At 44.7% G+C, this 72,089-nt stretch overlaps 1 protein-coding gene and 1 long non-coding RNA gene across 2 annotated transcripts; both read right to left on the reverse strand.

Annotated features, from left to right (window-relative positions):
• Positions 1 to 23,708: 23,708 nt before the first annotated feature.
• LOC100067260 (transmembrane epididymal protein 1A) lies at positions 23,709 to 24,865 on the reverse strand. The gene has a single exon (XM_001497358.5). The coding sequence runs from the start codon at positions 24,748 to 24,750 to the stop codon at positions 23,863 to 23,865; it is 888 nt and encodes a 295-aa protein (XP_001497408.3). The 5' UTR covers positions 24,751 to 24,865; the 3' UTR covers positions 23,709 to 23,862.
• A 32,251-nt stretch (positions 24,866 to 57,116) lies between these two features.
• LOC138918924 (uncharacterized) lies at positions 57,117 to 61,488 on the reverse strand. Its single transcript, XR_011428691.1, has 3 exons — positions 61,373 to 61,488; positions 60,297 to 60,422; positions 57,117 to 58,194 (listed from the first exon to the last, which is right to left on the reverse strand). It is a non-coding gene; the product is annotated as an uncharacterized lncRNA (long non-coding RNA).
• Positions 61,489 to 72,089: the final 10,601 nt, after the last annotated feature.

Raw genomic sequence — 72,089 nt, forward strand, 5'->3', positions numbered from 1 at the left:
TTTTTCCAAGAGAGTAGCAGGGAGTGAAAGAGGGGCAAAGGAATTAAGATTGTGATAAATAGAGCAATTATAATAATTGGCTGAAGAAATTAAATTTGGCAAGGAAGAAAGAGGGGACCAAGGACTTGGAAAAGTGGTAGAATCAATAGATCTTAGGTCCTCGTGGGGCAAAGCATTGCTGGAGTTTGGGTAATGGAATAACGAGATAGAAAAATAGCAGATGAAGGCAGAAACTGGGATGCAGGACTGAGATTGTTGACTTTAGCTATTGGTAAGTGCAAATCTACGACACGGTCATGAAATGTATCGGGCGGGGAAGGGTATAGAAGAAAGTCAGGTACTGGGAATCCAGGGTTTTGGAGGGATGCTTGCCAACCCCTCTTGGTCAGAATCCCAGGGTTGTCTCTCTGTGTGTCGTTGTTTCAGCAAGAAAATAGCCTTGCTTTTCTTATCTTTATAGTAAAAATATAAAATACTTTCAATATGTATAATCCACAACTCTCATATAGCAAAAGGATAGTCGCTCTCTGGCAAGAACTACTTGAATTTGAAATGTTAGTTGGTTTTCCATGTGTAAATGTCCAGGCAGCTGTTGGAAATGTGGGTCTGAAATATGGGAGTAGAGATGGAGCTCTAGAAATATCTTAATAAAAAGAAAGTTGAAGCAATGTGAGCAGACAAGATTGTCTGGAGAGACTGCGTACAGCAAGAAGAAAGAGTGGACTTCTGAGAGAACTCATATTTACGGGGCAAGAGGAACCAAAAAGGCTAACGAGAAGGAGAGGGCAGAAAGGTAGAAGAAAGGTCAAGAAGACACAAGGAGCAATGAGTTTTCAGAGTAAGGGAGAGATCAAGAGGGACAAGTAGTCCAGAGTCCAGCAGAATTAAGACAGACAGAAGCCCTTAGACTAGCAACTGGGAGTCATTGGTGATCTTGGAACAGTCTCCATTGAGGGTCAGGGACTGATGTTAGGCTGGGATAGGTCAAGGGTGGCTGGTGAGGATGTGCAGAGAAGGCAAATGGACTGTTCTCTGGCAGTTTGGAGGAAAGGAAAAAGGAAAGAAAAGGAAAGAAATCCAGACAAGGAGAAAGAATCCGTGAAAATGAAAAGGACGAAGGGAGAGGAGACATTTGAAGCAAGTTCTGAAAAGTCAGAGTTTGAAACACAAGGGAGGGATGACTCTAAGCAAGAAGAAACAGCTTCTTTTGAGACAGAAAGGAAAGCAGAGACCCCGAGTCAAGAGTGGGAGGGGGTATGAGAGGGAAGGGAGGCAATCAGGACTCTCATGTTGATGATGTTTATAGCCAAATTTACAGTTTACAAATAGCCATGATAGGTTTGTGAGTAACCACCTTAACCCCCGTTTCCCTCACCCTCCTCCACCCCTTCCCAAATTTCTTATGTTTTTCTCCTTTAATGGCTCATCCTTTCCTTCCTGGTAGCTAAGTGTGGTCACATTCCAGCCATCTGACCCTTGGCATTCTCCTCTTCTCTCTCCACTCTGCTGGTCACAGCCAAGGAAATGTCCTCTTCTCTTTGGACAATGGTAGTTGTACTACTTATCCTTTTAAGCATCAAAACTTCTATTATTTTTAACTCTTTGGCTGGGGCGTCTGTCAAATGTTTCAGCACTTTCCTGCTGGAGTGGAGACTGCTAGCTGGCCACCAAATCTGCTCCCTCGTCTTCCGTAGTAATGGAAACTGGACATATAGCTGCCCTGTGATGTGATTTCTCCAGCCTCTTCTGCAGTTATTAGGTGTGGCCATGCATCTTATCTTAGTTTCCTCCAAAACAGAGACTGAGACAAAGGCTTTCACGTGGGCAGTTTATTTGGGAATGTGTCTCTGGGAGCAAGAGTGAAGAACAAGGAAATGAAACAGGGAAGGATGGCTGTGTTCGTGAGTTGGCCAGGCTATCTGCGACGGGTGCTCAAACTAGAGGACTTTCTAGTAAGTCTCATGCATGCATCTCAGAGCTGTGTGCTTGGGGGATGAAAGAGGAACGATTTATCCTTTGGCTTGCATCCTCCATTGATCTGAGCCTTAGACTGTAAGAATACCCCACAAACCTTAAACCTCCCTGTATTTTGGGTTACACCTGTGTACGTGCCAACAGCATCAAGGACAGACTAAGACATATGTAGCACTGGGCCCAAGACAAGGCACTGTCATGTTGTACAGGCAAAGAACTGGTTGACGTCTGTGCAAAGCTGGTTACCAAAGCAGTGGCTGGAGTAAGAGCTGTGGCCAAAAGGATTTGAAGTGGTGCACAAGAGGGCTCCTTATATCACTGTTCTCGCCTTCCCTAAGTCCAATCCACAGAGTCTCCATCAAGAAGGTGGTCAGCTACAATGTCTGCAAAAATGTAATACAAGTGTGTTAGTACAACAAGCTATAGTCCCCGTTGGTGCAGTAGTCCCAAAGATGAAATTAGTATTTATCCTCTCCCTCTCCCAACACCATTATAGATTTATCAGCCAGCGCTTTGATTGGTGTGGGTTGGTTGCCTGGTGGGGACACCTAGTCAATCATCCCAAGGGATCTGGGCCTCAGCCACCCTGCTCTTGTTGGGCAGTGATTGCAGTATTTGCCTGCTCACCATTGTCACTGGGCATGGAACCTCTGAGATTCAGTCATAGTCCTTCTTGTGCCCATCATGTAGCAACCCCAGCTCTTCATGGCAGAGTCAATTAGCACTCACAGCTGATAACGTTTGCTTACTGGCCCACTGGCATAGGATTCCAAAGGGTCCAGGTAGGTGGAGCTTCAAGGTCAGTAGACACCTTATGGAGTGATGGTGGGGAGGGTCGATCCTACTTCTACTTCTTGGTTTCTGGACCCGTGTCAGACAGCTACTGAGGGAACAACCTATAGATCATGGCCAGTGCCTATACTTCATCTTAGAGGATGTACCTCAACCCCACAGGGTGTTGTCTTCAAGCTGGTGCCTTAAATGAGAGGTCATTCCAATGTTCTCTTAGGCTATTTCTGGGTGCTGAAGAACACAGTATGGTCAGTGGATCCTGCAATCCTATGTCCAGTTCACACTTCCTTTGCCATGAGATGGGTTCCTTGCTCTGAAGTAGTGCTGTGGGATATATCATGCTAATAGATGAGGAATTTTGTGAGGCTACACATGGTGGTACTGGTGGAAGAACTACGGGCAGGGAAGGAAACTGGGGAAGGTACTCTGCCCTTCGGCTGTCAGAAGACACTCAGGTGGAAAGCAGTATGTTTGTTCTGTGGCCCCTGGAGGCTCGGCACAAGTTCTCTGTGTCATAAATTTGCTGGAAGGGACTTTCCTTCAGGACCTTGGAGAAGATGGCCCACACGGGACTTGTGGCCAGAGCCTCAGGCTCACTCAACTGGGCAGAGCTACTGTGTATGGCTGCACAGGCTGTACACTGCACAACACCAGGGAGTGCTATTTGCAAAACACCAGGGATGTGCACGGCACCACCTGGAGTTGCGCAGTGCTGAGATCCTGCACAAGGGCATCACATTTCAGCACCGATCAGTGTCAAATGTATGCTGGGGAACAGTGTCACAAATTTGGAGCTAAGTAAACCCCTACTCTTAGCTTAATCTGAGGGTGTAGACAGGGTGTGGGCCTTAAAATCCACCCTTGCCTTGAATCTCCCAGAGGTCCTGCTACCTCTGCTCACCTCCAAAAGCCTCCAGGCCCTCTTGCATTCCTCCACCCACCTCCTCCCTCCCTGCAGTGGCGGGGAGGGGAGGCTGTGTGACTAATGCAGAGGCCTCGGTTTACATGACGGTCAATTTTATGAGCCACTTCAGCAGGCAGTGATACTGGGCTGGTGGGTGTTTAAGAGAAAGGCTTCATTATGGTTAGAGTGACAACAAGGAATTTTAGCAGCACCTTTCCACCGAGGAACTCACACTGCTCCCACTTTGTTCCCACAACATCTCCGTGAAGTCAGAAGAGGATAAGTGGCCACAGTCTCCATTTTGCCCCAGGAGAAACTGAGGCCCGAGAGGAAAAGTGGCATTCCCATGTTTGGTCTGAATGTTTGTGTCCTCCTCAAAATTCATATTTTGACATCCTAACCCCCTATGTGATGGTCTTCAGAGTGGGGGTCTTTGGGAGGTGATTAGTCATGAGGGTGGAGCCCTCATGAATGGGAGTAGTGCCCTTATAGGAAGAGACACAAGAGAGATGGTCTCTTTCTCTGCCATGTGAGGGTACAACGAGGAGGTGGCCATCTGCAAACCAGGAAGAGGGCCTTCACCAAGAACTCCACCACGCTGGCACCCTGATCTTGGACTTCCCGTCCCCAGAACTAGGAGAAATAAACATTTGCTCTTTAAGTCACCCAGTCTATGGCATTTTTTATAGCAGCCCGAATGGACCAAGACACCCGGGATCACGCAGCATGTGTAACCGAGCCTTCTACCCAGTGCATCACCACTCAGACAATCGCTACTTCTATTTGCAAAGCCCACACCCCCAAACCCCACAAGGGGAATGTGTCAGTCAGGGTCCAGTCAGGAGACAGAAACCACACAGTGACTTGAACAGGGTAAGCTGAACATAAATAATTATTAACTGTAAGAGGGGCTTGAGATAAAGGAAGGCGGGCTAGTAGTTGGTGGAGAAAATTCGAATGAATACAGGAAACACGGAGGTAGGGAGCAGCCACTACCCCTAGAGCTGAGGCAGAGCACTCACAGAAGGAGAGAATCTGAAAGAAGATCTCCCTCTGTGTGGCTGAGATCCAGACCTCACTGAAGAAGGTGCAGCCAGGGCTCGGTGGATGGGGAGGTGATTAGTCATGCAGGTGGAGCCACCCAAATGGCCACCTCCTCGTTATATCCTCACATGGCAGAGAAAGAGGCCATCTCTCTTGTGTCTGCTGAGGTGCTGTGCCAGCGGGACTCACTGAGAAAGAGTTCCCTGGGCTGGAGGGTCAGGGGGGCTGCCCAGGGACAGATGTTGGTGCTGCTGGCTGCTGGGTGCTGCGAGAACCGTGTGTGCAGCTGCACCGGGAGCTGCTGAAGTCTTGTGCTGCAGGAGGCTGCCCAGGCGAGCGCACTGGAAGCTGGAAGCTGGCCCCTTCCTCCTCCTGCCTCCTTCCAGTGCCCACGACTGAGAAAGCCTAGCATTCGGCCAGCTGCCACAGGAGAAATATTTTAGGGTCCTGGTCCCCTTACCACAGAGCAATAGACTTCAAGCAGGGAGGCAATAACTTGATACCTGCCACATGGAACGTAGAGGCTACAGTCCCTCAAGAATATTTTAATTCCACTTGGTAGCTCTCAGCTCTAAACCAAGCTTCCAGCAAGGAGACTCTCCATGTACAGAAAGGAGGAAAAGGGACCCAGGAATTCAGAAGTCGGATCAGCAAGGTGACGAGTATACCACTTGGGAAATACTCTTGAGGAAGAGAGGAACCCATAATAATTGTTTTGGTACATTTTAATTGAGGTATAATTTAAACGCAATTGAGTGCACTAATCTTTTTTTTTTTTTTTTTTTTGAGGATGATTAGCCCTGAGCTAACATCTGCCAGCAATCTTCCTCTTTTTTGCTGAACAAGACTGGCCCTGAGCTAACGTTCATGCCTATCTTCCTCTATTTTATATGTGGGACGTGTACCACAGCATGGCTTGTCAAGCAGTGCGGTTTCTGCACCTGGGATCCGAACCAGTGAACCCTGGCCTGCTGAAGCTGAACGTGCGAACTTAACCACTGTGCCACCGGGCCGGCCCCAAGTGCACTAATCTTAAGGGTACTGCTTGACAAATTTTTGCATTTGTATAAACCTGTTTGACCACCCCCCCAGATCCAGAGAGAAGATTTCCAGCACCCCCAAATGCCCCTCCCAGTCAACACAGAAATTCACACTGTTCTGATTCCTGTCATCATGGATTGGTTCCCCTGTTTTTGTGGAGTTACACAGTATCTGCTCTTAGGTGTCTGGTGCCTTTTATCTTTGTCTCTGTGAGATTGGTCCATGTTGTGATGAGTAGTAAAACCAGAAGAATGTTTAAGCAGGAAAAGAAACAAAGAAAAGTCAGCCACGATGCTTATGACTGTTTCCTATGAAGACATGTCTGCTACAAGCATGTCTACATACATACTCTCTATGATGTAGATTTGTGAATGTGTTTCCAATCACCAGGCGACCATCACTTTACCGGCTGTGAGATGCTTCGTTGTGTGGGCCCAGCAAGATCAGGTAACTAGTTGAGCCTCTGAACTGAGAGTTCCATCCAGTGAGTGGGGCAGGGCCGGTTTGAGCCATTTGTGTCACTGCTGAGTCTTTGGAGTCTGGAACTGGCGGAGGGAGCATGCAGGGAGGACCTCAGGGAGCAGATCCAGCCGCTGAATGGATAGGGCTTAGCTAGAGAAAAGTGGGTCGGGGTCCATGGTGGGGCTAGACTTGGAGCCCACGGTGGGGCTACGAGCAGAGCCCAGCACCCCCGGTAAGGCCCTGGGGCTAAGTGGTTGTGACTCAGGGCAAACAGATGACAGGGCCTTGGAAAACTCACTTTAATGCCTGCCAGACTGGGGGGTGGGGAGCTGGGCTAATGAGCTGGTGCTTTTTGTTCCCGTGCAGGGGTCCAGCACCTAGGGCTGCAGTGGGGCTGAGCAGGGGATGCAGGGAACTTTGGTTGCAAGAAAGGAATTTACTGGAAAGATACTGGCCGATTTCACAGAGTCTAAGGATAAGAAGGGGAAGGAGACCTTGCGAGGAGCTGGGGATTGGGAAGGCAAGGACCAAGTTTCTTTTTAAAGATTATTTTATTGAGGTCATAATGGTTTATAACATTGTGAAATTTCAGGTGTATATTATTATCTATCAGTTTCTGTATAGACTGCATGGTGCTCGCCACCAATAGTCTAATTTTTATTGTCACCATTCATATGTGCCACAATACTCCTTTCGCCCACTCCCACTCCCAATCCTCTCCCGCTCTGGCAACCACTAATCTGTTCTCTTTGTCCGTGTGTTTGTTTATCTTCCACATATGAGTGAAACCCTGCAGTGTCGGTCTTTCTGTGTCTTACTTTGCTTAACATAACACCCTCAAGGTCCATCCATGTGGTTGCAAATGGGATGATTTTGTCTTTTTTTTATGGCTGAGTAGTATTCTCTAGTATATATTTACCACATCTTCTTTATTCATTCATGAGTTGATTGGCACTTGGGTTGCTTCCGTATCTTGGCTATTGTGAATGTTACTGCAGTGAACACAGGGGTGCATAAGTCTCTTTGAATTGATGATTTCAAATTCTTTGGATAAATACCCCGTAGTGAGATAGCTGAATCATATAGTATTTCTATTTTTAATTTTTTGAGACATCTCCGTATTGTTTTCCATAGTGGCTGCACCAGTTTGCAGTCCCACCAGCAGTGTAAGAGGATTCCCTCTTCTCCACATCCTCTTCAACATTTGTTATTTTTGTCTTGGTAATTATAGCCATTCTAACAGGTGTAAGGTGATTGTAGTTTTGATTTATATTTCCCCAATGATTAGTGTTGTTAAACATCTTTTCATGCGCCTGTTGGCCATCTGTATATTTTCTTTGGAAATGTGTTCATATCCTCTGCCCATTTTTTGATCGAATTGTTTGGTTTTTTGTTGTTGTTGAGTTGTATGTGTTCTTTATTTATTTTGGAGATTAACCCCTTGTAGGATATATGATCTGCACACATTTTTCTCCCAGTTGGTGGGTTGTCTTTTCGTTTTGTTCATGGTTTCCTTTGCCTTGCAGAAGCTCTTTACTCTGATGTAGTCCCATTTGTAAATTTTTTCCTTTTGTTTCCCATGCCTGAGTAGCCATGGTTTTCGAAAAGATACTGCTAAGACTGATGTCAAAGAGTGTACTGCCTACGTTTTGTTCTAGGAGTTTTATGGTTTCAGATCTTACCTTCAAGTCTTTAATCCATTTTGAGTTAATTTTTGTGTATAGTGTAAGATAACGGCCTACTTTCATTCTTTTGCGGGGGGCTGTCCAGTTTCCCCAACACCATTTATTGAAGAGACTTCCCTTCCTCCATTGTATGTTCTTGGCTCCTTTGTCGAAGATTAGCTGTCCATAGATGTATGGTTTTACTTCTGGGCTTTCAATTCTGTTCCATTGATCTGTGTATCTGTTTTTGTGCCAGTACCATGCTGTTTTGATTACTATAGCTTTGTAGTGTAATATTAAGTCAGGGATTTTGATGCCTGTAGCTTTCTTCTCATTCTCAAAATTGCTTTCACTATTCAGGGTCTTTTGTTCTTTCATGTAAATGTTAGGATTCTTTGTTCTGTTTCCATGAAGAATGTCATTGGAATTCTCATTGGGATTGCACTGAATCTGTAGATTGCTTTAGGTAATATGGATATTTTAATTATGTTTATTCTTCTAATTTATATGCATGGAGTATCTTCCCATTTCTTTATGTCTTCTTTGATTTCTTTCAATAATGTCTCATAGTTTTCAGCGTATAGGTCTTCCACCCCCTTGGTTATATTTATTCTTAGATATTTTATTTTTGTTGCAGTTATAAAGGGGATTGTATCCTTCAATTCTATTTCTGCTAGTTCGTTATTACAGTATAGAGATGCAACTGATTTTTGTAAGTTGATTTTGCACCCTGCGACTTTGCTGTAGTTGTTGATTATTTCTAATAGTTTTCTGATTGATTCTTTAGGTTTTCTCTATATAGAATCATATCATCTGCAAACAGCAAGAGTTTCACTTCTTCCTTTCTAATTTGGATACCTTTTATTTCTTTTCCCTGCCTAATTGCTCTGGCCAAAAACTCCAGTACAATGTTGAATAAGAGAGGCGAAAATGGGCACTCTTGTCTTGCTCCTGTTCTCAGAAGGATGGCTTTCATTTTTCACCATTGAGCATGATGTTGGCTGTGAGTTTGCTATATATGGCCTTTATATGTTGAGGTACTTTCCTTCTATACCCATTTTATTGAGAGTTTTTATCATAAATGGTTGTTGGATCTTGTCAAATGCTTTCTCTCCATCCATTGAGATGATCATGTGGTTTTTATTCTTCATTTCTTTAACGTGGTGTATCACATTGATTGATTTGCAGATGTTGAGCCTTCTCTGCGTCCCTGGTATAAATCCCACTTGATCATGGTATATGATTGGTTTTTTTTCTACATTAGCTTTATTGAGATATAATTTACATTCAACAAAATTCACTCATTTTAAGTACAGTTTGATGAGTACTGACAAATCTAAACACCTGATTAATCATCACCACAATGAAAATATAAGACATTTGCATCATCCCAAAAAGCTCCCTGTGCCCCTTCTAGACCCTGGCCCAGGTCCCACTGCCCTGCTCCCTGTTGTTATAGATAGCTTTTTCTTTCCTAGAATTTCCTAAAGGTGAAATCACACTGTATACAGCCTTGTGTCTGGATTCTTTAGTTTAGCTGAGCATGCCTTTATGATTTGTCCACGTTGATGAATGTATTCCTAGTTCATTACTTTTCATCACTAAGCAGCAGTCCATTGTATGGATATACCATAATTTGTCCATTCACCTATTGGTGGATGTTTGGATTTTTCCCATTGTTTAGTTAATATGAATAAATCTGGTATGAAAATTTGTATTCAAGACTTGGTGTGGATATACATTTTCATTCCTCTGGGAGGAGAATTGCTGGATCCTGTGGGAAGTGTCTGTTTATAACAGAGTGCTAAGCCATTGTTCAAAGTGGTTATACCATTTTGGAGTATGACCCTTTTAACGTATTACTGTGCTCGGTTTGCCAATAGTTTGTTGAGGATTTTTGCGCGTGTTCATCAGTGATATTGGCCTGTAATTTTGCTTCTTTGTGTTGTCCTTGTCTGGTTTTGGGATCAGGGTGATGTTAGCCAAGGACCAAGTTTCTTCCTCTTGTTTCTGTGCCTATGTGTGCTCCCTCTCTCTGGGTCTGCAAGGTCTCTCTTGTTTGCTTCTCTCTGCCTCTGTCTCCACTCCCTCCCTTCTCTCACCTTTCTCTAGTTTATCACTTGCCCGATAAAATTTGGTTGTTTTGGCCTCATTCTCTGAGATCTCCAGCTGAAGGGCCCATGGAATCCATCTAGGTCTCCAGAGACGGCAACCCGTTGGTAACACCCACACCCCATGCTTTGAATCCTCTGGGGTTCAGACAACCAGGATGTGAGGCCACTTGGTGCAGTCATGGCCCCATGACTGTGGAGAGAGGGGTCCCTAAGAAGAGAGTGTGGTCAGGAGAAGTGACAGGTAATTTTTAGTGCCCAGGAAAAGAAGAGCAGGTAAGGTCTGGTGTTGATAAAACCATCCTCTGGAGTTCTCCCTCCAGAATGACCTCTGCCGTTGGCTGTGCTGTAACGAGTGTACCAGGGCTTAATCCTATTCTGGAATGGCATGACAGTGGCTGTAGGGAAAGAACCAGTAGCTGCGATCTCTGCTGATGGGAACTAGGTGGCAAGACACCTGGAAACACGGTGAGGTTCCATGACTGGAGAAGGAGTGTTAGGCAAAGAGACAGAAAAGCGGGGCAGGGGAGGGGCAGAGGCTTTGGAACCAAAAATTCTCAGCCCTGTCATTTCTTAAGCTATGTGTAACATTGGGTGAGTCACTTAATCACTCTGACACCCGTTTCCTCATCTATAAATTGAGCTACTGTTTATCCCACAGGGTGGGTGCTAAAATTAGGGATAATGATTGCATGGATCACAGTGTTCTAGAAGCTAGCCATTGTCATTGTTTTGATACACAGGTGCGCATACACACACACACACACAGAAGGAGAGAGAAGGTGAGTGCCTGCGTGGGTCTCCCCGATTGCATGGAAGATGCTGTTGTAGGCTTTAGATGGTGTATGTTTGGTGCTGGGGGATCTGAGGGCCTTCCAATAATGTCGAGACCTCAAATTAAATGATGGGCTCAAAATACAAAACAAAACTGCACAGCTGAAATTGACCAAGGTTAAGTCATCTGCAACTCAACTAACTCATAAACATTACCTTTAATTCTTCTTACATAAAGCACTCTACGAGAGCTTTATAGGCCATAGTATGTTGGCATCAGAATGCCTACCTTTGTCTTTTGGCTCCACCACTCACTAGCTGTGTGGTTTTGGGCACATCACTGAACCTCTCTGTGCCTGTCCTTCATTTGTAAAATGGGAATAATAATGGTACCTACTTCAGAGGATTGTTGTAAAAGACTTACAATATGCCTGGCACATAACAGGTGTAGCTATTAATATTTACTGTAGGATGAGGGTGCATTTCAATATGCTTGATATGACTAAGATAGGGCCTCCAAAGTAAGGGCCTGAGCCTCATTAGGTCTTAAAAGAGCCCTGATCGTGTTTCTGTGACTGTATTTTTATGTAAATCAGGTGTAACTTAGATTGCAAACCACAGATGTGTGTGTCTTTGTAAAAATTAACGGTTCCCTGCAGGGCGATCCTACTCCCAGGGGTATGCTGGAAACTTGTAATTTTTTGTGTCATAATGAATAGGGGTTACTGCTGGCATTTAGTGGGGCCAGACTGGCATGATAAAGGAGTTCTCTTGTGTCCCTCAGGACTTTCAAATACAAGTCAAAAACCTGTTTATAACAATCCAACTCTAGAATCTAACTGAACCTGGAATTATGTAGGTGAAAAACCTGCTTGTAATTATTTGAGCTCAGAACTAACTCCATTTTACAAATGAACACAAAGTTTTGGGGTCTTTTTGGCAAGGTTTAGTAAGTACCAAATTTCCTAGGAAACAACAACTGCATACATTAAGAAAAGATTGTGCTGTGTTTTATGTAAAACTCTCCTATAAGTTCACAACTTGAGAAGTCACCGATGGCGATCCTGCTTGATTGCTGGAGTCTGCACTGGTACTGTCATCTTCACGGAGAGTCCACACTCACACAGGAATACACTGATTTAGCCTGAATGACACAACGTCAAATAGAAAGGAAAAGGGTCAACAACCATCAGGTGCATATTGGAAATTTGGTTTCATATCTGCTCACATACGAACAGTTGCCAACATGCCAACTCTGCACTTCTTTTTTTAATAAGTGACTCTAAGAAGATAAAGTGAAGATTTTGCAAAGAGACACGTTTATAAAGTTGACAGCATATCATACTTCTGAGATTTAAAGGAAGAGTTGGAAAATGAGAATTTTCACTGAATGTTAAAAAACATCTTTGAGTTGAAGATAAAGTTGTTGCTGTTTTCTTTCAAAATAATATACGTGCTTGCCAAATAGGGTAAGCAACACATTGTAGAAAAAAACTCCAATTACCAGTGAACGATAGGTTATTAGAAGGATGATAGGAAAAAATACAACTGAAATGATTTTTTTATCCCACTGAATTTTGATGATACTGTTCTAAGGAAAATCGACAAGAAGGTGACAGCAGTTGAATATCAGCTGTGTAATAAAATCAGGCAAGCAAATTTTCATTACCAGTGGATGAGAGGCCCTGTGGGATGAGAAAGCTCTCTGATCACACGGATAAGGTTAAGGAATGAAAAAATCCAGGGTGGAAATTTATTTTCAAAATTACTGACAGTGGTGTTGACAGTATGCGAAACCCTTAAAAACGAATTTCATAGGAAAAATAATTCCCTTTTCCCATGTCGTTGTATGTTCCACAGATTGAGCCTCAGCTATAATTTGTTGGCAACATAGTTTTATAGGCCATTTAAAAAAATTAGCACCACATGTTTAGCACAATTCAAAGAAAACACTTTGTGAAAACTATGTATTATTTTATGTATTTTGGATTCCTTACCGTTTTTCAGGATTTTCACTGTTACTCTGATACGGTCCCAAGAGGTCCACCTTTGAAGATCTAAATTCTCTAAAAACTTTTGTATTCTCTTCTAATCCAGCCTCTATTCTTCACCACTTGGTGAAACAAAATAACCCCAGGCCACAGTGAAATAAATGGGGTCCAGAACCAGTCCTGATGGCCAAGTGGGTAAAGTTTGGTGCTCTCTGCTTCTGCGGCCCGGGTTTGGCTCCTGGACATGGCACCACACCACACATCTGTCAGTAGCCATGCTGTGGCAGCAGCTCACATAGAGGAACTAGAACTTACAACTACACACAACTAAGTACTGGGGCTTTGGGGGCAGAAAGGAAGGAAAAAAGGGAAAGAGGAAGATTGGCAACAGATGTTAGCTTAGGGTGAACCTTCCCCTGCAGTAAATAAATAAATAAATAAATAAATGATCCAAAACTCAATCGTGTAAAATGGAGGGTTGCATTTTTGCATTGTTAATAAAAAGCCATTTTCCAGGAGGTCTGTACTATCAAAAAAAGGCTCAAAGGTAAATATATTAAAGCATGTTGTAGACAACTATCCATATATCCAACTGGGCAAGTCCCAATTCCGTTATGTCCAACCTGTCCTCTGCATCCCCCATCATCCCCCCATACCAGACCCACACTGCCTACAGCCTGCAACAGCGCTGCCTGGGAGTCTGCTCCAAGCACCACCACACACGATCCATCAGGCACCTTCCACTCAGGCATGGAGATCCAAGCAAGCATACACCCTCTCTCTCCATCTGTGTTTTCAGTGTGCGTGTGCACGTGTGTGTGTGTGCACGCGCAGACCAAAATGATGACAATGGCTAGCTTCGAGAGACCATGAACCATGCACGCCCCAAACATCATCTCTAATCATAGCACCTGCCCTGTTGGGTAAGTGTTATTATCCTTTTAGTCTGCCTCAGTTTGAGACTCAGTTTTGGGAACCAGGGCTGGTCAGGGGTCCAGAGCAAATCCCATTATACTGAAATATGCATTATCTTGGGATCTATTACATATGGTCTTCAAAGGTCTTTTTGAATAGTAGCATGCATGCCTTGGAGGAGGATTGAAATTTCCAGACAGGAGAGGCGGCCTCGGAGATACTTCATCACTACCTTGTTCCGTGACACGCAGAAGGAATTTTTTGCAACTACTCCTATAAATAAGGCCAATGCTCTTACGAGAATATTGTTCTTTCTTATATTTTCTTCTTTGACAGCCTATAATTTGCTTAACCTGTTATTCCTGTTTCCATTAGGGCCATCCTGTCTTTCTCTCATTGTATATGAATCAGCCTGGTGAGTTATTACATATCTTGACAGTAATGTTAATTCCGACGTGAACTGGAACCTCTCTCGTTCTTCTGATTTATTGTAGGGAAACACTCCCAATCTTCTTATTTGAATCCAAACTGACTCCTATAAGGGGGTGCAACCATTTGATTCTATTATGTATTCTAGCAGAGTTATGCTGGAGCATTGACATAGGGCAATGTATATTATTTTATTATTGATCATTTTTATCTCTCCCTTTTTATTTTAGTTTGGATATGAGAACGAGAAATCAGTCCCTGACACCTGGGAGCCAGCCTGGCACTCACCACTCAGCATCGTGTTCTCCTATTGCACATCAACAATTTCACATGACATCTGTATCAGACAAGGTCATTCCGTGACCTTGATGGATCTAGATAAAAACAAGAGCACGCTGCAATCTTGTCTGAACACACAAAATGTGAACATGGTCCAAACCGTAGAAATGACGAAACATCTCCCCATCTTGGCTGAGTCCAGTGACTGCGGCTCCTTTCTAGTGATAGCTTTAGCCTCACCCCGGTCTGCCCCCCTTCTGGATAACATTTCTTAAAATACCCAGTTGCAGAATGATTCCTGCTTCTTGACAGCATCCAATCCAAAGCAAAACACCGCTTCCATGAATCCCCCCGAAAGTCACCTAACACAAACCTAAATCCTGCGAGTCCTTTCTATCACGCTTCCTACGGTGTGTATTCTCCCTCCTTGTAATGAGCACTAAATTTAACTTGTTCAGCTACAAGTGTGTTCCCAAGGGTCTTTACTGGGAGGCATTGACAGATATTATATGATATCTATCTACATATCTGTACGGCTTTTGCAATTATGTATGTAGATATTATGTAGATTATATTACAGTAGGGTTCCCCCCCCATCCACAGTTTTGCTTTCCATGGTTTCAGTCACTGTCAGTGAACTGTGGTCTGGTAATATTAAATGGAAAATTCCAGAAATAAAAAATTCGTAAGTTTTAAATTGCTCCCCTTTCTGAGTAGCAGTGATGAAACATTGGCCATCCTGCTCCATCCCTCCTGGAAGTGAATCGTCACTTTGTTCAGTATTGTCCAGTCACCCACCTGCTAGCCACGTAATAGCCGGTCATCAGATCACTGTTGTGATATTGAAGTACTTGTGTTCAAGTCACCCTGTTTTACTTCATAATGGCCCCAAAGTGCAAAAGTAGTGACGCTGGCAATTCGGATATGCCAAGAGAAGCCAGAAAGTGCTTCCTTTAAGTGAAAAGGTGAAAGTTTTCGACTTAATAAGCAAAGAAAAAAAATCACATGCCGAGGCTGCTAAGATCTACAGTAACTTTTATTACAGTATGTTGTTATCATTGTTGTATTTTATCATTAGTTGTTGTTCATCTCTTACTGCGCCTGATTTGTAAACTAAACTTTCTCATGGGTATGTAGGTATAGTACTGTCCACGATTTCAGGCATCCCCTGGGGGTCATGGAACGTATGCCCTGCAGAATAGGGAGCACTACCGTACTATGAATTTCATTTCAAGATAGTAAAGGGGCTTTACAAAGTATTTGTTATAAAAAAATAAAAGTGTATTGAATTTGGTATGACCATTGATAGAAGTTTTCTGAACTTGCCCCTACCTATAGATAAATCATGGGGTGCTGGTTTGTCCGCATATAAATCCTGCGTGTGAATGTAGACCTTGCATGGGACGCCACTTCAAGGAGCGGGTAGTTTCAAATTGCACACACACACACAAATGTCCTCAAACTAAATACGGAACAAGTTATTCCGCTTTGCAGCTTAAGAAAAATGACTGGCCAGGGCCTGCTTGCAGTGGATCCTGTCCTCCTGTGCCCTGGTTTGGATCCCTTCTGTCACTGCTTCATGCTTCCCTGTTAATTAGACATACTGGGCACGACTGTCAGAGCACTAAACCTTGTTACTCCCACTTAGGACATTCGTGCATCCCTATCATTTGTTTTCCAGATGTGTGCTTTTCTTCTGACCGACAGTCACCACATCTGGCATCTCAACCACTCTGCCAGGAACTGACTGTTAAATTAAACGAGTAGGCAAAAGTGTTTTGATGACCTCGTGGAACAAAACTGCCATCCTTTCTTACTTGTCTAAAATTAGCAGCTAAAGAGGGGGGAGGGTCAGTTAGGAAATTCCGAGAAGCCTGGATGACTAAGATAAATTATGTTTTACGAGTGAAGAAAGTTTCCCTGCTTATGTAGGCGTTCTGTTTCCCACCTGCCTAGCCCTTCACGCCCATACCCTCCCTGTATCAGCATCCTTTTGCCACTTGCTGGTTCCCTTGGTAAGTGCTGGAGAGAAATTTGTCAAAGAAATTTTTCTTTTAATGGTGTGTAGCACGAGGTGATTTAGATTACTTAGGGCTAAGCATCAATATATGATCTTAAGTTCATTGTTTATTTCCTACCCAACACCCTCCCACTCTAGGTCTGCGAGTATGAGGACCTTTGTTGTGTTGGCTGACTCCACCCAGGTGCTTAGAAGGCGCTGGAGAAATACTTATTGCCTGCATGCATGACTGGATGAATCCATCAATCCATCAGTGATTCATCCGTCTCCCTCCTCATTTCAGGCCTGTGAACCTCTCAGTACCAGAGCCCTGGGAGAAGGACGCACGGCTTCGAGGGCACCTCACCTTGGGCACCCACGCGCAACGCAGGACGCTTCTTCTGCCGCGCAGCCTCCGCCTCCCGCATCTGGTGCCGTGCCAGGCGCTGAGGACTGAGGCGACCCAGGAGGGAAGGGCACACTTCGCCCTCCCGGCCCATTCCCAGACCGCCAGGCAGGGCCTCCATGGCGAGGGCGAGAACAGAAGGTGCCCTGCGGTCAGACAGCGGGAAGCGCGCGCTCCTCCCCGGGCCTGGCTTGGGCGATCGCGGCCGCGGCCCCCGCAGTGACCCCCTGGGCAGAGGTGGGCTCTGGGTTGAGTACATGACATCCGCCCCCGCCTCTGGGAGAGGGGGGACTCGCGCGGGATTGTGGGGCCGTGGCACCCGGGCTATTCTCAGGCCAGAACCCCTTTAACAAGAGGGTGGCAGTGGAGTGCAGAGGACACAGCTGGGGATTGCCTGACAGAACGGGGCTCCTTGCTTTCTTCACAGGTCACCCCCTAGATATGTACCCCTGGTAAACTTTTTATTTTGATTTCATTAAAAAAGAAATCAAGCGTGTTACCCATATTCTTTTCTTTTGTATATGGTAACACAATCAGAAGTGCCAAAAAAACAAAAAGCAGTGAAAGTCAAGTCTGTCTCCCACCCCAGTCTCGCATGCTGCCACACGGAGAGCGAGCCACTCTCTCTCGCTCTCCTCACCCACCCCTGTCTGTCTCGGAAGTTGGTTCTTGGGAACTGCGTCTCTGGAGAGGGGGGTTGCCTGGGTTCTTATTCACGAGGGCCGATGGGGTGGGTACACAGGGCAGAGAGAAGGACGTTCTCCGGGTTGAGTGCCGGCTCCGCTCAGTTTCTTCAAAGAATTGCCAAGGAGGGAAGAAAGTGGCCTCGCCATCAAGGCAGTGAGGGGTAATCTCTGGTCTGTCTGGAAGCCAGAAGGCAGTCCTGAGCAGTAGTGGGTGGGGGAGTGCATGAGGGGAGAGAGAAGGAGGAGGAGGAGAAGGGGCGAGGGGGAGGGGGAAGAGAAAGGGAGAGATGGAGAGAGAAGGAGGAGGAGGATGAGAAAGAGAGAGGGAGAGAGATTGAGAGAGGGGCACAGAGAGGGAGAGAGAGCCCTGTGAGGACTCAGTCCACCTGGGTGAGGCTTTAAAGGATAGAAAGACCTTGAAATATGGATCATTATCCTTCCTGTGGTCCCTTTTGTACTCACAAGCTAGTGAGGAGAGAGGAAATTTGATTGCAGTTTCTACTCGCTGTATGGTGGGCACTCAATAACCAGGGCTAATGAACTAAAAGAGTTAACTATATAAAGTACAGTCATCAAGCTAAAATAACGCTCACTGTGGTCCTGGAGTTAACTTCCGGTCTCACTTTACCAAGATATTGGTCAAACCCTTTGCTGGGCATGACTTAGGAGGAAGTCTTTGTCCTAAGCATCTTCATTGCTTTCTATTCTTTCATCATCCAGTTTTACTGTGTGATGGTACCAAGACCCGAATTTTGTTGATGCAGCTGAGGCAACACTATGGGACACTGCAGGACCAGTTCCACTAGTCTTGGGAGATTAAGTTCCCTGCCAATGTCCTGGGGGCCATCCTTCTCTGGGAGGAGAAGGAAAGCAAGGAGGAACTGGGAATAAGAAATAAGGTTTTGCTGGCTACTCCCAGTCTGGGAACAACAGCAGTATTTGTTTTCTGTGTTACAAGTTCCTCCTGCCTCCCACCTCCCTGGCTGCCCCTTCTTGGGCTGCCTTACAAGGGCCTCTCTTCGTTTTCCCGATGAGATGTGGTGCCTCTGAGAGTTGTGTTCCAAGCCTCCTTCCCTACCCCCTCTCCCTGGGTGAGCTCATCCATCCCTGGTGATCGGGAATGGCTTTAGTGACCAGTGATGGTCCCAGACCTCCCTCTCTACCCATCCCTTTCTCTTGAGCTCCAGACTCATACATCCACCTACTTCCAGAACAACACCTCAAACCTTGTGTCTCCAACCGGAATTCATCTCTTCTCCTCCAGCCCCTGTCCCAGTTTTCATTTTCTCAGTGATGGCATTTATCTTCCTCCTCAGCTGTCCAAGCTTTGGTTTCTTCCCCTCTCTCTCACCCTACCGACTCCAGCCATGAGGTCCAATCAGGAACCATCTCCATCAGCTCTCCAGTCCATGCACTTTTCTTCTTGTCCAGCCCCATCGTGTCTTAGCCTCTGAATTGGTCTCCCTGCTTCCAGGTTTGCCCTCCTCCAGGCCTCACTCCACATGGAGCCTGAGTGATGTTTCCAAAATGGAAATTGGATCATTACTGTTGGTTTCAGGATGAACACCAAATTCCTTCCTGTGGCCTGGAAGGAATCTGACCCTTGTCTGCCTTTCTACCTTCATGCTTGCCACTCCAGGCTCAAGCACCAAGGTCTACCGTCCCACTTTGGTTCACTTCCTTCAATGTTTAGGCTATGACCTGGGGACTTCCCCTTGGTCCTTCCCCCGCTCCTGAATGTTCCCCCCATCCCTCCTCCCCTGGCCATACTCATCCTTCATGTCCCTGTGGGGACATCACTTTTCTAGAAGCTTTTCCTGCTCCCCAAGTCTGGCTTAGCTGCCCCTCCTTACAGCCCCTTTCAGATTGCATTTAGCTCGCTGTTTATTTACCTTTCTTCTCCCACTGGACCATAATCAGCTTGAAGGGAGGGACCCAGGCATCTGGGTCACTTCATTATTCTCAGGGCCTAGCAGGGGGTCTGGCGTATAGTAGACGCTAAATAAATATCGAGTAACTGCTTGAACGAATAAATGAAAGAATTGAATATGTCGAAGTAAATGAAGACCAACCAAAGGAGAAAAAGCCTAACTACTCAGAGCTTGCTATAGCAAGGGAGTCAGCCACCATCATTTGCTTTTTGGCGGAGACTGAAAGGCAGGCAGAGGAGCAGGAAAGCTTCATAGTGGAAAAGAGGAAAGGCTTCAGTAGGTTTGACTGGAGACCGTCGGCAGGGAGAAGCTGTAGGTGGGCTCACTAGAAGTGGGGCATCCTATGCGGTTGGTTAGGGGCGCATACTTAGCTTTCTCTGGTTGGTCCTAAAATGGAAGTGGGGCAAAATTAGGACAGCGTTACTTCTTCATCAGGTCCCGCCCACTTTGGGTCTACTGTTACGGGGCTTATTGTTTTGCTTCCTGGACTGGTCACTAGAAACAGCTAGCTGACTTTCTACAAGTCTGAGTTATAGACAACAGGCTGGCTTCCTGGGCCTGCAACCGTGGATGGTGCATTGGTTTCCTGGGCTAGCTGCTGCGGATTGTGAGCCAGAGTTTTATTATTTTTTTTCTAAAGATTGGCACCCGAACTAACAACTGTTGCCAATCTTTTTGGTTTTTCTTAAAGATTGGCACCTGAGCTAACAACTGTTGCCAATCTTTCTTCTTTTCTTTCTTTCTTTTTTTTTCTTCTTTATCTCCCCAAATCACCCCCGGTACATAGTTGTATATCTTAGTTGCAGGTCCTTCTAGTTGTGGGATGTGGGACGCCGCCTCACCGTGGCCTGACGAGCAGTGCCATGTCCACGCCCAGGATCCAAACCGGCGAAACCCTGGGCTGCCGCAGCGGAGCGCTCAAACTTAACCACTCGGCCACGGGGCGGGCCCCAGAGTTTTATTTTTATATGTGGTCTGGTTATTGCCCATTGTATATTCGGTCTCTCAAACTAATATTTATTGAGCATCTACTGTACCCCATGCTCTCTGTTAAGTGTGGTATCTGTGGCACTTATTTCTCACAATACCTCTGTGGGGTAGGCGTTGCCATTTCTGCTTAACCCTGATCACCTTCTCCTTCGAGGCTCCTGCTATCCACGTGTTCTGTCTTCTGCCCCTCCTTTAAGTCCCCCAGAAAATTCACTGAGGGCTGGGGCTCCAGGGTTCTCCTCCAGCCTGAGGTTGCCCTCTTCCCAGGCGTGTCAGTATCCTTGCTCAGTTCCCTCTCACAGTGCTGGTCTCCGAGTTCTGGATTTCTTCATCTTCACTGACTTCTACCTCTGAGTCTTTTCAGTCATCTGTGCCTTAGTCATCAGGCACATCAGTCATCATCGCCAGGAAAGTCCCCATCTCTGAGAGACAAACCCTATTCTCCACTCTGTCATTGAAATCCCTTCATACCCTTTTAGCTCTCTAAGGCAGTAATTAATTCTGGGTAAGGGCATTACGGTAAATTTCAAAATACTTTAAATAGTTTTTGGTATTTTCTAAGATGTCTAAAATGTACAACATGAATAATCCAAAAAAACCCCTCTGAACATTATTTTTTAATCTTTAAAAATAAGTGTCACCTACCTGCACACCTGTTACTCTGGCTCTCTCCTTCTAGATGGAAGAGGATTCCATACAGCATTATATAGTCATAGTCGCTCTGCAATCAGAACCCATAATGATGAAGTTCCTTTAAAATGAAGTTACCGTTATTATTTGGGAAGGTCTCCAAAAATCACGAGACATGCAGTTGACATAAATCACGTTTGAGTGGCCATGTTCCAATATGGTGTGTATGATGGTTAATTTTATGTGTCACCTTGGGCTGGGCCATGGTATCAAGTTGTTTGGTCAAACAAAAAGTGTTTTTCAGATGTGATTAACATTTAAATCAGTAGACTTTGAGTAAGCAGATTACCCTCCATAATATGGGTGGGCCTCATCCAATCAGTAGAAGTCCTTAAAAGAAAAGACCGAGGTGCCCTGAAGGAGAAGGAATTCTGCCTCCAGAGTGCCTTCAGACTCAAGATGGCAACATCAACTATTCCCTGGGTCTCCATCCAGCCTGCTGGCCTGCCCCACAGATTTTGGATTTGCCAGCCCTCACAATCTCATGAGGCAATTCCTTAAAATTTCTACCCATCTGTTGGTTCTGTTTCTCTGGAGAACCCTGACTAATACGCTGGCAAGGGCCAGACGTGTTAGACAAAAATTTCACCACACAGCACAGTTGAAGATAAATAGGACCTACCTCTGGAAATTACTTCCCACCTCTCCCCCTGGCCATGAGTCTTCTGTACCTCTAATTCCTCCTAATTAAATAGGCCTAGCATCTGATAACATGAATTTAAGTTTGTTGACTGAGGGATTATGCTTTCACAGGTGGTTTTCAGCCAGTGTGTGATGTCATTAGCTTTTTAAGCTCCTTGTTTCCAAGTTGAAGAAGGAAGAGTCTTAACACTATCCCTGAATAAAGAGTGTTCCCCTAACAGGCTGAGAGATGTGTTTATCGTAAGGCATCCTGAAAGTCAATCTGTGTTAAGCCTTCAGGGCTGGGGCACAGCCAGGTTTGGCACAGTCTAGAGTTTATACCATTTGGAGGTCTCTCTTTAGAAAAAAGAGCACAGAAATGCCTTACTTTTGCAATATTTCAGTGAGAAGTGCTCATAGGAACACCTTGTTCTGGCCCTTCCCAGGGCTTTGGATGGGAGATGTGAAGCGAGGGAGCCTGGAGCTTAAGCTTTATTAGCTTTAGAGTAAATCTGCCTCTGCTTCTGGGCTTTTCCGGGTGGGGACAGAGAGAAGCGTGCTGGCCTCTCCTGAGGTTGGTTCCTGCTTCCTTGGGGAGGAAAGCTGGGGCTGGCATGCTTCCAGCTGCTGGAGGAAGACACATTGCTTTTCCTGGAGATCCAGAGTATTCTTCCCCTCTCAGCCCTGCCAGTGTGAGGTGCCGGAGCCTTGCCCCACCCCCATCCCTCCCCTTGCTCCCCTCTGTGCCTTCACCCCTTGTCCCGGAGTTTGCCAGGGTCTGTTTCCCACGCTCTTGCACACTGTTTCCTTAGGGAGTGTCCAGGGATGTTTCAGATGACAGTGTGCCGCCTGTCTTGTCCTCCATCCTGCAAATGCCAATGCCTCTCTATACTTAAAGCTTTTCACTCACTGAGGACAGCGTGGGAGGTGGCGTAATTGCAGCTGCTCCATAAATGGGCACTTTTCTCTATGGTCCTTCTCCCCACCTACGGCCAGCATCTCCTCCCTTCTTCCTGCCTCTTTGGACCTCCAAGTGCTGGATTTATGCATCTTACAGAAGCAGATTCATGCTGTTAGAAGCGGTGGCTTTCTAACAGTGCCCAGGGATAAGCATTTTTATACAGTTTGCTTTCACTATTTCACTGGACGTACTAGCACCTCCTCTCCACATTCTGGGAGAAGTTCAAGGACTGGCTGAAAGTTTCTGCAAATTCCAGGGGGCTGGCATTCTCAGGTTTCTCTCAGCTCTGAGTTCCCGCATCTTCAGAACCACTGAGCTCATTCGACCTCACGTTTCATGGCAGTTCTTTCCCCTCCCCTCCCGCCAACTGAAATATGGCCTTTCCTCCGATCTCGCCCCAGAATCACTCGCGCGAGACTGATGGACGTGTATCGTAGACTTGACTGAAGGAGTTGGAACACTGAAGTTGTTTGACCTCACAGCCGAAAACAGACAGCTGAAAATTATGTTTGTCATCCTCGCTTCTTCCAAACACCTTTGGGAATTCCTCCCTTACCTCTTTTTTCCCCAGACTTGAGCCCTTGCTGAAGTGATGGCCACCCTTTTCCCCTCCTCCCTTACTCCCTCGGAAGGCAGAAGGAGCCTCACTCAGTTTGGATTGAAAAACAGCAACAACGAAAACAGAAGCTCTTCATCCCGCTGTACTTAGTGTGAATAAAAACAGAGAGAAGTCAAGACAACAGGAGCCCTCACTGTGATGCAAAAACAGACCCTCTCACGTTCACACACATTGAAACACTTCAGCTGCAGGCACACACATGCACACATAGAGCCGGCCCCGCCGCAGACAGATAGAACCCTCCTTGAGACCCCAGTGACTCTCCATCTCCCTCTGTTTCCTTCTGTTGGATCCCAAAAGCTTCAGAGAAAAGCACTACATCTCATTCTCACTCCCTACAGGTCCATGGCCAGGAACCAGACAGACTGAATAGGGAGACCGGGAAGAGACAGACCTGGAGAGAGGCGAGCAATAAATAGAAGGAATCCTAGGAGCTGGAGGGTTTATTTAGGAACAAGGAAGAGGACTCCTGTGATGGAAAGCCACATTGCAGATCCAGGACATTTCTCTGCTGTGTACACGGTGGGCGTCCTCAAAACTCTCATTACAAAGGGCATAGCACAAAGACAGATTCCAACCCTAGACGGTCCCATCCTGCAGCTCGGCGCCTGCTCTGAATTTCTCCAACTCTTCGCTGCTGGAGCCCATGGGGCATGGCTGGTATTTGGCACCTGGGGCCTCTCTCCAGGAGGACCAGTGATGGTGCCAGAGGCTGCAGAGGCCATAGACAGTGGCCACCGTGGCGGCTCCAAAGCCCAGATGCCAGCAGAAGAAGATGGTGAGGAAGGCGAGGTCTGTGGGGTTGTCTCCTTTCCAGGGCTGCCCGGAGGGAGGAACGTACATTACCACACAGAGCTGCAGCAGCCAGTTGCTGAGCACCTGCCCCATCCAGGCCTTGAGCACCCAGAGTGGAGGCTGGTCAGGGGCCCAGACCTCGATGGTGAGCACCAGGCCGAGCAGGATGACAGGCACTATCAACAGGAGGTGTACGCGGATCTCTAGGGTGCCCTTGTTCTCAATGTGGGATGCCATCAGCAGCACCAGCACATGGAAGGCCAGGGCCTCGGCTGCTCGCTCCAGCTTGATATTCTGCCGCGCCCAACACCACTGGCTCAAGATGTCCACCACACCACTGACTAGGAAGAACCCGTACATGGTGGCATGTTGCCAGCTGTCCTTGAATAAGAATGGTCGCTGAGGGTCCTCCCAGTCTACCATCATCAGTTGGTTTTCTCCTGGTGGGTAGAAAAACTCGCCCACGATGCCGATCACAGAGATGACTGCCTTCACGACCCCTTCCACAGGTACCGACGGCCATGACCTGTGTCCTCGCTTCTCCCTTGGGGGTAGAGGGGGTTTGAGGAACCTCTGTCCCCGTAGCAGGGCCAAGGACATCAGCACTGAGTAGTAGAGTGAGAAGATGAGGAAGAACATCCCTGGCATCAGGTGTCCCTCGAGGGTACCCATGATCTCGGTGTGGGTGTCGAGGCCAACAGGGTGACAGCTGGCAGATAAGCAGCAACCTCACAGGGCTCTCCTCACAAGCGAGAGTGGCTGCTTCTGAGCCGTGGAGAGATGTTCTTGATCCAGCCCCACCCCTAACTCACACACGTGGAAACACGTACCACCTGCCCTGCTGGAAATGTGAGTCACTCCCTGGGTGGGATCTCCTTCAGGGATGCGCCTCTGCACCTTGCTCTATTCCTTACTTGGGTCTGCTAGGCCCAGAATTTCAGCCTCTGCATCTCACCACAGGCATTCGTTTCCCCTTTCTCTCACCCACCCCTCCATCGCCACCCCTCTACAAAGAGAGGGGAGGGAAAGAGTGAGGGTGCTCCAGCAAAGAGGTGTGGTGACTACTCTTTTGTAGCAACTGTCTCTCGGTGGTAGGCACACTGCACAGTTTTTCTCATTTAAATCCACAAAATTTGTTATACAAATTTTTCAGCTGACATTGAGACTCAGAGGGGTGAGGGGACATGCACAAGGTGAGACACCTAGCAGCCAGCACAGCAGAGCCACGATGTGGATCAAGGTATACACATCTGTTCACAAAACCCAGAGTTGGTACACAGCAAAGTGACTGATCTCAGCTCCAACACTTTTTTTTTAAAGCTAACTGGATCTCTTGGAGCTCCTTTTTTAAAATATGGGCCCTGAGCTAACATCTGTTGCCAGTCTTTTTTTTTTCCTTCTTCTCCCCAAAGCCCCCAGTACATAGCTGTATCTTCTAGTTGTAGGTCCTTCTGGTTGTGGCATGTGGGACGCCGCCTCAGCATGGCTTGGTGAGCAGAGCCGTGTCCATGCCCAGGATTCGAACTGGTGAAACCCTGGGCCACTGAAGTGGAGCTCACGAACTCAACCACTTGACCACAGGCCAGCCCCAGCTCCAACACTTGCAAGTCACATGACTTTGGGCAAGTCACTTTGTCTTCTTCAGCCTCAGTTTCCTGATCTGTAGAATGGGAATAGTAATTACTTCATAGGTTTGTTGTGAGAATTAAATAGAATAATGTATGTAGAGTGTCTGATATGTAGTAAATAGTTGATAAGTGGTGGTGATTATTAGTGATTTTACTATTGTTATTACCAATGTTCCTTGCTAAATACCTGTGATGCTGAAGTTGTTCAAGTATTTCTATGAATGATACCAAAAGAGGAATCATAAAGAAAAAAAAGTGAAAAACTTCCTTACATTTAAAAATTTTTAAAGCTTTTTATTAATAGAAATTAAACACTGCAGTTAATAATTTATTTATATATTAAAATTCCTGTTACAAAACAAATTTTGAAAGAAAAACACTGTAAAATTTTAAGCAACAAAATGTTAGTCTCTTTACAATGTAAAAAAGTCTTACAAATCAAAACATTAAAAATGAAGATCTCAGTAGGAAAAATGGGCGAAGGACATAAAGTGGTTATTTCTCCAAGAAAAACTATAAATTCTTAATAAACCTATGAAATTCAAGATAATAAACTCAATGGTCAGCAAATGAGTAATAATGTAATCAACACGATACCAGCTATGGACTGAAAGTTTGTCTCCCGCCTCAGATTCACATGTTGACACTTTAAACCCCAGTGTGACGGCATTTGGAGGTTGGGTCTTTGGGAGAAGATTAGGTTTAGATGAGGTCATGAGTGTGGGACCCCCATGATGGGACTAGTGCCCTTACACGAAGAGGAGGAGCAAGAAAGACCGCTCAGAAGAATGTATTGTGTTGTTGTTGGGGAGAGTGTTCATACATGTTTGTTTGACCTGGATGGTTTATTGAGTTGCTCGAGTCCTCTATTTCCTTATTTCTCTTCTGTCTGGTGGTTCTTTCCATGTGCATTACCGAGGAAAGGCCATGTGAGCACAACGCGAGTAGGTGGCCATCTGCAAACGAGGAAGAGGGCTCTGCTCAGAACCCCACCACGTTGGCACCCTCATCTCAGACTTCCAGTCTATAAAATTGGGAGAAACGAACATCTCTTGTTTAGCCACCCAGGCCATGATATTTCGTTAGAGCAGACTGAGCTGACTAAGAGGGAATTTTGGGACTGTGAGGTGGCGTGCTGCTGTAACAAATATCTAAAAATGTGGAAGTGGCATTGGAGCTCGGTAATGAGTAAAGGCTGGGAGAGTTTTGAGGTGAATGCTGGAAAAAGACAAGATTGCCGTGAAGGGACAGTTAAAGGTGATTCAGGTGAGGGCTTAGAAAGAAAAGAGGAGCACTATAGAGAAAGCTTCCATCTTCTTAGAGAATACGTAAATAATCATGAACAGAATGTTGGTAGAAATGTGGACTATAAAGGCCATTCTGGTGAGGCCTCAACAGGAATGAGGAACATATTCTTAGACAATGGAGGGAAGCGGATCCTTTTCATAAAGTGGCAAAGACCTTGGCTGAATTGTGTTCCTGTTTAGTGTTTTGTGGAAGGTAGAACTTGTGAGAGATGAAACTGCATGTTTAGCTGAGGAGATTTCTAAGCAATGTATTGAAGGGGAGGTTTGGTGTGTCGCGACTACTTATGTTAAAATACGAAAAGGGAGAAATGAATTGAAGAAACAATTGTTAAGCAAAAAAGAACCAGAACTTAAAGATTTGCAAAATTCTCCGGCTGTCCATATTGCAAAAAATGGGCAAGCTTGTTCTGAAGAGAACACTAAGGGTATGGCCTAACACCCATTTGCTAAGGTGATTAGTATGGGTGTGAACCAAAGACCTAATCAGCCACCCATCAGAAACACCTGCACTTGGAACTGAAGGGGACAGGGCTGAGACCAAATGAAGGAAGGCCATTGAACTTAGATCCTATAGGACTGGATCATAGAGCTATTTGGCTGTGAACCTGTGCTATTTTTCAAGACAGGGGAATAATGATCCTAAAGGCAATTCAGGTATCATCAGGGCTGCCTCCTTCATTTCAAAAGGGGGAGGCGGCATTGCCTGGGTTTCAACAGGCCAGACAGTAACCACCTGGAGCCTTGGGGGTGGGGCCACCCACATGCATGAGGCAGCCACGTGCCCAGAAGAACCAAAGGGTTTGGGTTGCCATCCCAGTGGGACCTGAATGCAGGACTACCACCCCAGTGGGTCCGGAGGGGCAGAGCATTGACCCTAAGAGAATTATTCTCCAGCCCTAAGATCTAATGATATTTGCCTTGCTAGATTTTGGACTTGCTTAGGCTTGGGACTATCACCCCTTTCTTCCAATTTCTCCCTTTTGCAATGGGGATGTCTATCCTATGCCTGTCCCATGACTGTATTTCGAAGCACGTACTTTTCTGGTTTCACAGGTTCACAGTTGGAGAGGAGTTTTGCCTCAGGATGAATCCTACCTGCAGTCTCACCCATACCTGATTTAGGTCCTATTCAGATGAGACTTTAGACTTTAGAATTGATGCTGGAATGAATTGAGATTTTGGGGCCTCTTGGGATGGAATGAATATATTTTGCATATAGTCATGATTTTTAGGGGGGACCAGGGACAGTGTGTTATAGACTGAATGTTTGGGTCCTCCCACATCAAATTCATATGTTGACGTCCTAACCCCCAATGTGATAGTTGTTGGAGGTGGGACCTTTGGGAGGCAATTAGGTTTAGATGAGGTCATAAGATGGAGTCCCTGTGTTGGGACTTGTGTCCTTATAAGAGGAGGAAGAGGGACAATATCTCTTTCTCTCTGCCATGTGAGGACTCAGCAAGAGGGGGTCATTTGAAAGCCAGGAAGTGGTTTTTCACCAGGAACTGAATTGGCTGGCACCTTGATTCTGGACTTCCCAGCCTCGAGAACTGGAGAAATAAATATCTATGATTTAAACTACTCAGTATGTGGTATTTTTTATGGCAGCCCAAGCTGACTGATACGTTGGCCCATTGGTTGTTTAAGAGTGTGCTGTTTAATTTCCACAAATTTGTGAATTTTCCAGTTTTCCTTCTATTATTGATTTCTAACTTCATCCCACTGAGGTTGGAGAAGACTCTTTATATGATATCTGTCTTTTAAAATTTATTGAGAACTGATTTGTGGCCTCACATGCGGTCTATCCTAGAGAATGTCCCACGTGCACTTGAGAAGAATGTGTATTCTGTTGTTGTTGGGTAGAGTGTCCATATATGTTTGTCAGATCTGGTTGGTTTACTGTGTTGTTCAAGTCCTCTATTTCCTTACTCATCTCTCTCGTCATTCTATCCATTACTAAGAGTGGCGTATTGAAGTCTCCAACTATTCTTGTAGAACTATCTGTTTCTCCCTTCAATTCTGTCCATTTTTGCTTCTTATATTTTGAGAGTTTGTTATTAGGTGGGTAGACGTTCATAATTATATATTCTTCTTGTATTGAACCGTTTACTGATATATAATATTCTTCTTTGTCTCTTGTAAACTTTTTCGATTTAAAGTCTATTTTGTTTGATATTGCTAGAGCCACTCTGCTTCTCTTTTAGTTAGTATTTGCATGGAATATCTCTTTCCATCTTTTCTCTTTCAATCTATTTGTGTCTTTGGATCCAAAGTGAGTTGCTTGTACATAGCATATGGTTGGTTGGATTATGTTTTTCATCCATCGGCCAATCTCTGGTTTTTTGATTGGGGAGTTTAATCTGTTAACATTTAAAGTAATTACTGATAAGAAGGAACTGTCTTTTTGCTGTTTGCTGCATGCCTTATAGCTTTTTTGGTTCCCCATTCCCAGCATTACTGTCTTCTTTTGCATTTAGTTGATTTTTTGGTAGTGAAAGGTTTTAATTCCCTTCTCATTTCCTTTTGCATATATTCTATAGCTATTTTCTCTATGGTTACTATGGGGATCACACTCAGCATCACCGAGTTATAATAATCTAATTTGAATTTACACCAGCTTAACTTCAATAACATACGAAACTCTGCTGCTATACAGTTCTGTCTCCATTCTCTTTCAATTATTGATGTCACAAAATTACATCTTTATGCATTGCGTGCCTAAAATCATAGACTACTAATTGTTTTCAATGCCTTAGTCTCTTAACTTGTGTAGGAAACAAAATGTGGAGTTACAAACCAAAGTTACAGTAATACTTGCTTTTGGACTAATAATTGTTTTTAAAAAATGTATTAGTCACCTAAATCATGTAGAAAACAAAAAGTGAAGTTATAAACCAAAGTTACAATATTACTAGCTTTTAGAATTGCCCATGTGTTTACCTTACTGAGATCTTTATTTCTTCATATGGCTGCAAGTTGCTGTCTAGTGACATTTCATTTCAACCTGCAACTCCCTTCAGCATTTCTTGCAGGGCAGGTCTAGTAGTAATTAACTCCCTCAACTTTTGTTTATCTGGGAGTGTCTTAGAGTCTCCCTCACTTTTGAAGGACAGTTTTGCCATATATAGGATTCTTGGTTGACAGTTGTTTTCTTTCAGCCCTTTAAATATATCAGCCCACTGTCTTCTAGCAAACACCTTTCTTATTTGGGTAAGGTTTTGGTTACTTTGATTCTGAGCTGCTTCTGCTTGTATTTGAGAGCCTGCACTTTCCACCCTCCACTGCGTCTGCCAGAGGCATTGTCAGTGCCCTCCTTTTGCTTCTTGTGTCTCCGAGGTTGCTGACATCTTGCTGCTCACGATGTCACTGCAGTCACAGGTGCCACCACTAGGGTCAGCAGGCTGCGAACACCTCTGCTGCTTCCCAGGTCACCTGGGTTTCATGGTCCTCCACTGTGACGGGGGAGGGGGAGAATGGAGTGAGAGCTGGGGTGATAGGCACCTCCACCATGTTTAGGTTTGTTGGGTCTGTAGGTGCTACTGGTATGGATAGTGGCCCAAAGTTGTGGACTCCTCTACAGCTGGAGAGGACTGGAGTTGCGGGCTCCACTGTTACTGTTACCTGGCTCTCTGCACTCTCTCCATGGGCTTGGGTGCTGCTGCCACGTGCATCACGTGTGCTGCTGCTCCTGAGTTGTCTTGGGGTGCTAGCAGCACGGCTGCTGGGTGCTCTGGGTTCATGGATGCCACCACTGCTGCCAGGATCTTGGAGTCTTGTATGAAGCCCTGCTGCTAGTAGGGCCAGTGTCAGGGATGTCCCCACTGGAGGCTGGGTCATGGGTACTGCTGTGGCTCCTGAAGCCTCAGGTAGTAGGTACTACCCCCAACTACTAGGGGAGGGGGAGGGGCTAAGCCGTGAGTGCCACTGCTGTTCCTGCCGCCAGTGGCCTTTTTGAAACCTCTGGTCACAGGCACTGTTGTCACTGCCCGGAGTGTCCACATCTTGGATGCAGCCCCTGCTGCTGGAAGGGTCAGTGCCAGAGGCTCTGCCATCGGGCAGGGGACAGGCTGGGTCACAGGTATCTCGCAGTTCCCAGAGTCTCCAGTTTCAGGCTCTCAGTGATTCCTGGAGTCACCAGGAGTGTGTGTTGCCTTGATTCCTGGGGCCTCTGTTGATGGGTGTTACCTCAGTTCCTGGAGCCTCTGTTTGCAGGCACAGACACAGATCCTGGAACCTCTGGTCTTGGGAGCTGCTGCCACTGCTGCCCTAGTTCCACTGCCTCCAGGAGGTGCAGTCCACCACCTTCAGATGAATAGATGAATGGATCTCTCAGACGTTCTGCAGAGAGCCCTTTCTTGGTTAACAGATGTCCTACTGGTTGTAACTGAGAAGGGAGAGACAAAGGGAACAACTCACTCTGCCATGATGCTGATGTCCCTCCTCACCCACTGTCTTCTGACCTCCAAACTTCCTGATGAGAAACCTGCCGATAATCGTACTGAGGATCCTTGTATGTGATGAGCTGCTTCTCTCTTTCTGCTTTCCAGATTCTGTCTTTGTTTTTGGCTTTCATCAGGTTGATTATAATGTGTCTTGATGTGGATCTCCTCAAATTCATCCTCCTTGGATTTCATTGAACATCTCAGATATTTATATTCATGTCTTTCACCAATTTTAGAAATTTTTCATCTACTTTATCTTCAAATAGTCTCTCTGCCGCTTTCTCTCTCTTCTCCTTCTGGGACTCTCACAGTACATGTGTTGGTCTGCTTGATAGTTTCCCATGTATCCCTTATGCTTGTTCACGTTAAACTGCTTTCTTTTTGTTCCTCAGACTTGATAATTTCAACAGCCTTATCTTCAAGTTCACTGATTCTATGTCCTGCCTGATCAAGCCTGTCTTTGAATCCCTCTAGTGAATTTTTCACTTCAGTTTTTACACTTTTCAGTCCCAGAATTTCTTTTTTATCTTCTTTTTATGTTTTTTATCTCTTTGTTGATATTTTCCTTTTGTTTATACATCATTTTTTGGACTTTCTCCATGTCTTCGTTTAATTCTTTGAGCATCTTCAGGACAGTGATTTAAAAATCTTTTTCTGGTTGGTCTGCCATCTGGTCTTTCTCAGGAACAGTTTTTGTTGATTTACGTATTTCTTTGAATGGGCCATGCTTTCCTGTTTCTTTGTATGCCTTCTGATTTTTTGTTGAAAACTGGACATTTGAATCTAGTAATGTAGTATCTCTGGAAATCAGAATCTCCTTTCCCCAGGATTTGCTGTTTTTTTGTTTTTGAGTGTTGTAGGCTATCTCTTAGCTGGGGATCACTCTGAGGTGTAAACTTAAGATCTCAGGGCTCTCCTTAGCTTTGTCTTTTCCCTGGGCATGTGCAGTGACTTTCTAAATTCCCCTGCATAAGTGATTGCTTTTGAGTGTCCTAGTACTTAAATGTCTGGCTTCTAAAAGGTGAAAAGGATAAAAATGAAAGGGAAAAAAAACCCTGGTGCTGGCCCTTTAAATGCCCTGGCAGTTACTTCAGCCAGAGGAGGAGGGGCTTGCAGCAATGAAGGACAATAATGGCCATCCACCTCTGTGTCTGCAGTCAGAAGCAGCAATCAGGGACCAGAGCACAGATCTCTGGTATTTGGAGAATGGGGTCTTTATTGACCACCCTTGCTCCTGCCACCTGTGTGCAAGCTGTTCCTGGAATGTGTGTATGGCTGCCTAGGAGGTGGAGGATGGGTAGCCGCTGCCGAGATAAGAGCTAAAATTAATAATTTACCATCCAAGCCTTCTTCTAGAAGTTGCAAGCCTTCAATAGACTCCAAAGTTCCAAAATGGTTACATCAGATGGAATCTGCCAGTACGAGTGTTGTCTGCATGAGGAGCTGGATTCTTGTTGCTTCTTACTCCACCATCTTCCCAGAATCCTCTTTTGTTCCTTTTTCTATTTTCTATCTGTTGATGAATATTTCCATTTTGTTCATGCATTGTTTTCTTGACTGTATCCACATCTTTCTTTAGTTCCTTCAGCACCCTTAAGACAGTTGTTTCAAAGTCTTTGTCTAGTAAGTCCACAGTCTGGTCTTTCTCATGGCCAGTTTCTGTTGATTTACTTTTCCTTTGAAGGGCCATGCTTTCCTATTTCTTTGTATGTCTTGTGACTTTCTGGTTTCAAAATTGGACATTTAAATCTTAGGATGTGGCAACTCTGGAAATCAGATTTTCCCTCTTCTCCAGAGTTTTCTGGGCTTTTTTTTTTTTTGAGGAAGATTAGCTCTGAGCTAACATCTGCCACCAATCCTCCTCTTTTTGCTGAGGAAGACTGGCCCTGAGCTAACATCTGTGCCCATCTTCCTCTACTTTATATGTGGGATGCCTACCACAGCGTGGCTTGACAAGTGGTGCCATGTCCACACCTGGGATCCGAACTAGCAAATGCTGGGCTGCCGAAGTGGAACATGTGAACTTAATCACTGTGCCACTGGACTGACCCCCAGAGTTTGCTGGTTTTTGTTTGTTTGCTTTTGATTGTTGCAGAGTGTCTCTGTGCCAGGGATCAGCATGAGGTGTAGACTTGAGGCCTTCTCAGCTTTTTTTTGGTGAGGAAGATTGTTACTGAACGTACATCTGTGCCAATCTTCCTCTATTTTGTACATGAGATGCCACCACAGCATGGCTTGAAGAATGGGGTATAGGTCCTCTCCTGGGATCCAAACCTGCAAACCCCTGGCCACTGAAGTGGAGCATACGAACTTAACCACTAGGCCTCCAGGCCGGCCCTATCTCAGCTCTTTTCTGAGCCTATCTTTTTCTCTGGGCATGCACAGTGGCTTTCTAAATTCCCCTGTATGTATGCTTGCTTTTGAATGTCCTAGTCCTTAAAAGTCTGGCTCCCAAAAAGGAGAAAGAAGGAAACATAAAGAGGGAATTAAAAGGGCTCTGTTTTTTAAAGTGTCCTTGAAGCTACTTCAGCTGGTGGGGATTGTAACAATGGTGGTCTGCCTCTGTCTGACCTGCTGTAATTAGAAGCAGCAATGAGAGATCATCTCCAATATTTGGAGGAGGAGAAAGTGTTTATTGTCCACTCTGGCTTCCTCAAGCCCCTCTAAGAATGCTAGGATGGCTGCCTGCCACAGAGTTGGGGGCGGGGCTGCGGGATCATAACCACTGCTGTGCGAGGCTGAAATTGATAGAAAGTAACTGGGGTTTCCTGTCCAAGCCTTCCCCTGGAAGCTGCAAGCCTTCAAATACACTCCAAAGTTCCAAAATAGTTATATCAGACATATTCTGTCAGTATAATTGTTGTCCGCGTGGGGAGACAGATTACCGGCACTTCCTACTCTGCCATCTTTCCTGACATCACTCTTTCATTCTCTTTTACATGCATTCATTCATGTGTGTGTGGTTCTATGCCATTTCATCTCATGTACAGATTCATGTAACCACCACCACTTTCGCTGTCATATCTTAAAATTCTTTCATTTCTCTGTCTTTGGGCCTCAATTGAGTTGTCAAAGACATGGATTGTCTATCCCTTTTTGGTGTATAACATTGGGGAACTCATGCTGGTAAGACCTAGAGAACAAGACGTAGTAGGTGACCTAGATGACTTGGCCAAACACATCTTGTAGAGGGTAGGAGGGGAAATGAAAATGCAGGCGCGTGCCACCATATCAAAAGTTCTAGGAGTCCAGCAGTCTGTAGCACATCAGGCTGTTCTCTCAAAGGGAAAGACAAGTTGCTGTGCCTTGTGCTCCCCCACTAAGAAAGAGAACACATTTGGAGTCTCAGGATTGTGGAGGCAATATACACAACATCTGAGTGTGCTGTTGTGGTCCTCTTACAGGGTTTTCCAGATGGTTTTTAGGTGGAGGCCAGTGTAAAGGAAGAATTTCCAACAGGCACAGGTTGTAGTGGAAGCAGCTTTATCTTTGCCTAGTGGATCCAGTGGTGGTAAATTACATGAAGGGTGTGTCAAGTCCAAACAGGAGAATCACAGTGAATTCTCCAAAATTTGGAGCAAAATCATGATCATGTTGGCAAATGGCCATCCTCCTTTTGAGAAACTGCTCTTGATTTGCTTTTGGGCCCTTCTGGAAACTGAACACTTTCTACATTGGGCACCAAGTAACCTCATTATCTGGATGTTTTCTGGTTCTAAACTCAGGCATATATTACAGCACTCTATTGTCAAATAGATAAGTTACAATGAGGCTAGTTTAAATGTCCTGAAAGCACAAATAAGTGGCATAAATTTGTTGCTTAGGTTGCCAGCACGCTTCCTCCTCCCTCTTCTCCCTCAGCCAACACCTATGGCCATGTATAGAGTTCTATATGAGCAGCTGATGAAGGGGAAACATTCAAGTTGGTTTCAGATAGTTCTCTCAGGAATGCACTACGGTCCCACTCCAGGAAGGTCCTGAGGAATGGCACAGAAGGGAAACACTTCCAGGGGGCAGAACTTTGAACAGAGTGTTTGTAATTTTTTATGTTCTACTTTTTCTCGAAAGGCTCAAGGACCACTAAATCATGGGTAGTGATTAAAATCTGGCCACATGATCAGTGACCCAGAAGAATTAAGGTTAGAGAATTTATGACAAAAAGGTTTGGGGAAGAGTTCATGTCTAGAACTCTCAGAACGGGCCCAGAATATTTGTGTCTCATGTGAATGCTCAGCAAAACGTTCCCATGGTGGAGGTTTTCAGTAACCAGGGACCAGGACAGCCCACTGTGCGGTTGTCAGTCTGCTCTACACCCCTCCACTCCAGTGCATGCTCAGTGGGCTCATGAACAGTGCGGCCATCGTAGCTGGGGTGGAGCCTATCTGTGGCCTTCACAACACCGACTTCCCCTCACAGAGGATGCTGTATTTCCTCCACTCCTCAATGCCACACAAGAAAAGTAGTGAAGAATGATAAATGATAAGCTAAAAATATGTTAAGCCTACTGGAATAGTGAGTGGCTATCTAAAATACTTTTTCCCCTCCTAACAACACTAGACCCTGAGGGTTCAGAAATTTTAGTAGCAAAGGGAAGAATATGCTCACCAAAGGACATGATGATGATGTCATTGAACTGGAAGCTGAGGCATTCACATTGATATTTCAGGATCCTCAAGGCACAAGGCAAACAGGCCAAAAAGGGGGATATGATACTGGTTGTGGCAAGTGGTTCTCATTAACACAGGGACATAGAATGGCTGCCACACAAGGAGATGGAGGAGGAAGTGGTGCAGATGAAACACAGGTGCTTCACCAGGTTGCTTTGTTAGGCTATGTGTCCAGTGGTTGTTGAAGGAAGACACTTCCACAATCCCATTTAGGCAGGACCACCAAAGGCTCTTGATTCATTTATTCATTCAACAATAAATACTACTAATGCCAGACACTGTTCTAGGGCCTGAAGGTACAACAGTGAAGAAGAGAGACAGGAAACAAATAAATATATGAGTAAACAGGAAAAATGGTAGAGAATGGTAAATGGTAAGCCCTCCCTCCCCCTAACAATTAAGGCACTAGTGAGTGATTCCTTCAAATTGAGCCATCAAAGAAGACTTCTAAGAAAGTAACATTTAAACCAAGATCACACTGGCATCTGGGTCCAGCCATGCAATAGCTGACTGAACGTTTGGGTCACTCTATCACCTAAAGACCAGAGGTGGAGAGGAACGAAGGCAAAGACCCTGGTCAACCATCTCCCCACTGACGATATTTGCTACCTCCATTCTTTCCAGGAACGTCCTTCTCTTCCTGACCAGGATCAGAGTTTGTTTTTCACCATCAAGAATCTTGATGGGGGTACTCCAGGTCGTAAGGCCATGAGTAATTTGTCTTTCCTTATCTATTTTTTTCTGCATTTTACAATAAGCATTATTTTTGTAATCAGAAACTCTCTGAAAACTTGAAATCAATGATACAATGTTTTAACACGTGGAGGAAAAGCTTGGATATGAAAACATCGAAATGTGGCAATTTTTGGATGTTAGCTTTATGGAAAATATTAACTTGTGCCTCTATTTTCTTATATTCTCAATTGTTCTATGAGGCTCTATTAATTTAATTTTATGATAAAATTATTAACATGAAAAACTTTGTAAGAGCTCTCAGTCATCAAAATATTTCTTTACATGTATATTTATGTGTACGATTATTTATAAAGACACAAAGGTAATATTGAAAATTTTTAAAGACACCAAAAAGCACAAAGACAAGTAAAAAGAGTAATATGCCAATGCAGAATGAACACGTGTTAACATTTTGTCATGTTTGTTTCCAGGGTTCAAATAAATAAATAAAACAAACAAACAACATTCAAGTCTTTCCAATCTCCTTCCCTCACCTCCCTCCCTGCATAATGGGAACCAACATCACGAGTTTGGTGTGGATCTCTGCTGTCATCCTGTCATTTTCTATACGTTTGCACCTCTCTCTCTCTGTCTTTTTCTGTCTCCCTCTGTCTCTGTGTCTCTAATCTTTCTGATTGGGTTCTATGTATTTCTAGTTCTGCAGAAACAAGCAACAGAAGGAGCTCTTCCTTAAACAAGGCATTGGTAATGCTTCAATTAGAACCCATGTAAGTGAAGTTCCTTTGTAATGAAGTCAGTGCAGTTAAAGAAAAAAAGAGGGACTCAAGAATCATGCAAAAATATTGTTGATAGGAACCATGTGTCAGAGTGGCCCCATTCCAGTAAACTGGCGTGTACAAAGATGTGTTCGTCCTAAATTCCTCTACTCCCAACTCCTGTTTTGTCCACAGGGTAACTAAAGGTAAACAGGACTAACCTTTATCACACTGCCCCCTAAAAGTGACCATGAATCCCTAGTGTGTCTGTCTCTCCCCATTTCCCAAGCGGGCAGTTACTCATCATCTCCTACTCTCTGAGTCCTCCTTTAAAAGGAGGCAGTGTCTGATAATCACCACTTATTTTTGTTGACCAATAGATTAATCTTCAGCAGAAGGGTTTCGGTCACTGGGATATCTCAATCAGTCATTTTAAGCCCCTCATCTCCAGCTGGAGAAGGAAAATCCTTAGCTTTACCCATGACTAAATGGATTTTAGGCATCAGCTAGCAGGTGCTGAGAAGTGTTTGTTATGGACTCCAGGGGTTGCTGAAAGTAAATCTGATTTAGACCCTCTAACCCAGTGGTTTTCAAGGCTGCGCATCAGAACCACCCGGGAGCTTTTAAAATGTTTGTGCCCCACCCTGAGACTTTCTGATTGAATTGGTCTGGGTTTGGACTTGGACTTCCATGTTTTTAAAATCTCCCCTGCAGACACTAAAGGGCAGATACTGTATGATTCCACTTGTCTGGGGTATCTCGAGCAGCAAATTCACAGAGAGAGGAAACAGAACGGTGGTTGCCAGGGGCTCGGGGCAGAGGGGAGTGTGGAGTTATTGCTTTAATGGATACAGAGTCTCTGTTAGGGAAGATGAAAGAGTTCTGGAGAGGGACAGGGGCGATGGTTACACCACAGTGTTGTCGATGAAAATAATCCATAACCAATCTATAAATGAAAATTTGGGAGAGTTTTTTCTGAGCTAAAATCTGAGGACCATGGCCTGGGGCCTTTCTTCCCGAAGAAGAAAGGGCACCAAAGAAGTGAGCTATACAGAGTGGTTATATACCCCCGAACAGGATGCTTTACATATGATTGAAATGTCCCTCCCACAATAGTCACAAGATTGCCCTGTTGGCACAGCGCTTGCTGGACACAGCAGGTAGTGGGTCTGCTATGTTGGCGGGCACAGCAGGAAGCAAGTCTATCGTCTAGAGCTGAGTGGTCACAGGTGAGCGCAGCAATCAGTTCCTAGCCTAAGGAAAGATGCTTAATCCTTAAGGAAATGCCAATGTTGAGAGGGGGAGGGAAGTTGCACCTTTAACTCAAGGGCCTTTGTTCTTGCCATAGGGAATGTCTAAAGCAGATATGCAATGCAAGCTCAAGGCCTCGGTCAGGACCTTTTGGAAAGACAAGGTCAGGCCGAATTAGGTTTACACCAAATGGCTTCCTCATATACTCCGAAATATCCTATTGCTTGCCATTTCTATTTGTCAGTGTGAATGTACTTAATGCCACTAACTGTATACCTGAAAAGGGTGAAAAAGGTAAATTTTGTATTATGTGCATTTTACCACAATAAAAACAAGTGCAAGATAAGCTCTCCCCTCGTGATTGTAATTTGTGGGCAGGCTGAGAACCACAGTAGGTGATCTGGGGTTGCTGCGGAAGGTGGATCTTGCTCTCCTGCTTGAGTTGGGAGCCAAGCTCCCACTGCGTTAGGAGGCTCAGCTCCTGGCTGTTCCAGTTTCAACCATTACTGTTGCTGGGGGCAAAGAAGTTTCACCCTTCCTTTAAGATTTGGTCTGTCCCCTCCCAAGACTGGTCCTGGAAACCCTCTCTGTGCCTCCTGGAGCACTTCTGCATCCAGTAGCAACATTTCTGCTGAATGGCGACCCCTCCCCGCTGGGGTTTTTAATCTCTGTTGCCTTCTGATATCTGTGGCTGGAGCCTCCTCCCTCCCCTCTCTTTTTCAAGACATAGACATGCTTGGTTTCATCCAGCCCTGTAATCTGACTCATGCAGGTATGAGTCACCCAGGAATAACCAGCCAGTTAATGTCAAATAGGGACGACTCTGAGTCTGTGACTAGGTATCTGTCTCTTCTCTAACCAAAAGTCATGCTTATCTAGTTTGTAACCCCGATGATGGGGGTGGACACCCTATCTTTTGAAGTGTTTATGAAGTTCAGTGGTGCCTGTCCCACACTCTGGAGGAAGGCCAATGCTCTGTCCAAGTTTCCTGAAGATTCCAGATCTGGGGTTTTCCTTTCGTCTGACTCTGAGCGTCTAGATCTGCTCTAAGCACGTTCGGCAGCAGCACCCTTTGCTCTGTTTTTGCACAGACCCAGAGGGGAGCCTCAGGTCCTTTTCATTGATTCCCACCTCTACCCCTTGGAAAACAGAACAAAAACCCTTACAAAAGGCACTTATCTGTGCACCAGGCTTTATTGCAGGTGTGATGACTATGATGGGTATTGTATCACCCCAAAGCAAAACTCCCAGTATTGGGTATTAGAGATTTCTGTTCTTCAGTGTCCTTCAGTAATGTCATATGATTCTATCCATACAAAGTCCCAAACTGGCAAAACTAGCCTCAGGCGTTAGAAGTCAGGTTGGCATGAGGGGAGTGGCTGAGAGGAATCATGAGGGGCTTCTGGGATTCTGGTCCAATTCCGTATCTTGCTTACATGCTGGTTACACAAGGAACTTGGGGACAAGCGATTGAGTGGTACACTTGCGATTTGTGCACTTGTCTGTAATTATGTTATGCTTCAATAAAAAATTTACATTAATAACCAGAGGCACTCACAACTAGAATATACAACTAGGTACTGGGGGGCTTTGGGGAGAAGACGAAGAAGAAGAAAAAAGAAAAAGAAGATTGCCAACAGATGTGAGCTTAGGTGCCAACCTTTAAAAAAAGAATGTACATTAAACAATAAAGAACACAGAAGCAGCTCGTCAGCAGCCTTGTGTCCAGGTGTGTTGCTCAGTCTCTCTCTCTCACTATCCAGACTCTTTCCCCACATCAGTATCAAGAATTCTCCACCCACCCAGCATCTGCATCCTCGAAGTCAGTCTTGGGTTTTGACTCATTGACAGGGTTTTCAGAAAGGACCGAGAGAAATGCAGACACACAGGCATGTTGTCAATGAGGATCCTGTGCAGAGACGGCCCCTCACATACCCTTCTTCCTGAACAGCCTCGTCACGGTCGCACCAGTGAGAACCGGACAGACTCATCCAGGCGCCCACTCCCCACTGGCCCACCCTGGTTCCCTCTACTCCTCTGTATCAGCCCATCCTCTGGAACCCCTAAACCTGTCAGAAGAAAGACTGACCCTGCAGAGAAGCCAGGAAACCACCTCTGCCCAGTGAGACAGACAGTCTCACAGACAGACCCTGACGCCATCCCAGGAACTAAACATCCCCTGGAAAACAGGAACATAGTCCACAGGACAGATGGGAACTCAAACCGTGGCTCTCAGGACACTTCAGTCTGCCCACCTGTGGGCATCGTCAAAGGACACCTCTGAGCCTGATGCCACCATCCTGCAGCTTGACCTCTGTCCTGAGCTTCTCGAGCTCCACCTCTGGGGCCCACCTGGCATGGTGCAACCTGGTTCCTGCCCTTCAATAGGAGAAGCGATGATGGTGCCAGAGGCTGCAGATGGTGCCAGCACAGTTACCCCTAAGGCCAGGCACCCACTGTAGGTGATGAGGAAGCTCAGGGCCTCTAGTGAGACAGTGAGGGGACATCAGTGTACAGCTGCAGCCGTCAGGTAGCTCATCACTGACTGCCCATGCCTTGAACAGCTGCATCAGTTTCGAAGTGCTCCCCATATGGCTGTGCCATCCATGCCTGGTTGTTTACGGCCACCACATGCCTGGCAAGAATGCCAAACCCAGAGACCTGCGGCCCCAGCGTGTGGAGCAGGCCAGCTTCTAGGCTCTTCCCAGTTCGCCGTCACCATCTGCTTCATCCTCGGGGACAGAAGAACGTATGACAAGGGTGATATTAACGAGGCAACTGCTTCCCCTCCTCTTCCTCAGGTAACTGCTGCCACCACCTCTGCCCTCACGTCCCTGGGTAGGACAGGGTCTCAGCAGGGCAGGAACACCAGCCCTGAGAAGAGCCCAGGACTCTTCACAGAGAACAGCTGTCCCTTCTATACCATCAGGAGACAATGGCCCAACAGTCAGTGAACAGGTGAACAGGCGGGCTCACCTCTCAGGGAGCTGCTCCCACTGGGCAGGAGGAGGCACTTCAATGATACTGCTTGCTCCCCTTTCTTTCACTGACGCCTCTGTTCTGCACAGGTGTTAAGCTAATATGTGAGAATGGTAGACAACATGACAATTATGTTTGTTATTGTGACCATTGTGCCAGCGCACCAGCTTTCACAAGCCTGGGACTACAAGTCCAGTCTGATTAACATGAGCATCTACATTTTAATGGCTCTTAGCCCCCAACATCTGCCATGCCACCGAGGGTCTTAGGATCTTGCAGTTTCTCTTCTGCGCTGAGCCTATGGACTCGCACCTGCCCAGCATCAGCTCTGGTTACTGCTCTGTCAGCGGGCTGCTGCTCAGGGGCAGACACGGCCCATGCTGCTTGCTGGGTACCGATTCTGCAGCAGCCGCGCTCGGCAGTCTCCCAGGGAAGCTGCAGCCAGCTGGGCTGTAGCCTGCCTGCCCTGTCCTGGCCTGTGATGCTGCCATCACCGTGGGGAGTCCACTCTTGCTGCCTGCCGAGCTGTCTCTGGGGCTGCAGCTCCACAGGCAATTGCCTCGACAGCTAGGCGGGGCCCTGGTCTTGCTGGTTTAGATGTCTGGCTGTTCTCCCCAGGAAGTGAGGCTCTTGTCAAGTGAGACCAATACAGCTTTTTCCACTGGAGACGGGGGCCCACAGGAAGATTCTGTGAGCTCTGCAGGGCCCTACCATCCTATGAGACCACTCACCTATGTCCTCCTCCCAGACTATGGTCTTCTCAAAGTATATACCTGTGGCCCTGGTAGGCTGGGTTGGCATCAGGTTGAGGACCAGCCTCCCAGTTTTTCCAAAACCACTATGTCACTTGGACCCTCAGGGTTTGAAGATGAGTGGCGTTTGTAGCACGAGATGCCTTCCTCCTTTGTAGCAAACATTCTCTTTGGTGCCATATTGTTCCTTCTCCCCATGGCTCTTGTCAGGGACCCCCGGGGTCTCAGCTCTCCCTGAACTCTGTCTATTAACAAAGTTCAAGCTCTTGTTTTTCCAGACCTCCCTCAGGCCCACACAGTTCCGGGGACACAGATGGGTACAGGAGAGGAGGAGCTTAGTGGACATGCTTATTCTGTCTGGCTGCTCAGCACTGGGCCCCCTTCCTCTGTTGAAGGAATTCCTACCTAACGGGCAGGTGGGAAGCAGAGCTCAGCTCTCCACAAGGAGCTGGAAAAGCCAGGTGGCCCTTAGTGGCTTCCCCTGACGTGGGCACAGGCCCTATACACCTTCCCTGTCTGTGTATTGGCTCTGAGCCCTGCCAAGGATTCCTTCAATAAACTCCCTTTCTGCTTAAGCCACCAGAGGTGGGTTTTGCGGTTTGCAGCTAAGAACCCTGCCTGACGTGAGGGGCTCATCTCTCCCTCACTCCAGCTCCACCCTCTTAGGTAAAGATATGTTTAGTCGTCTCTCTTCCCTTCCCCTCCCTTCTGCCTCCTTTTATTATGAATGGACTCTTTTCTTCCGCTGTTCTTTTCCCCTTGAACTCATCTCAGACTTGACTCAACGTGGCTGCCTCAGACCCCAGGGTCCCTCCCTGGAGTCCGTTAGCTCAGTGGCCTTTCTGAACCTCATCAGGGCTGGACCAGCCCCTGCTGAGTTTCGACTATGCAGGCTGGCACAGCAGCCTTGGCACTACTACCCAGGTCTTTCTTTGGGGATGCTACAGCTCCCCCAAAGTCCCCCAGCTTAGTCTTTGTGCACCTGGGGAAGTGAGAGACCTGGAGTGGCTTGTGCAGGGGCTTGCACGGGAAGCAGAGCTTGGGGTCTTTCCCCTTGGTTGACCTGCCTGCCTATGGGAACTTAACATGACAAAGGTGGCACTGCAAATCTAAGGGGAAAGGATGGATTATTTAGTAGATGATGTTGAGAAAACAGACTCACTCGATGGAGGAACATATAAATGGATCTCCACCTAACACTACATAAAAAAGTGGACTCTAGATGGAATTCTGAGCTAAATGTGAAAGATAAAACTCTACAGCTAGTAGAAGACAGTGGAGAATGTCTTACACAGAATATTTACATCCTAGGGACAGGAAAGAACTTCTTCAAGTTTCGAAAGCTCAAATCATATGGCAAAAGGATTCATTTATTTAATGAATTTGATTACACAAATGGAGGATTTCTGTTCTATGAAGGACATTCTGGAAAGCTTAATAAGAAATGGTGGAATTGGAGAGGACTGGCAAGGCATCAAAATCCTTCTAGACTACATAAAGAAATCCTACTGATCAATAAGGAAAAAAACCAGCAAATTCAATAGAAAAATGAGCAAAGGACATGGACAGGCAAATGACAGACGAGAAACCCAGGAAGCTAATAAGTGTATGACAGGGTGATCAAAATCACTGATAATCAGAGAAATGCAAATGCAAACCTCCATGAGATATCGTTAGGCACTGATTACACTGTCCACCATTGGAAAGCCAGGTAACGGTAAGTTGGAGGGGATTGGGTGACACAGAAGTCAATCACGTATTGCTAATGGAAGTGTAGATGGTGTAACGTTCTGGAAAGGACTCTGGTTCTACTTGGTCAAATTGAGTCCTCCATATGCATGCCCTATGACCTAGCTGTCCTGCTCCTGGATTATATCCTGGGAAAATCCTCCTATGGACCCAAGGGAACACTTATATAAAGATGTTCATCGTGGCATGTTTGTATGGTGGCCGGGATTTGGAGGTCACCTGAGTGTCCACTGCTGGGAGAGTGGAGCAGGTACACATGATGGCGTATCATGCAGAGGCTAGATGTCTTGAGTTACACGTCACAACAGCAACATGGCTGGGTGTTAAAAACATAGGTAGGAGGAAACATAATAACATATATTGGATAAGACTTTTCACATAAACATTTAAAATATGTGCACATGAGTCAGCAATGTACATTTTGCAAGAACACATTCAAAGAAAGATGCCCATTAACTTAAGAAAATAATGACCAGGGGCTGGCCCCGTGGCTGAGTGGTTAAGTTTGCGGGCTCCGCTTCAGTGGCCCGAGGTTTCACCAGTTGGGATCCTGGGCGCAGACATAGCACTGCTCATCAGGCCGTGCTGAGGGGGTGTCCCACATGCCACACCTAGAAGGACCCACAACTAAAAATATACAACTATGTGATGGGGGGCTTTGGGGAGAAAACGGAAAAATAAAATCTTTAAAAAAAAAAAAAAGAATGACCTGTGGAAAGAGGGAACTCAGAGTGGGGAAGAGGGATAAAAGAGAGTACATTAATCAATAAAATCAGTAAAGGGCTCTGTGCAGAGCAAGGATGATAATACAGCACGGACTGAGCAATAGGAGTAATCCAAGCCTCCTAACCAAGGCCGTCAACATGAAACAAACAAAAACAATCACTGGCACGAAAGGGAAGACACAATGTGCCCATAAAATCTGGATTATACAAAGTAAAGTGTGATGTGCGCTCCATTGCAGGTGCTAAGAAAGGGCCACGGGAGACGAGGGGGGGACAGACAGTGTCCATGTTGGGGGAGAAGGCATCTTGTCTGAATTAGTGTTCCCTACTTAAGAACAGGCCTCTCTCCCAGGTCACTCACATCAGAGAGGCCGCGTCATAGAAGAACCTGTCCACCCCTTATACAGACCTGGGGATCAATCCCATATCAGATTCCACACTGAAGCCCAGCACTCGCCCCAGCGATGCTGATGTATCCTGATGGATGGGCAGGGAGGCAGGAAGATGACCTCCTGGCTGGGCCCAGAGCCCTCTCTTGGCCCTGGGGCATGGGCCAGGCCATCTCCAGTGGCCAGGTGTAACTTGCTCTCTGTATGGTAATGCCTCCTCATACCCCCATATAAAGCTCAACTGTGAATGAAGAAAAGGACAGATCTAAGTTCAGCCACGAAAGAAGTGGTACCAGAGCATTAGCGATTCCCTGGCATCTGCTTCCGGTAATGGTAGACTAAGGGACGAACCACCCACCATCGGAAGAAATGACAGAAGTTAGAGGAGACATCAAACCACCTCCTTAATAACATTGAAGCCGTAACAAGAAAGAGGAATTAACAGAGTAGAACAGGCATGGGGTGGGCCTTGGCTCCTTCTCTGAGGTGTGTTCACCCACTGGGAGAAGGCAGCTAACAGGCCAGGCTTCTTGGGCAAGTGGAAGGGGTGATATTGCATCCTTAGTGTCCCGACATGCAAGAGTCACCTGCGACCCCACCTCACTGACATTTTTACCCCGGGGCTGCCTGCCAGTCCTCAGAATCTGGAATGTACAGCAAGTATCTTCCTCCAAATATTTATTAGTTCCAAAGGGAAAAATAGTAACTTTACAGGGGAGAAACCAGCAGACTGCGCCTTAACCAGGCGATCTCAGAATGCGGTTTTATTGAAAGAGATAGTCAAAGTTCCCAGCTGCCCGGCAAAGCACAAGTAAATAATGACTATTAGTGTAGTCCTTGAGGGAATAGTAACAGATCCTCAATGACCTGCAGCCCAAAGATCGCCCCACGCCAGCGCGACTCAGTGCAAAAGTAATCTGCTAACTTGTCACCACCTCCCAAAGGGTTAATGGGTTGTCCTTGGGTAACACGTGGTTAACTCATGAGCTTTTGACGGGGGAGGAGTCCTTTTCTGTAATAAATGGAGTGATTCTAACGGTGGGGATTCAGGCACAGTGGCAGCATTGGGAGAACTGCTTTGGGGCTGGGGTGAGGGCAATATGGGGTCTCAAACTGTGTACAGTACTAGGTACTCCTGTGGTCCCCCACGTTGCGCACTGCTGCGTGCTCTCCTCTTGATCCCTAACCAAACCTGTGCGGGTCGGGCCCGCCCACCCCGCCTGCTCCACACGTTCAGGTCTGCAGATGGGTGTGTGGATGTTGGGGGGCGTGCCCGGGCTCTGCTTCCTCCTTCCCTCCCCTGGCTGGGCTGTGGGTCGGTGGCCTCCTTCACGCTCCATCTGCCGCACCTGGCAGAGAAGCGGTCAGAGCGGACGCGGGGCTCTGCCAGGCTGGCTGAGGACCCGAGCGCTCCGGGGACGGTCTCTTCTGGGAAGCGCGCCACTGCCCTCTGGTGGGTGAGCTGTGAACTTGCTGAGGTCCCGGGGCTCCGACTGAGGTGGAGGTACCAAGCCCCTAGAGCCGGACCTGGGTGTTCCGCCCACCCCGGGCCTGGGCCGCGGAGGGCCGGGCGCAGGGTAGCCCGGGGACGGTGCGCCGGGCTGGGGCTGCGGCGAGTGAGGATGGCGCCGACCGGAATGAGCCAGGTCTGAGTCAGCCCCGTCCCAGGACGGCGGGGAGGCCTCCTCCTGCCTCCTTGTCCCCGCTTCGCTGGCCGTCCACTCTTTCGGGTCTTCCCTCTCCTTGAGGGAAAAGAGAGAACAACTTCACATATTCATGTGGAAACTCACTCCTTCTAAAAAGGATTTGAAGTGGTCTCACAGATTTATGAGGAAATTAAAGAAAGGGAAGAGGATAGGAGAAAAAGGATCAACAGAGGGCTAAGGTCAATACTTAACATAAGTCTTGAGATCCTGAAGTTACTAGAGCAGAAGAGTGGAACTAGGACGTCAAACTTCCCAATCGTTAGAGCTTTAAAGAGAAGAAACTAGGAAAACTCAAGCAGTCTTTCAAGAATCCGGAACAAAAGACCAGGGGAAGGGAAATTATGGAACAAAAAATATGAAAGAAACATGTAGACAACATATATCAGAGGTCATAATTATTGCAGGCGGATTAGATTCCCCTATTTAAAAAAATCCCCTAGTGAAAAGCCTAGGACAATATACCTACCTATTTTCTGTTTGTATGACCATGGCTAAAACAAAGTGACACACACAGTTTGAAAACAAAGAGGTTGGGAAGGACGTACCCGGGAAAGCTAGCGCCCCAACATCCGTCCATTTGGAGTTGTAGCCCCGAAATACATCTCACATCTACCCACTTCTCTTCACCCACTGCTGTTCCCTAAGCCAAACCGTGGTGATTTCCCCCTGGGGCGACAGCAATAGCTTCCTAATCACTTTCCCTATGCTCCTCTTGCCTTCTTCCCTACAAAACAGACAAAATCTTCTTTTAAAAATGTAACTGAGATTTTAAAAACCTAAATCTCTCCGCTGCCTAAAGTCCTGCAATGCCTTCTTCTGGCACTTAGAGTAAATTCAACATCGTTACTCTGGCTACAAGCCCCCGCTCTCACCCCGACCCATCTCCCACCGTCTGTCCTTCCTAGCTGCTGCCACGGTGGCCTTCTTGCTGTTCCTCAGACTCACTGGGGCACACGCTATCCCCTCTGTCCAGAGTGCCATCCCTGAGCTCTTTGTTCTCATTGCCCAGGTCCAGCTTCTGGATCTCCCTACGGAAAAGCTTTCCCTGGCCAGCCATCCAGAATACCTAGCTACTCTTGATCATGAGTGCTTATTACAATCTGTAAATATCTTGTTTATTTGCTTATTTCTTCTCCAATAGAATTTTTTGCTGCATTCTTTTGGGTTCCTCTTAGCATACAATCATATCATCTGCAGATAGAGATGATTTTTTCTGCTGTCAGTATTTGTTATAATTTCATTTTGTTTTAATAACACAATAAAGCCTTCAAAATAATGTTGAATAATAATGATCATGGTGAGCATCCCTTCCTTGTGCTTAATTTTAATGGAGATAGCTTGAGGGTTTCAGTGTTTTGGTAAGATATTTGCCATTAATTTTTGGTAAATATCCTTTATCATATTTAAGAAGTGTCCTTCTATTTCTATGTTACTTTTACTTTTCCAGTGCCTCCTGGGGTAACTGATCTATTTAAATGTTTTGTTTCTTTTGGTGTCGATTTGTATTTTCCTAGGAATTCAACGATATTCTCTAGATTTTCAGGTTGGTTGCCATAGAGTTGTATGTAACGTTGTCTTATAATTACTTTTCTCTCTTTTGTTTCTGGCATTGTACAGCCTTTCTAATTTCTAACATTGTTTGTATTTGATCTCTCTCCTTTGTCCCTAATGGTTGCCGTGAGATATCTATTGATCTTACAAAAAATTGGATTTGGCATAGAACTACCATATGACCCAGCAGTCCCACACCTGTGTAAATATTCAAAAGAATCAAAAGCAGGGACTCAGATATTCATACAGCAATGTTCCTGGCAGAATTATTCATAATAGTCAAAAGGTGGAAACAACCCAAGTGTCCATCAACAGATGCAGAAATAAACAAAATATGGAATACACATACAATGGAATATTATTCAGCCATAAAAAGAAATGAAATTTGGATACATGCTACAACATGGATGCACCTTGAAAACATTATGCTTAGTGAAATAAGCCAGACACAGAAGGACAAATATTGTATGATTCCACTTATATGAGGTACCTAGAGTAGGCAAATTCATAGAGCTGGAAAATAGGACAGAGGTTACCAGGGGCTGGGGGAAGGGAGGAAGGGAGAGTTATTATCTAATGGATACAGAGTTTTTGTTGGGGGTAATGGAAAAGTTTTGGGTATAGATAGTTGTGAATGGATTTAATGCAACTGAGTTGTATACTTATGAATGGTTAAGATGATAAATATTATGTTATGTATATTTTGCCACAATACAAAAATTAGATTTGAGATTATTTATTCTTTTCATTATATTTTTTACTTTTTCACTAATTTTGGCTCTTACTTTTATTAATTCCTTTGGCTGGATTGTTTGTTGTTTATATTTAATTTCCTAAAATGAGTTCTTAATTCCTTTAATTTCAATCTCCTTTAACAATGAAGGCATTTAAGACTGTGATTTTCCCCTTGAATATGGGTTTAATATACCAAAACATAGGTTTCATTACTTTCTAGATAGTTTTTGGTTCCAATTTTAATTTATATATTGATCCAGAAGTTACTTTTATTGTAAGTAGTTAATAGTTTCGAGGTCATCTATTTATTAATTTGTCTTCTAAAATATTGATAAGAAAATATATCTTATAAAATCTTCACTTTTTAAAATTTGTCACGTTTTATTTGTGGCCAAGTACACAACAGATATATATATATATATACACACACATATATATGATATATAAATATGTTTAGAAATAGGAATATAATGCATAAATATATAAATGTTTTATTGACATAAGGAAAAAAGCATGTTCTGTATTTGTTGGTTGCAAAGTTCTATATACATCTATTAAATTGAGCTGATTGATTGTAATACTCAGATCCTCTATGTCCTGGCTAAATTTTGTCTTCTAGATCTATCAGATTTTGAAAGATGTGTAATAATAGAATCTTCCACTAAAAATTGTGCATGTGTATTTTAAAATCAGGCTTTCCTTGTATTTCTAACGGTTTCTGCCTTATATATTTTGCTGTCATAATATTTAGTGTTTAGAGGTTTATGACTAATACCTTCTTCCTGCGATGTGTCATATCATTCTGCATTATCTCTGTCTCATTTAATACTTTTTAGTTTAATTTTATGTCGTCTGTATTGTCACTTCTGCTTTCCCTTTGTTTCATTTGTCTGATATTTCTTTAATCGTCTGCCTTTCTATATCACTTTTTCCTGTATGATAAAAGAGTTCTTGCTTAGTACTTATATTACAAATTGTCAACCACACTCTTGTCATCCTTTTCATTTTAACCATATATAATACGAAGATCATCGCTCAATAACTGTCTCCCTTTCTTTCTCATCTCTCCCTAGGTTGAAGTCTGTTTCAGTTCATTTCTTATTTGATTAGAATACATCCTTAGCATCTTTCTTTTCCCTGACAGGTGAGTGCTCTCTTGTGTGGGTCTGAGATTCTGAGGTCACTGTCCTTTCTCTCAATATCTGTAGCTGTCATTCTCCTGTCTCTTAGATTCTAGAGTTGTGATTTAAAAACAAAACAAAACAACTCTTAGCAAACTAGTAATAGAGGGAACTTCGTGAATATGGTAAGGGTTTCTACAAAGAATCTTACAGCAAACAAAATTAATGGTAAAATGTTGAAAGCTTTCACCTTGAGGTAGGAAATGAGGCAAGGATACCCAACTTCATCACTTCTATTTAATATATTATTGGAGGTCCTAGCCGGTACAATAAGGCAAAACAAGGAAATAGAAGTGATACAAATTTAAATAGGAGAAAACAAAACTGTCATTAATTGGAGACAATGTGACTGTGTATGTAGAAGATCTAAAATAATCTACAGGCAACATCTTTTATTTAACAAGTGGATCTAGTAAGGATGCTGAATGCAAGGTCAGTATACAAATGTGGATCTAATTTGCTCAGCATTATTGCTACATGCAACAACAACAGGGAATAATCTCACAAGCATAATGCAGAGTGAAAGAAGCAGAGGATAAAAAAAAACCCCACATGGTGTCATCTCATTCCATTTGAATAATGTTTACAAAAGGCAAAAATATAGCCATATTATTTAGGGATACATACATGGTTTATTTCAGAAATCAGGTGTTACAGAAATTAGAAGTCCCTCCCTCTGGTGGGGAGGAAAAAGGTTGTCATCTACAAAGGGCACAGTGGGAAAGGCAGAGGGCTTCTAGGATGTTAGGGTGTTGACAATATTCTTTTTTATATATTTTTTTAATATGGTAAGGGTACCTACACAAAAATGCATATCAAAAAGCCATGTTTATCAATAGGAAGACTCAATATCATAAAGATGTCAACTTCCCAAAGTTAATCTATTAAATTATTGTCTTAATCAAAATCCTAACAAAGGTTTTTATAGAATCGACAAGCTAATTAAAAAATACGTATATTTCACTATAAAAACGCATGTAAATTACTAGAATAAAAGATGAAAGAATTAAAAATAATAACCTTGTAGTAGGGAAAGTCTTTCTGAGTAAGGGACGAACTCAGAAGCCAAAAAGGAGAAAAATGGATGTGTGAACACATTAAAACAAAATCCTGCATGGAGAAATATCAACACGAAATAAAAAACAAATGAAAAGTTAGAAAAATAATTGGAAATTGTATGTCAGATAAATGGCTAATTTCCTTAATATATAGTGAACTCTTACAAATCAATAAAGGAAAAAAAAAAGAGCCCAACAGAAAAATGGGCATAAAGCAGAAAAAGATATACAAATGGCTGAAAGATGAATGATGTTCCATTTACCTATAGTTAAGGAAATAGAAATTAAAACAAAAAAGTGAGATAAATTTTTCGTTAAGTTTAATAGCATAGTGTTAGCTCCAATGAGAGCACTACAAATGGGCATTTGCATGCATTTGTTGGAATTGTAAATTATTGTAATCTTTTTAGAGAGCAATTTGACAACGTCTATCGAAATTGCACATGCACATTTACTCTCTATCCCTTCTATAAGTATATTCCTATATGTGTGTGACGTTATATGTAAAAAGAAGCTGGGGCCGGCCCGGTAGTGCAGTGGTTAAGCCCGCACGTTCCGCTTCCGCGGCCCGGGGTTCACCAGCCCGGATCCTGGGTGCGGACATGGTACCGCTTGGCAAAAGCCATGATGTGGTAGGCGTCCCACGTATAAAGTGGAGGATGATGGGCACGGATGTTAGCTCATGGCCAGTCTTCCTCAGCAAAAAGAGGAGGATTGGCAGCAGTTAGCTCAGGGCTAATCTTCCTCAAAAAAAAAAAGAAGTTGATTGCAGTGTAGTTTGTTATTGCAAAAGAGTGGGAACAACTCATGTCCACCAATAGGGAACTGGTAGATGAAAGACCATGTAGCTATTTTTTAAAACATAGACTTTATGTGCTGACATGGAAGGATTATAGATACGTTGTTCAATGAAAAAAGCAAGGTACTGAACTGTGTGTATTTTATGCTTTCATTGCGTTAAAAAATGGACGGGCTAGATTTGGAGAGAACCTAAATCATATATATAGTTGTAGGAAACAAAAATAGTACAAGAATCTGTAAGCAGTAGATGTTTGGGAGAAGGCTACTGGGGGCCTGAGAACCTGAGGTGGGCAGGTGGGCAGCTGAGTTTCATTGCATTGTTTCACCCTTTGTACTTTTTGATTTTTTAAATAAGTCTCTTCTCCCACCCTCTCTCTCACTCGCTCACATTTTTTTTTCAATTCTTAAGAGCATTAAAAAAAATTCTCCTGCCTTCTTTCTTCTTCCAAAGGTTCTAACACTTTTTATCAAACTCCAGAAAACTAGCTATACAGTAGATCATCTTTCCATGACCCAGTCTGCATGTTGTTTTAAATTCTTGAATACTTGAAAAGGTGCACAGTTAAAATGGTAAAGGTTTTTTTCAGTTATGAAAGTGAATCTTAGAGCCCACTGAAATTTTATAGAAATGAAGTTTCTAGGAATAAATCTAAAGAGATGTTAGATATTTATGAAAAACATGTAAAACTAATTGCAAGCTTTTGAAGAAGACCTAAATAAATGGAGATAAATGCTGTGCTTATCAACAGGAAGACCCAATATCATAAAGATGTCAGTTTCCCTAAATCAATCTATGATGTCATTGTTTAAATGAAAACCTCAATAAAGATTTTGTAAAACAAGCTAAATCTAAAATGTATGTGAAAATGTTAAGGACCCCAAACAGTCGAGATAGTCTTGAAAAATGTGAGAATACATGCTCATCCAGAGATCAAGACTTATTATCAAGTTTCAGTAATTAAGAGAGTGTGGTATTGCTCAAGAACAAATAGGCCAATGGAACAAAATAGCCCAGAAACAGATCAACATATTTTTGGAAATTTGATTTGTGGCAAAGCTGGCATTGCAGATGATTCGAAAAGGATAGGCTGTCGAATAAATGGTTGCAGGACAATTGTTATTCCTATGAGAAAGAAGATCTCTCCGTAACTACCTTCTCAAAGAATCAAATCTTTGGGTGGATGTAAGGTCAAATATAAAACAACAAAATTTGAAAACTTATAGAAGAAAATATAGGGAGATTTATGATCTTGGAATAAGAAAACGTAGTTTAACCAAGTCATCCAAAGCACTAACTATAAAGAAATAGACGTTAGAATACATTAACATTTAAATTTTATATGCTTTAAAAGACACCATAAAAAGTTATAAGTCACAGTGTGAATGTTAGTATTTGCAACACATCCACCTGACAAAAGATTAATATCCAAAATATATACAGAATTCTTAAAAATCAACAAGAAAATTACGACCACCAATAGAAAAACAGGGAAAGGTTATTGGATAGGAATTTACAGAATAAAAAATACAAATGACCAGTAAACATATGAACAGATACCTAACTCTAACTTCATAGTAACCTGGGAAATGCAAATTAAAACTGTGAAGAAATTATACTACAAATCCATTAAATTAGGAAAAAATAACAAATCTGACAATAGCAAGTGTTGATGAGGATAGGGAGCACAATGACTCGTCTGTTGTTGGGACCCTCACTTTTTGAGCAATTTGGCAGTAACTAGTAACATTGAAGCGAGACATCCTGTGGAGTACTGTGGCCCCAATCCTAGGCGTGTACCCCCTAGAAACTCTCACACATGGCCACAAGGAGACACGGACTCGAATGTCCATAGCAGCATCGTCTGTAATCAGGACAAAATGGAAATAGTCTAAATTTTAATCAGTAAGAGAATGGATAAATAAACTTAATATAACATTAACACAATAGTGTGCAATACTGCAATGAAAACGAATTTTTACCTATAAAAAAACCTTATGTAGCATCATCTGCCAAGCCCTGTTCTAAGTTCTTTATTGACTGAATGAACCAGAGTTAGATTTTTCAACATGAGTTAACACGGATAAATCCCCAAAGCATCATGTAGACCAAAAAAGGAGGTCACAGAAGCATATGTGTAGTGCTTTACCATTTATGTAAGGTCTGAAATAGTTAAGACAGTATTATATAATGTTCAGGAATTCATTCACATATAATAAAAGTACAGAGAGAGGTTACCTCAGGGGTGAGGGGAAAGGGGAGTAAGGAGGGTCCCCGAGGGGCTTCAACAGGAAGGGTGCTGGCTTTCTAACGCTTAATGATGGCTAGATTAGTTTCTATACCTCTATGTAGCTCTGAAGTAGTTCATAAAACAGTAGAAAATAAAGGGGAAAAATCGCCCACTCTCATTTAATTGATTTTCTTCCAGTCTTTCTTCTAAGCTTATTTTATATACTTGTGAAAATCCCATGTATACAAACTTGTAATGTTTCTTTCACTTAATAAGGACATTTCCTCATGTTACTAAAACCTCTTTATAACTGTTATTAATAACGGAATGATATTCCAACTTGTGCGTGTCCCATAATATTCTCATCCAATTCCCAGCCTGTTGATTCCAATTGCAAATTACCCTCTTTCTCATTTTCCACTACAAAGAGTATCTGTGTACAAAAAGCTTTGGGGAATATTTAAGATTATTCCTTTTGCTACATTTCCACAAGCAGAATTACAGTATCAATTATGAGCATTCAAAGACTCCTAGAACTCTGTACTTTTACATCTTGCCAACAGTTAGACCAATTTATTCTCCCACTCCGAGGAGCGTTGCATGAATGACTCCATTTTTTCTGCAGCTTTGTCAGCACTAAATATTCTCATTTTAAAAAATCCTTTCTATTTTGATCGGAGAAAATAGAAGCTTATTTGTATTATTTTAAGAAATATTTTCCCCAGCTGCTTATCAAACGTTTATAAAGGGAGAAAAGCTTTGCTGCCCAGGGCTCCGTGAGACCCATGGTCTCTGTCCTGCGAGCCGCGGAGTGGCTGGGCGCTTGGCAGGTGCCGCTCAGAGGGTCCCCTCTTTGGTCCTCCGGACCGAGCGCCTACCCAGTGCTTCCCACGCTCAGCACCACGACGACGACGGTGGCTCTGATCCGGGGAGCCCAGCCCCCACGGAAGCAGAGGAGGGTCGCCGGGGTCATAGCTGAGTCTTCACTATCTTTCTTTCCTGTCCGAGGAGTCGCGTTGGGGTCACCCCTGGGCCGCTGGCCCGGGCTAATTTTCAGGGCTGCCTCACAGCCGTCCTTGGCCTCTTTTCACGCAGTGACATACTGGCCATTGACATCCCGCCCACGGAGCGCGGGCACACAGGGCTCCATTCACCCTCCGGGGGCCGGGTGAGCGGGGTGGGCTGGGCGGGCCAGGCATCCTCCCCCCGGGAGCGGCCCCCACCCCACCTCGGGCCACACACAGGCAGGGTGGGACCAGGGGAGCTTTTCCTTTCCCATGGACTGGACTGGAATTTGGGGGGAAGGTGGGAATTGAGGAAGTTGGAAAGGGAGGAGTGAAGGGGTGGGTGAGAAGTGGGAGGCTGTTTCTAGAAGAGGGATGGGGGAGTGGGAGAGAGAAGGATGGAAAAGGGAGGAAGGGGAAGGGCGGAGGGGGGGTATCCGGACCAGAGAGTTAGGGGTGGAATGAGGGGACTGGAGGAAGTGAGAAGTTCAGGGGTGGGATAGGGAGACGGGGGGGGGGGGGGGGGGGGGGGGGGGGCAGGAAGAGGAGACCCCTGGGGCAATTAGAGGGGACATTCATATGGAGCTGGGGGTTACAGGAGTGGGAAGGGAAAGTGGGAGTGGTGGAATGAAAGGAATTTCAGGAGAAGGGAGGCATTGCTAAGCCTGGGCTGCCCCCTGGAGGGATCTGGGCATTGCGTTTGCCAGTCGGCTCTGCTTGGAGCCTGGACAGGACCTGGGGAAAGTCTGCAGCTCCAGGCCGGGGTCCAGGGGAAGAAAGGCGATGACAGAGGCAGGCAGTGTGCATTTAGTCCTTGGAGAACAGGCAAGGACAGTGCTGCCCTAGCTGTCGGAAGTTTCCTGGGGGTGGACTCTGAAGGGGCCAAGAGGTCATCTTGGAAGTGGGGAGAAGCCCACAGTGAGGGAGGAGCACCCTGCAGGAGGAAGGATCTGAAGAAGCACAAGGACCACTCTGGGAAGCCCAACATCCTCCAGGGACCAACTTCTTGTCACTGGGAAAAATCCCCACCAGTGATGGATGAACTAGATAAATTATGTTTTAGCCATGTTATGGGAGACTATGTGGCCTTTAAAAATGGTGCTGTAAGGCGATGCTCCTCAAACTCTGTGGGGCGTAGAAATCCTCTGGGAGAGCTTATGCAGATTCTGATTCAGCAGGTCTGGGGTGGGGCCTGAGATGCTGCATTACTCCCAAGCTCCCGGGTGATGCTTGTGCTGCTGCATCAGGACCACACCTTGAGCAGCAGGAGTGTAAGGAACTGTGTACGGACATGGAGGAATATCTAGGTTAAAGGGTAAAGTGAAAGAACAGTCTGTGTGGGATGAGCTCCATTTTGATTTTTTGAAAAGGGTGTGTCTTACACAAACACGCAAATGCATATATATACACAGAACCAAAAAATGCAAAAAAAAAAAAATACATCAACTATATTTTTCTCTAGGAGATAGGATCACAAGCAATATGAATTTCCTACTTTTACTTGTCTCCATTTTCTGAATTTTGTACAAAAACATCTACTCCTATCGTAAGAAAAAATATTCTCTCAAAACTGCAAAAATTATTTATTTTAAAAAGAGAACTCAGGCAGAATCTCACAAATTTCCCTCGACTGGATTAGTTGGTCCTCTTCTTCCCACACCTGGAGCCTCTGTTTACACGCTGCATGGAGCAGAGACCCTCCGTACCTATGGCTTGGCGTGGGGCTCACCTTTGTCCTGCTAAAGCTTAGCATAGACCTTCAATAAATGTGTGCTCATCTAAGTGAGTATACTGGACAAGGTCCCACTGAGGTAAATTTGGTTACAGCAAACTCTAGCAGTACGTTTAAATTGCAGCATTAAAGTAAAATGTTCTTAGTGGCTGTTACTTATGTTGCTTGTATTATGCGGGCTGGTTGAGCCTAGAGACCTTAGTGCTATGAATGGACAACTCTCAACTCTTCCCATTTATACGTCTTCTTGTAATTTCTACTTTCTTATTGATACTTTGTTTGATCCTCTGAGGTAAGTGCTCTCATTATCTCCCTTTTATAGAGGAAGAAACTAAACCTCAGACGGTTAAATAAACTTGCCCAAAGCCAACAGCTGGTAAGAGACAGACTACTGGGCTTTTTAACCCGGAATGTCTGACTAGAATCTGATTTCTTGACTACGGAGATGCACTGCATCTCACAAGAGGCTGGACTCAGGTTCAGAAACCTACCTTTCCAGTTCATGTCCAACCACATCTCTGGAAATCTCTTTGCTTATGTGTGAGCTTGGGGTGATGAAAGTCTACGGCACAGCTCAGGCTCAGTGAGGGGAGCACGTGAGCTCACTTAGAGAGCAGCTGGCCACATGGAAGGGGTGACATGATGATGGGGGGAATGGCGATGATGAGTTTATTTGTTTCAAAGCAGGCCTGATAACATGAATATGAAATCTAGAAACTGATCACTGGGAATTAACTGGATATCGTTGAGTTGATCATTTTTCTTCTCTGGACTTCTTCCCTATAAAATAACAAACTTTTATTATGTTTTGCTCTGTCTTGGAAAAGATTTAGTCTGTCAAACAAATTGCACTTGTTAACTAACAACTAGTTTTTTTGGTTTTTTAATTTGATTGAAGTCATTTGTAACTACTGCAGCTTCTAATCAACATGGGATCTAAATATAACCACACTGGGCAGCTGCACTTCTATACAAAAGAAAAGAAACTGGGCATTTTTGCTGGCCTGTGCAGCTTTATAAGAGGTAAATGCTTAATTGTTGTTAAGGCTTTTAAAATAGTGAAAAAGACCCATGAACCTCTTAAGAATCTATGCTAAAGAAACTATTTAAATTGCAGAAGAAAAAAATGTATTTACAGAGATGCTCACTGCCTTATTTATGATAACATAAACAGTAGAAACACGCTAACTATTCATCTGTAAATAAATTAGGGCACATTTGCATGTTTGCACAATGGCATATTTTGCAGCCATTTAAAAGTTCTGTTCAGTCTTAGAGTGGAGACCGATTTCCTATGCAGGGCACCGAACCCAGAAGCCATTAAGGAAAAGCTGACAGATTTGATACCATAAATATTAAAAAGGCTTGTCCTTGGAAGACACCATAAACAAAGTGAAAACACGAGTGACAAACTGAGATAAAATATACAACAGGAAGAATATTAAACTCATGTATTTTTATTTTCCTCGTAAATCACCCACTCTTTCAGCTTCTCTTCTCCAAGGCTGAGCCGTGAAACTCATTGCCCAGAGAAAAGGGGGACAGGGACGGCCTGGGACAGAGAGACCCTGGAAAGACTCTGAGTCTCAGTTTTGACTTCCTTCACCCACTTAGCAAGACAAGAGTCTCAAAGGCCAGCCTCTGTGGTGAAAAGAAAAGGAATGATTTTATCCTGAAGCTTGCCCTTTAATAAATCAAGAACCAACCAGGATGGACTTGTTCATAAACGTCTACACAGGGAGAACGACCATCAGGAGGAAGTGGGAAAATAGCCAGCCCTTCTCCCGGGAGGATTGTGGGAGGAAGAGAAAGACAGCGATAGGAGAAGCAGTTGGTGAGAAATGTGTGTCTTGACTGTCCCTAAGTTCTAGACAGGTAGATTGAAGGAAACATCACAAGCAAAAGAGACGCTTCGGATCCTGATTCAGTTTGGAGTCTTGGGAGGAGAAGCCTCACCAGGTACCTGCCCTGAGCAACATTTCTGCCTGTTTGGGCTCCCCAGAGCCTTTCTTGGCATTCATTGGCATGAAGGGGGTCCAGAATTTCCTGGACACTCTTGGAAGAGTATGTGGGGGGAAGAGCTTATGTAGGGGGAGGTGACCCTATGGGTGAGGACTGGGTGGTCATCCAGGCTGGGAGCCAAATGGGAGTTGCAGCCAGAACTCAAGGGGCACCAGTGGAACTGAGGTGGAGAAGAGTCCATTGAAAGGACCACTGGGCTCTGAGGGAGCTAAGAAAGACCTCAAACTTCCTAGCTAGAGTGTAAGCAACAAATGTCAGCAAGATGCATGCCCAGTGACCAGGCCAACAAGAAACACAGCTACAGAAATGAGAGGAGCTACAGGGCAGTACAGGGACCTGTGCTCAGAAACTTAGGCCTCCTTCACCTTCACCATGAGACCATGTAAGCCTCATCGCCCATACACCTAAATGCCATCTCAGAGAATTAGCAGGAGGAGGAGTATATGAGTTGAATAGTGAATAGGGTAACAAAAAGATCTTAAAATATGGCAGCTTAGAAAATAGAAGCTGGTTCCTCTCTCAGGTACAAGTCCAGGTGGACAGTGCAGGTCTGGTATAGCAGTTTGAGGGGGTCGGGACTGAAGCTTCTTCTATCTTGTTGCTCTGCTGTTCCCAACATGTGACTTCTATCTGATGGTCTAAGACGTCTATTCTAGCTCCTGCCACTATGTATGCATTCCAGCATGCCCCTCCCCATTCCCTTTAAGGCATGACCTGGAAGTCATGCTCTCACATGTGCTCACATACTGCTGTCCAGAACTAGGTCGCATTGCTACACCCAGCTGCAAGGGAGGCTATGAAAGTCTTCAGCAGGACAGCCACCCAAATATCCATATATCTCACCCATAGGACACACTTGCCTTCCTCTCCAAGGAGGATAGGCCTGGAGGTCTGACCAGTTAAGGCATCTCGCTCAATGTTCAGGATCTCTGTATGTTGTATGGTCCTCTCCCACAGGTCCAGATGTGGCTCTTTATGTCTGGTGACTTGTAAACAAAAAGAAAAGTTACTTCCTCTACCTCCTGTCACATACATACCAAATATGCGCCGATGGAGAAGGAACAGGATGACTAATAAAAACTTCCGTACAGAAAAAGGTAGAATGGAAAATGCACAGGAGTCACACAGGAGTTCACAGCAATGATCAAATCCTACCACCTAGGAGTTACAAACACTCTCTTCCCTGGCAGTGGATATAGGGCCTTGGTTTGTCCATCTGGTAGCCACTTGTCCATTGACCCCAGAGAGGACAGGCTAGTTTTCAGGGAGATTATTCCTTGTCCGTTTTCCTCCATGGTCTTGTCCCAGTTGGATATTCCAATATTCCAGTATGCCCTTTTGTGGGCCTCAGATCTCACAACCTATTTCCTCCAGTGCCAGGGGCCTAGGAGTTACTTTAGGAGTCAAAATAATCACAGGCTTTTGCAGGTCGTACTTGTGGTTTCTTTGGCAATAAAATTCCCACCAACACTTAGTAGGCTTCTCGTCCATTTATCTCCTGTCAGTGCCATGTGCAAGTAGCCACAGTCAAAGCTCTTCTTTAGGCCTTGTTTTTACACAAGAATATTCTGTTCTTTAATTCGCTGGCTTCTGACTCTGCTCATTTTGTTCTGGAAGGCAGTTACATTACTAGTGGATCTTATTGACTCTCAGGTTTGGTCTGTTTTCATTTTGTCCTTAGTCTTAAGGAATGGTTCTTACTCTAGGGCATGGTCTTACTCCTAACTATGGATTGGCTGGAACTCCATCTCCCAACACTGTGCAAACTCTGATATTCCCGTTCAACTCTCAGCCCCATAGCAGCCACTTTCTTCTAGGCCTCAAGATGTCCTGCCTGCACATGCTCAACCAAGCCCTCAGCCAAGGGCCACTGGAGGACCCCAATGTAGACTTTCTGGCGCCCTTATCCCCCATGCAGCTCCCTCATCTTTCTTACCTTGTCCTGAGAGTTCTGGTCAATTTAGCATTCCTGAATTTCTGCCTCTTCAGCTCAGCATGATTGCTATGCTCTGTGTAAACTCCGTCTCCCTACAATGTGACCCAGAAAGTGCCTCCAGGAAGAAAGCCAGGGCCAATGTGGCGTTCACCTCATGTTTCCTTTTTCTCAAGGATTGCAGTCTGCTACTCCCTGTTGTCCAATGCTTGAAAACACTTACCTCACGTACTTTTGTCTAGTTTTGTAGTTTATGGTGGTGTTGGTGGGAATCTGATGTCAGTTACTCCATCAGGGGTATAATAAAAATACCTTCCTTCTTTACTTAGAGAATTTTATTTGGGTACACAGCTGTCCAGGGAACTAGCCAATGGAATATGAGCAGGAGCAAAGGAGTGTGTCTCTATTTTTATTTGTTTTCTTTTCCTGTTGGCTGAAATGTTATGGCTGTGATTACTAGCTGTCCACCAAAATCTACTCTCTATAATTAATATACTTAAATCAGAGATCTCAGACAGAAATGAGAAGAGAGAGTGAGGCAGAAAAAAAAAGGATATGAATAAATAATGACCAAATTTTTCCAAAATTTAGTAAACACATCAAACTAAGATTCATGAAATTCAGTGAACTCTAAGCAAGATGAATAAGAAGAAACCATACTGAGGCCCATCATAGTCAAAATGCTAAAAACCAAATATAAAGAGAAAAATCTGAAAAGTAGCCAGATAAAAGACACATTATATGCAGGAGAGCAATGAAATGAATGTTGGCTGACTTCTCATGGGAAACAAAGAAGGCCAAAGACAATGGAATAATATCTTTAATGGCTGAAAGAAAAAGCTGACAATCCATAATTTTATATCCTGTGAATATACTCCTCAAAAATGAGGGTAAATTAAAGTCTTTTAAAATAAGTGATAGCAGAGAGAATTCATTGCCTGTAAAACTGCAGTACAAGAAAAGTTTACTGGAGGGCCAGCCCCATGGCCGAGTAGTTAAGTTCGCATGCTCTGCTTCGGTAGCCCAGGGTTTCGCTGGTTGGGATCCTGGGTGTGGACCTGGCACTGCTCATCAGGCCACGCTGAGGTGGCATCCCACATAGCACAACTAGAAGGACCCACAACTAAAATATACAACTATGTACTGGGGGGCTTTGGGGAGAAGAAGGAAAAATTTTAAAAATAAAAATCTTTAAAAAAAAAAGAGAAAAGTTTACTGGATAGAAACCCATCTGTAAAACACTACATCCGACAACTGAACATTCTTTTCAAGTGCACATAGGATGTTCAACAGGATGGACCATATGCTGGGGTATGATGTAAGTCTCCATATGTTTCAGAAGATTGAAATCTTACAGAGCATGTTCTCTGACTACAACAAAATTAAATTAGAAATCAGTAACAATCAGATAGTTAAAAAAACCCAAATATGTGGAAATTAAACATGATAATTCTACCTAAATTATGGGTCAAAGAACGAAGAGAACAGATTAGTGGTTACCAGAGGGGAAGGGGGCTGGGGGGTGGGCACAAGGGGTGAAGGGGCACATTTATGTGGTGACTGACAAATGATAATGTAGAACTGAAATTTCACAATGCTATCAACTATTATGACCTCAGTTAAAAAAATTATAGGTCAAAGAATAAACCACAAGAGAAATTAGAAAATATTCAAAGCTGAATGATAGTGAAACTATAAAACAGCAAAATTTGTGGGCTGCGCGTAAGTAGCGCTTAGAGGAAGTTTATAGTTTAAATGCTTATATCAGAAAAGGAACAAGGGTTTAAAATCAGTGATTTAAATTTCCAGCTTAAGAAATAAGAAATATATGAGTAAATTAAACTCAAACTAAGGAGAAGGAAGAATATAATAATGATAAAGGGAAAGATCAATACAATAAGACAATAGTCAAACCACAGAGAAAATTAACAAAGCCGAAAGTTGGTTCTGTGGAAAGATTAATAAAAGTGATAAACCTTTTATAAGATGGGCCAAGAAAAAAAAAAAAAGAGAGAGAAAGCACAAATTACCAATATCAGGAACAAAAGATGGGAAGTCAGAAATTCTCATACCTTTAAAAAATTAAAAAGGACTATCATGAACAATCTTATGCCATAAATTCAACTCAAATAAATATAAACTCAAATGAAATGAATAAATTTCTTGAAAAACATATCTTCCCTAAACTGACTCAAGAGGAAAGAGGAAATTTAAATATCCCTGTGTACATGAAATAAATTGAATTTTTAATAATAATTTTTTTAAAACTTCCCATTAGGGAAGCTCCAGGCCCAGATGGTCTCATCAGAGAATTCTATCAAATATTTAAGGAAAATAGAAGGAGTGGCAAGATCATATTGTGGAAGGGCACATGGATAGGAAATATTGTTGCAGCTACATTTGGAAATTACAATCTGCCACAGTGACGTTGGGATAGGCAAAGATTTCTTAGGACACAAAAAATACAAACCATAAAAGAAAATAAATTGAACTTACCAAAATTTTAAAATTCTGTTCATATGGGCCGGCCCGTGGCCAGGTGGTTAAGTTCACATGCTCTGCTTCAGTGGCCCGGTGGAGAGAGAGAGAAAAAAAAGAAGATTGGCAACAGATGTTAGCTCAGGGCCAATCTCCCTCAGGAAAAAAAAAAAAAAAACCCTACTCATAGAAAGACGCTATTAAGAAAATTAAAAGTCAACACCCAGCCTGGGAGAAAATATTTGGAATACATACATATGATAAAGAACACCCAGAATATACAAAAAAAAAACTTTTGTAGGTCAATAACAAAAAAGACAAATAACCCGGTTAAGAATAGATATGAGACTTGAAGAGCAACTTCACAGAACAAAATTCTCTGGTCAATAAGCACAGGGGAAGATGTTCAACATTTTTAGTCATCAGAGAAATGCAAGTTAAAACCTCAGTAAGAAATTGCTTCACACCCATTAGGCTGACTAAAATTAAAAAGAGTGAAAATTCTAAACACTGGCAGGGATGTGTAACTACAGGACTGTCATATATTGCTATGTAAAATTGTACAACCGTTTTGGAAAATTGTTTTGCAGTTTCTTATTTAAAGATAAACATATACCTGTCCTATGACCCAGTGTGGTAGGCGGAACAGTATCCCCTCCAAAGTTGTCCACATCCTCATCCCCAGAATCTGTGACTATATTACATTATGTGGCCAAAGGGACCTTAAAGTTGTGATTAAATTAAGGCTTTTCCAATTGAGAAATTATCCTGCATTATCTAGTGGGTTCAATGTAATCACAAAAGTCCTTAAAAGTGGAAGGGGGAGGTCAGAGTGATGCAATATGGGAAGGATTCAACCCACTGTTATAGGCTTTGAAGGTGGAGGAATGCGGGCAGCTTCTGGAAGCTGAACAAAGTACAGAAATGGATTCACCCTTGCTGTGCACTGGACTGTGTCCCCGACAAGTCGTGGGTTGAAGCCCCACCCCCAATGAGATGATATTTGGAGATGGGCCTTTTGGAGGTCATTAGGTTTAGATGAGATCATAAGAGTGGAACCCTCATGATGGGATTGTGCCCTTTAAAGATTTTTATTTTTTTCCTTTTTCTCCCCAAAGCCCCCTGGATTCATAGTTGTACATTCTTCATTGTGGGTACTTCTAGTTGTGGCATGTGGGACGCTGCCTCAGCGTGGCTTGATGAGCAGTGCCATGTCCGCACCCAGGATTCGAACCAAAGAAACAGGGGGCCACCTGCAGCGGAGTGCGCGTACTTAACCACTCGGCCACGGGGCCAGTCCCGGATTGTGCCCTTTAAAGAAGAGACACCAGAGAGCTTGCCCCACCTCGCCTCCCCACTGCCCATGCATGGTGAACACACAGCAAGGAGGTGGCCACCTGCAAGCCAGGAGGAAAACCCACACCAGAACCTGACTCTGCTGACACTCTGATCTCAGATGCCAAGACTGAGAAAATAAATTTCTGTCCTTTAAGCCACCTAGTCTATGCTATTTTGTCATGGCAACATGAGCTGACTAAGGCACCCCTAGCACCTCCAGAAAGGAACACAGCCCTGACAAGACCGTGATTTCAGCCCAGTGAGACCTGTGTCAGACTTCTGACCAACAGAACTGTAAAATAAGGAATCTGTGTTGTTTTAAGCCACTGGTTTCTGGTAATTTGTCATCGCAGCAATAGAAAACGGGTATACTCAGCAATTCCTCTTCTAGATGTTTACCCAAGAGAAATGAAAACAGAAAAATCTACAACAATACTTGTACATGAATGTTTGTAGTAGCTTTAGTCACAATAGTGAAAACCTAGAAATAATCTGAATGTCCATCAACAGGAGGATGAATAAGCAAATCGTGGCATATTCCTACAAAGGAATACTGTTGAACAATTGAAAAAGAATGAGTTATTGAGATATGCAGCAACACACATGAATCCCAAAAACATCATGTTTATTGAGTGAAAGAAGCCAGCCACAAATGAGTACATGATGTATGATGCCACTTATATGGTGTTAAAGAAGGGGAAAAACTAATTTATGGTGATGGAAATTGGAATGGTGGTTGCCTGTGGGGGTTGGGCACAAGGGGATTTTCTGGGGTGATGGACAGAGTTCACATTTTGATTAGTGTTTGGTTACACAGGAATAAAAATTCACCCAAACCTTTTGTGTTATACACTTGAGATCTTTGCATTTCCCTATACTTAAGTTTTCCCCAATTACAGAAAGAAAGAACAGATATTGGGGGGAGATCTCATAGCTTCTGGCATATCATTTATATGTCCTATATTTTTTCATTTAACATAAATTTATGTTATGTTCCTTTGTGCAGCAGTTAATGTTTGCTGCTATAATTAATGAATCCCCAAATCCTACTGTCTTAACACAAAAATGAGGCCCAATATGGACGCTCATGATCCATAGTCAGCTCTTCTCCAAGTGCTGATTTAAGCATCTATCATGGCCTCCATCATCTCCATAGCATGGCTTCCAAAGTCACCGCACTTGTCTGCATCAAGCCAGCTGCCGGGTTAAAGCTCAGAGGTCAAGCATGGGAGGGTTCTGTGGGCCAAGCCTGGCAGGGGCACTCGTCATTTCTGTTCTCATTCTGTTGGCTTGACTTTAGTCACATGGCTACAGCTAACTGAAACGGAGGCCGATAACTGTAGTCGAGCCAGGAGCCCCAGAAGAAGACAAAAAGGATTTGATAATAAGTTAGCAGTCTCTGCCACACCATGCTATTAAAATCTCATATTAGCTAACGTGTTAAATATTTGCTATTCACCAGCAACTGTTCTAAGAGCTTTACAGTTAATCTTCAACGACTCTTTGAGGTACATAGTATTTAATCCTCCTTTTACAAGTGAAGAAACAAAGGTATAGAGAAATTAAGTGAGTTGTCCAAGTCATATAGCTCATAACAGGTGGAGCCTGGGTTTGAACTCAGGCAGCCTAAGACCAGAGCAGGTGGCCATAACCACTATTTTATGTAGCATCCATCTAAAGATTGTGTAATATTTCAAATGTTTGGATGAGCCAAATTTTATTTAACCGCTTTCATATTGTGAGAGATTTAGATCATATATCAATTGGGGCTCCATAAATAATGCATGGCTGAACATCTTAAAATTTTTTCCCCCTGCATTATGGATTGATTTCTTAGGATTAATTCTTTTTTATTTTTAAAATCTGCTAAATTAGGCAGACAAGACTCGGCTTCCTCTCTGAATTATGTACTGCATACAAATGACCTCATTATTGACAAGACATTCATCACTGGATATTAAATGCTTTGCTTCAGCTCTCTCCTTTTGCAAATAATTCTCTACAAAATATCAATCTGCCTTTGTTGATATTTGGCCCTGAAGATACTTGGGTAGACAGAGTTCCTTACTTTACACAATAGAGTCACGGATATTTCATTGGAAAAGATCTCACAGCTTATCTGGTCCAATTCCTTAGCTGATGGAGAGAGATAGTTCTAAAAATGGGGGGACAAAAATAGAAATTTTATAAATTGAATCGCATCTTTTACTTACTAATGGAGCTTGCTCTCAAAGGGAGTCTATGAGAAAAGCTTCAGTAAGTGAAAATTTAGCTTGTGAAGGATTAGTAGCCGTTAAAGTTAAGGCGCAGAAAGGGACCAAACTGTGAGCTGACAAATTGGACCTCAGCTTTGGAGATGATCGGGTCGCTACAAAATTATAGTGAACATTCACCGAGTGCTTACTGTGCAGCAAACACCGTGCTCAGCACTTCAGATACTTTGTTTCGTTTCATCCTCGCAGCAAACCTGTGGGGCATGTATCGTTAATGTCCCTGTTGTACAAATGAGGAACCTGGGGCTTGGCAAGGTCAAATACAGATGCATTACTTTGAAAAGCAGAAACACCACCGCCAACAAAATGGCTCATGAAACCCCATTAACATCGTTTGTATGTTTTCAGATCCTTCGTTTGCCAGGGTCAGGGGTGGAGTGGAGATTCTACTCATGTAGATAATTCAGAAATGCTGAAATTCTCTTAGTTCCTCAAAAAAATGAAGTAGGGTAGAAAGTTAGCTAGCATGGTGAAATCTAACCTTTCTTGAAAGCTAAGTGGGCACTATGGGCTTCGTAATGTTGATTGATTGATTGATTGATTGGTGACATTTCAAGAAGGGGCGACCCGCCCCCCAGAAGTATACTGTAGAGTTTCTATTCTCTGTCCCTCACTCATTCTCAATTTGAAAGCCCGCCCACCAGGTGTCCGGGGATCCCTCCCTCCTTCCTTCTCTTCCTTCATCTTCTCCCACAGCCTCCTCCCAGCCTCTCCTGGGCACAGCCTTCCCTGCCTATCTCAGTCCTTCCCTGTCATTCCAGCCACAGACCCATGGAAACTTCCTGAACATCTCAGATGGAAGAGGATGGCTTCCAACAGGCTCCGTCGGTTTAAATGAGAAATTCCTTCCTGGGTCCCAACCCTTATCCCAAGGCTCCCTTTCCTCTTGTGGAACAGAGCTGTGTCACAGGGGCTGTCTATTCCCCTGATGACTGTCCTTCAGTCTCGGATACCACAGGAGGCTGAGCTCTCACTCCAAGGGGGTCAATGGGGGAGGCAGCTTCCAGGGATAAGGATGGGTGGGTTCTTTCTGGTGTTCCTGTGGGCACTGCGTGGAACTAAGGATAGCCAGACAGTGGATAAGAACTTGGCTTAAGCATAAGGTCCTACATTTGGGGCCCCATGGCCTCTGGTGTCCCCACCTGGATTGTGGCAGCCTCTTCTGGGGCAGGGAAGAAGATTCCCAGGAAAATAGGTCAGAGTGATTGTGCCATGGGGTGAGGACTGTGTGGAAAGGGGCCCTGGTTCGGACCAACTGATCAGAAGCCCGTGCAGCCCAGCCAAGGCTGCTGGGACATGAGGTCTTGGGGCTGGCACCGGCTGAGGTGCTGGGAGGCCCACAGGAGATACCACATGGGCTGCCTTCCTCAGGGAGCTCATAGTCTCCTTAGAAAGGAAAGGCATGCATGCATGCTTGCTTATGCACACCATATTCACACTCACAAGGCATAAGTGACCTGAAGACACCCAAGCACAGTGAGGAACTGGCTGACCCAAGTGCCACAGAGACTCAGTGAGCTCAGCTGGTGCTTGTGGTGGAAAATGGCGGGCGCGGGTGGGCGGATTTCAGGGGTGGCCACGGAGCAGTGGTTCAGGGGAACTAGCTACAGGACCTGGATTCGGTCCCTGGTCATATGACGGTCTTGTTGTGTGACCTTGGCCAAAATGCTTAACCACAGTTTCCATGTCTGAAAAGTGGGAGCCTTAACACTACCTCACAGGTTTTCTTGTTTTGCTTTATTTTCGGTAATTAAAAGAGAAGATATGTGTGAAAGAGCCTGGCCTGTGGTTAGTGCTCCATAACGTCAGATGAGCCTGAATCTGGCACATCCTGGGAGGCCTCATGGTCTGTCCGGGGAGCCGCCTGGCTCTGAAGAGCTCTTGTCAGGAATCCATCCGTCAGGAACTGGTGACCCAGCTGCCTCCCAGGAGTGGAAATGGTTACCAGGGACAAGGGAAGGAGGGTCACTTATTTTTCAAACTTTGTCCACATACATCTATTTCTTGTTTCAAAAAATAAGTACAATTTAAAGCTTTTAAAAGGAACATTCTATATCATATTAGTGTTTTAAGGTTATCAAAGCATCCATATATAGATGGTTTTAATTCAGACTTCAAAACAATCTTGAGAAGTGGGTATTATCTTCATTTTATAGATGAAGAAATAGAGGATCAGAGAAGTTAACTGACTGGCGTAAGGTCCCATAGCTGGTTAGAGAGGCAGAGTTGAGCCCTGAGGCCAGGGCCTCTTAAACCAGTGACATCTAGTATGACAGTTTAAGCCTGAGACCGCATCCCAGGACTTCCAATGGCTTGATCTGTGATCCTCTGTGAGTCCTGGAGTGGGGGTGGGGGAGCTCTCTGTGCCTCCGTTTCTCTCTGTGTCAACTGCCCTGGTGCTTCATGAAGAAAGACTTGGGATAAACCAGCTTCCACCACCTTTCAGTCACGTAAGCCCCTCTGTAATTAGGAAAAGACGAACACCCCATCCTTCCCCGGTTGGAGGTTCTCCACTTTGGTGGGTCATTTGCCCCTAAAGGATGTAAATGTTCAACCAGTGCCCCCTGGTGGTCACTCTCATGAGCCTCTGATTTCACCAGGCATCCTGGAAGGTTGGGGTTTAGCGGAAGAAGTACCTAGATGAACTACAAAGTAACTAGATGGGACTTGCAAAAGGGAATCAAGATTTTGGGCCCATGTGTAACCTCCATCTCTGCACTGTGCCCATAATGCTGGCACCGGAGTGTCCAGTAACAGAGGCCGGCTGATGTCAGTTGGCTAGGTCATTTCGTCTACTTGGTTGTTGGTGCCTCTTCCGTAGTAGATGCTCTCTGGTGGTTGTTAACATGTGATACAGAAATTTTCCCACTTTAGCCCACTCCCGCATGTCCACTCATATCCTCTACCCCAGTCCTCCCGGTCCTCACCTTCCAGTCTTTTCCCTTCCATGTGCCTGACCAGTCAGCCATGCCATTAGCCACTGCCTATGCGTTGTACACATTTTAACTTCAGGACACTTCTCTTTCTGCACAAAGGGGACAAGGAGATGCACCATCTGAAACTCTGCAGATTTACTGGAGGGTTTTCTTTGTTTTTTCAAGGCCACTCCCAAGCAAGGCTGTAGTGTAGCTACCATCATTTTCAGTTTGCACATACATAGGAAGTAGACTCATCTGTAACCCAAACTCAGGCTTTCTCCTCCTCCTTTGGCTGGTTGGACAGGAGCCCAGATGGCCGTGGGCATGAGCTGAGGTGGGGCACCGGGACGATGGTAGAGGGGGCTGTGCAGCCTCCTGTGCCTTATAGTTGGGCTCATGCTCAGTCCTGGCTGTGCCGTCTCCATCTTACAGTGGACTGATGCTGAGCCTGCCGGACCTTACAACTTGGAAGGTCTGACAAGACCCAGCTCACGATGGGGAGTTCTGGCTGCATGGTCACTGGGTGCCCCGTGGAAGTTTGTTTTGTTTTGTTGATTGGTGCATAGTTCTCTGCTGCAGATGGCACGACCTTGCTGGAGAACCCAGGGGTCTCATGGGGAGTCTCCCACGGGAGCTTGCCACCAACGTCACAAGGCAACTTTTCCCACTACTGAAACCTTCAGCACCATGATATCGGCTGGGTCCTCTGGCTCAGGTGGCAGAGCTGCTTGCTTCTCAGGTGACACAGGGCCACTTGCAGACTTTAGAGTGGGACAGCCTGAGTGGGGCCTTCCCCTTCGTTCTCAGGTGAAGATCTGCAAACTAAACGTGCTACGTTCTTAGAAAGAGAGACAGAGGAAGAAAATGATGTTGCCCTTGGTCAGCCCGTCTCGTATTGTTTTGGATCTTTTGATGTACGTATCTCCCAACCGACTGTGAGTTCCTTTGGGGCAGAATTAGAATCGCAGCTCCTCTATCTACATAGCTCTGTGATCCTGGGCAAGCCACCTCACTTCTCTGAGCCTCAGTGTCCCCCTCTGTAAAATGGGGATCATGTCAGAGCCCATGGCACGGTGGTGCTATGAGCATTGACAGAGAGAAAGCACACAGGCCCCTGGCACTGTGTCTGCACACAGTCAGCACTCCTTAAAGGCTGGCTGTCATTCGTCTCCCCTGTGACTCTCTGACAAAAGATCCCCCACCCCGACCCCAGCACTCAGTAACTCTGTGCTAATGTGTAAGTGGGTGTCAGTGAATTCCTGTAATCCTTGGGGTACATGTGGTTAACATGTGTGCACTTAATAGGCTCTCTACAGTGACGCTAATGATGTGTGGACTGTCTGGGGGCCGTGGGGGCTGTTTTCTCAAGTTGTAAACTCACCACTGCTCTGCTCCACCTTCTCCTTGGGGTCTGCAGCCAAGCTCCTCCGTAGCTGGGCGTCTGCCCACAGCCCCTCCTCACAGACGCCCACAGCCCAGGATTGCAGGTGTGTGGCTGTGGTCTGCATGGTGTGTACATATGTGTATGTGTGCTGTTCGTATGTATGACGTGTGCATGTATGTGTGTCGCTTCTGTGTTGTCTGCATGTGTGTGTCTTATAGTTAAGTCCCCAGAAGAAGGAAAGAGTCACAGACTGACCCTGCCTGGGTACCACTTCCTCACCCACCTCCTTATGGGCTCCCCACCCACCTCCCACCTCATGGGCTCTGACT

This window comes from Equus caballus, chromosome 19, assembly GCF_041296265.1.
Source record: "Equus caballus isolate H_3958 breed thoroughbred chromosome 19, TB-T2T, whole genome shotgun sequence".
NCBI classification, from domain to species: Eukaryota; Metazoa; Chordata; class Mammalia; order Perissodactyla; family Equidae; genus Equus; species Equus caballus.

Coding starts and splice junctions, on each gene's coding strand:
- LOC100067260 (XM_001497358.5), bottom strand. CDS start 24,750: ATGGGTACCCTCGAGGGACACCTGATGCCAGGGATGTTCTTCCTCATC.